The 70,320-nt window shown below is 49.9% G+C and overlaps 3 protein-coding genes across 3 annotated transcripts in view; 1 reads left to right on the top strand and 2 right to left on the bottom strand.

Annotated features, from left to right (window-relative positions):
- Positions 1-3,053, bottom strand: part of PLA2G2F (phospholipase A2 group IIF) — a 7,020-nt gene extending 3,967 nt beyond the window's left edge. The window contains exons 1-2 of the mRNA XM_039228939.1: positions 2,938-3,053; positions 2,268-2,320 (exon numbers count right to left, since the gene is read on the bottom strand). Coding sequence (XP_039084870.1) covers positions 2,268-2,320; positions 2,938-3,053 — 169 coding nt within the window. The remainder of the gene's footprint in view (positions 1-2,267; positions 2,321-2,937) is intronic.
- Positions 3,054-21,420: 18,367 nt separating this feature from the next.
- Positions 21,421-27,156, top strand: PLA2G2D (phospholipase A2 group IID). Its single transcript, XM_039229066.1, has 4 exons — positions 21,421-21,460; positions 24,592-24,736; positions 25,427-25,533; positions 26,895-27,156. The coding sequence occupies exons 1-4, from the start codon at positions 21,421-21,423 to the stop codon at positions 27,038-27,040; spliced, it is 438 nt and encodes a 145-aa protein (XP_039084997.1). The 3' UTR covers positions 27,041-27,156.
- Positions 27,157-45,903: 18,747 nt separating this feature from the next.
- PLA2G5 (phospholipase A2 group V) lies at positions 45,904-51,142 on the bottom strand. The gene is made up of 4 exons (XM_039229063.1): positions 51,100-51,142; positions 49,759-49,903; positions 46,785-46,891; positions 45,904-46,079 (listed from the first exon to the last, which is right to left on the bottom strand). Exons 1-4 carry the CDS (start codon positions 51,134-51,136, stop codon positions 45,955-45,957), a joined length of 414 nt encoding a protein of 137 aa, XP_039084994.1. The 5' UTR covers positions 51,137-51,142; the 3' UTR covers positions 45,904-45,954.
- Between the last annotated feature and the right edge of the window lie 19,178 nt (positions 51,143-70,320).

The raw sequence follows: 70,320 nt of genomic DNA, 5'->3' as shown, positions 1-70,320 counted from the left end.
CTCTTGGTCTGTGTCTCACAGGAAGCAGTAGCACAATGACCCCCTGCCCACACCAGCAAAATCAGCAGCTTCCCAGCACCTGCCAGGTGGGCCCGCCCCAGCGACTACCCTCCTCTCCCCTGCTCCCTGCCTCTTCAGCCCCTGGGGCCTGTGCTGACTTGGCATCTGCTCCTGGCTCACTGCTGAGCCGCCCCCGAGCCTGGTGCTTCAGTCCATCCTGCGTGAGGCCACCCCGCACACAGGAGAGCTGCTCTAGCCCCACTTAGTGGGCCTTGGGAATCCCGCTGCACCCGAGTCTTCGTGTTTACTCAGTTTGTGACTTTCATCATTGCAGCAAACAAGGGGTAAACGAGAGAGGAGACAGGGAAGGAGCTGGGATAAATGACAGGTGGCTTTAAGGGGATGGTGGGGAGAGAGGTACACGTCTCAGGCGGGGTCTGGAGCAGGGAGAGGGAGGACCCTGTGTCCGGTGGGCCCGAGCCCATCCCTGAGCTGCACAAGGGATGCGCGGGCTGTCGGTGAGAGTAGGGGAAAGGAGACATTAGGTCTGTCTCCCAGCCCTTCCTCCCGCTGTGCTGGGGTCCTGCGGCTGGAGGAAGACGTGAGGGCCACGCAGCGTGGGAGTCAGATCTGGAATCAGACCTTGGGAGTCAGACCCAGACAGCCCTGGGTTCATGAACAGGTGTCTCCCTGGGCCTGCAGTGACCACATGGGCAGGTTGCATAAGCTCTTGGACCTCAACTGTCAAACCCAAGGACCACGCCCCTCTCCTGCTGCGCACCGGGAGCAGAGGCTGTGAGCACGGAGCAACCTGTGCGAGGTCTGGCCTCCTCGCTCCCTGGCCGGAAGCCCAGGCCGCCCACTGGCCACCCTCTGGCTGAGCAGCTGCTAACCCCCTGGGGGGCAGTTCCCATCCCCAGGGCCCTCTGACCAGCAGCCACAGACAAGGTGGGACGTTATCACGCGAGTCCTCCACACCTCACACACAGGAACACACACCCTCACACTCATGCACAGACGCACACACACCTCACATGCCCGTGTCTACTGTACATAGAAACACACTTCACACACATTCACCCACTTCACCCACTGCACACTCGTGCAAGGTGCACACTCACACTTGCCTCTATCCACCGCATATGTTCGCACAGGCTCACAAACACACACTCATGATAAACTCAGACACAGAGGCACGCTGTCACATACACAGTCACACACACACTCGCCCACAGACATCTCACACACTTGCACATCTCACACCCACCGGCAGACCCACACCCACACACACACGCACTCACATGCAGTGCCCACGGTGAACCCAGGAAGCCAAGGCCACGTGCACACTCACGCTCCAAGCAGAGAAGAGTGAGTCAGGCTGAAGCTCTACCAGCCGGCAATCTAGGCTGAACTCAGACGCTTGCTTTCTCAACACTTCAGCAGTCAAGTTCAACCAGCCATCTCTCACGCTTGGCCACGTTTACCCTTATTTTTTTTCCGGTAGTTCTTTCTTTTCCCCGGAGCGGGCTGTGCCCAGGCGGTTTGCCACAGGCCAGGTGAGAAGTCAGTGACACGTTTAGCTCACCTTCCACCTCCCTGAGGCACCTGTCACCACAACACCTGGATGTGCAACAGCATCACATCTGTGTCAGGAGCCTCAGCTGCCCCCGATCGTGTGCCCAGGGGTGCCAGCCCTGGGAAAGGAGCCCCCAGACCCTCTTTGCCTCACACAGACAGCCCTGCTACACACACACACACACACACACACACAGGTTTGTGCACCCGCAATTAACACACACGTTTTAGTGACCTGTGGGGTACACACAGAAGTCACTGGGCTGAGACCCCCCCCCCACACACACAGATACATGCGTATATCCACACAGAAACCCATTAGCTCTGGTCTACGGCACACATGTACACAAACACACACTCCTATCTACACAAACACCCAGGGTTCCCCGGGGGCGGCCAGACGCCCAGCAAACACTACCGTTTTACGATGCCTGCTCAGTTCCGGGCCCTGCTGCCTTGGAGGCTCGTAAATGCCGACGGCACCTGATGTGTTCATAGTCGGCCGGAGGCGCAAACAGACCCACATTGATGAGGGCCTGACAGGGGCTGAGCTGGGAAGTTGAGGCCCAGAGGGAGGCAGGGCGGGCCCACGGCCTTGCCACCAGCCAGGGGATAGAGAACCCAGGTGCCCAAGGTTGCAGAAAAAGTAGGGGAGGGGGAGAGAGAAGAGTCTCCCCAGAGCCTTTACTCACCGCTGCTGGCCAGGAAGACCACGGTGAAGAAATTCTTCATACCCAGGCTGGATCTGAGAGAAAAGAGAATCCAAGCCCTGAGTCCGTCCCTTCCACTCCCAGGCCTGCAGCTCCCTTCTGAGGCCTGACAATGCCACCCTCTGGGGTCCCTGCTTCCGATGCCCCAGCTCTGTGATGAGCTCCTCTTGCCTGCCCTGCGCCTCCTGAAAAAACAGTCCCCAGGATGGCAGAGCCTGGAGGCACCAGGAGCCTCCTTCCTTCTTACCCTGAGCAGGCTTCTGAGACAGGAAGCTCACGGCCTCATGGGCCACTATCACCGATCAGAACCAAGCCCCTCTCCATAGGCGCTCCAGGAAGTCACATGACCCAACCTGGCGGCTGGGTCTGGCACTGGGAGCCAAGAGACCTGGGTCCCTAAGTTCTAGTCCCGGCTCTTCTTCCAAAATGCTGTGTGACCTCAGGTAGATCCCTTAGCCTCTCTGGGCCTCAAGTGCCTCATGAGGATTGACTGGATGATCCCTCAGGCCCTTCTGGTGCTGAAAACACACTGATGTATCTCATGGAGACTTAGAGCTCTCCCTTTGGAGACATAGATTCTAGGAGCCAATTCCCCAACCCCACCCCTGCTCCTCTCTGTGGAGGATTCCATCCTGGGGTAACAGGCACATACCTCGAGGTTTTCCAAGGGAAAGATGCCCGGAGACTTGGGCCCCTCCACCTGGAGGGGTGTCTAACCAGCTCCTTCTTCCTCAACACTCTGGGGTTGGCCTGTGCCCCATCTGCCATGGTCGGTGTTCTGGGGATCCAGCGACATATGGCTCGTAAGGTCTGCAATCGCTTTGAAGACTCCGGGGAGCAGCCCCCAGTGTCACACTGCCACACGCCCTCTGGCAAGGTAGTGCTGGGGCAATGCCCCTGGGTGGGAGGCAGCCGACACATGCCCTAGAAAAAGGAGGCTCCACCTCCTCCCTCCCACAGCCGCCCTGCCCACAGCTGCCCGGCCCAATCCCCGCCCCCGAGCACACCTGCAGGTGAGAGTTTGCACACCTGACCAGGAGCTGGCCCCTCCCCATGCATCTGAAAGGAAATTCAGCCAAAGATCTCTCTCGGTTCCCACCCAAAAGGGTGTGAAACAAAACATTATTTAGTCACATTTGTAACTGAGCAGTGCTGTGGGCTTGACTCCAGGGGCCATTGAAGAGGTGTGGGACCGCTACAGGGGAGTTTTGCTTGGGGGGGGGGGGGGAAGAGGCTGTGCTCAACTCCAAATACAACAAAGAAAAGGGGAGTTTGTAGCCAAGCAGCAGGATGGGGGTCTGCAGATGGAAAATTACTACGGGAGGTGGGGTGGTAAGAGGATTCAGCTAAAGCCACCTAGCAGGACTCTGGCAGAAGGCGGGCCAGACATCACCGGGGGTAGCGGAGGAAGAGGAACCCCATCAGATGTCAGGGGCGATCAGATACGGTAAGATGAGGGCTCCTGGCTGAGCCGGCTCCGTGTGGTTTGTGCAGAGAAGGCAGGACAGCACAGAGATGCACCCAGGAGTCCAAAAGCCCACACCTCTTTGAAAAAGAGCTCAAGGGAAGCCCCAGCAGGGTTTGGTCAAAGAGACGGAGCCCAGGGCATCCATCCAGAGCTGGAAGGGCCTTAGTCCAGCATCTGCAGAGAACTCTCTACTCACATCTGCAAGCACCTTGGTGTCCACACCTGGCTGAGACTGGAGGAGGCTCCCAGCTCACATCTGAAAGGGTGAGCTCATCTGCTCCGGGAGCAGGGCCTCTGCCACAGCGCCACGGTGGCCCGCGGCCTGGCACCTCTCTGCGGTGGGGGTCATCGTAGCCATCCAGGGTTTTGAGCAGCATCCCTGACCTCCATCACTAGACCCAGTAGGGGCCCCCTCCCCACACTCCTCTCCTTAGCCTCGCCAAGTTGTAACAACAAGAAATGTCTGCAGACATTTCTAGACATAACCTTGGGGTGCATACGTGTATCTGGTTGAAAGTCTGGTGGCCTGCAAGTCGCTGTCAGGTGCCTCTTGTGGAGGTGGTCTTGGAGGGGGGTGGACAGGAGAGCAGAGTGGGGCTGGAGCCCCGGAGTCCCTGGAGGTCTGGGCATTTGTACCGATAGGGGCTCCCACCGCAGCACCTCCTGCCTCTTGGCTCTGAGAGCCCGGCAGGAGAGAGCCTTGGCCTGGCCTCTGAGTTCTCAGCTGTAGAATGGCTATGACCAGGCCTCATCGAGCAAGGATCATGCTAACAGATGATGCTGTCGAGTCACCTGGAGCCTGTGGCAAGTGCCCAGTTAAAGTCCGACTGCTACGGAGCAGACCAGGGAAGGGGAGAGAAGAGTACTCTTGGAAATTAACCCCAAACAACCCCCTGCCTTCACATCTGCCCAGTGTCCCCAGATTGCTGACAAGGGACAGAAGTAATCCCCTGAGGCTTCCCTTCCTACCCTTAGCCATCCAACTTCCTCTTCCGGCTCTTACCAAACCAAGCGACCATCATTCCACCTTCTCCCAGCCTCCACCTTTCCTGTTGCAAGTCCTCCCTATGGATCCCGGGCCTCCTCTTTCCCAGGAAGTTACCCTACAGCAACCCCACCACACCCCTGCACAGGAGGTGGGAACTGGCGCTTGCTTATCACTTCCCTTGGAGGTACCTGCACATGTTTTGGTTTGTGGGTCTTGACACTTCACTCAGACTGGGAATCGCAGAGAAGAAAAAAAAACAAAAAACAAAACCACTGTAATTTTACCCCAAAGCCAGGAGTTCCCTGTGGAATGGAGGCTGTATCCATCCCAGCAGACAGGGAGCTCCCTGAGGAAGAAGAGAGAAAGGAGAATGAGGCTGGCCTCTGTCTTCACACGTCTGCACAAAGCTTGGCTTCAGTTTTCACTTTGATTTGTGCAAGTGCAAACACCCCTTAATGATATCACTCACTCCAAAAGAGGAAGAACCCAAAAGTAAGGTATAGTCCACACACTGGAGATCCAGCCTCCAACCTGCCGATCTAGGCCAAGAGGCCACAGCCAGGGGCGGGACCCCTGAGGACGTCTGGAACTGCCTTTTTACTGCCTTCTTGCCATTTTCTCATCTCACATCCCACTGACTATGCTGGTTGGGCTGTTCTCCAGAGACTAGAGAACGGGGGGGAGAGGGGGGTGCGGAGGCGGGGGCACAAGGTGTTCAACATGAGAAGTCAATAATAAACTGGCTGACCCAGTAATTCCACTTCTAAGCCTGTAAACGAAGATGCACACCTGAATTGTTCCCAGCGACAGATGCAAAAGGTGCTGACTATGGCGTTCTTTGTCAGGCTCCCTCCACAACCAGAAACAATAGAAGTTAGGGGATGAGTTAAGCAAATTACTAAACGTCCATCCATAAGCATGTCTTCAAAGATCTGATGAGACAAAGAAACAAAAACCCTAGATATTAAGGGTGATGGCAATTTTGTAAAATATAGGGGTGAGGGGGCAGGGGGAAGTAAGGAAGTTGGTGTGCCCATGTGTAAAAATCATCTGGAAGAGTAAATAGCAAAATGTGAATAATGGCTATTTTTGGACAGTAGGGTAACTGGTGGTTTTATTCTCTTCCTTGTATTTTTTTATTAAAATGAATGTAAGACAATATATTCAATAACCAAGATGGAATGACCAACTGGAAATAGCCCTATGTCTATTAAAGAAATTGAATATGTAGATTAAAACATTTTCATAAATAAACTCCAGGTTCAGGTGACTCCACTGGTAAATTTGACCAAATACTTAAAGAAGAAGTAATACCGATTGTATTAGATTGGTAGAGCTACCATGGCAAACTACTATGGACTGAGTGGCTTAAATTTGTAATAAACAGAAATTCATCTTCTCATAGTTCTGGAAGTTGAAGTTCAAGATCAAGGCATTAGGAGGATTGGTTTCTTTCTGAGGGTCTCTCTCCTTCACTTACAGATAGCCATCTTCTTTCTGGACCCTCAAGGTCTTTTCTCTGTACATGTGCATCCCTCTTGTCTCTTTGTGTGTCCATATTTCCTCTTCTCACAAAGATGCTAGTCCACTTGGATTAGGGACCACCTTAACGACCTCATTTTAACTTAATGATTCCTTTAAAGTCATATCTCCAAATATAGTCCCATCCTAAGATACTGGTATCAGCAAACTGAAATAGAAGAGCAATTTTGTTAGCTTGGAAAAGAGCATCTACAAAAACTTTGCAGCTCACATCATACTTAATGGTGAATGACTGCTTTCTCCCCTAAGATTAGGAACAAAGCAAGGATATCTACTCTCACCACTTCTACTCAGCAGTGTACTGGTGATTTTAGCCAGGCAAGAAAACAAATAAAAGGCATTCATATTGGAAAGGAAGAAGTAAGGTTGTCTCTACTGGCATAAACTACCATGTTTAAATACATGTAAAAAATACTGTCAATTTTTCAAAAAGCAACTAGAACTAATAAATGAGTTTAGCAGTTTACATAATAAAAGATAAAAATATAAGAAAATTAATTGTACCTCTATATATTAACAATGAATAACTGGAAATTTAAAAACACATGTATAATAATACCACTAAATATCAAATATTTAGGAATAATTTTGACAAAATATAAGGAAGACATGTACGTGGAAAACTGTAAAACAATGTTCAGGAAAATCAAAGAAGATTGAAATAAATGTAGGGATATACCATGTTCATGAATCAGAGGATTACATGTTGTTAAGATCTCCCATTTGCTCTATAGAGTCAATACACTCCCAATCGAAATCCTATAGACTTTTCTTATAGAAATTGACATGCTGTGGGGACCCTGGGTGGCTCCATCAGTTAAGCCTCTGACTTTGGCTTAGATCATAATCTCATGTGGGTTCAAGCCCTGTGTCGGTCTCTGTGCTGTCAGTTCAGAGCCTGGAGCCTACTTCAGATTCCATATCTCCTCTCTCTCTCTGCCCCGCCCCCTCTCATACTCTGTCTCTCTTTCAAAATACATAAACATTAAAAAAAGAAAAGAAATTGATAGGCTGGTCCTAAAATTCATATGGAAAGGAAAAAAACAACCCTAGAATATCAAATCAACTTTGAAAAGAAGAACAGAGTTGCTGGACTTACATTATCTGATTTTAAGGCTTATAGCATTATTGTTATCAAGACAGTGTGCAGTGGTATAAAGATAGACAAAGAGACCAAAGGAACAAAACAGATAATCCAGAATTAGACCTACATGTTTATTGAAATTTTATTTTTGACAAAGATGCAGAGGTAATTCCATGGAGGAAGAATAGATTTTCAGTAATGATGCGAGGACAATTGACTATCAATGAGAGAGAAAGAAAGAGAGAGGGGGAAATGGAAGGAAGATGGAAAGATGGAAGGAAGGAAGAGAGAGAGAGAGAGAAAGCAAGCAATAAGCAGAAAAATAGGGAAAGTAGGAGGAAAGGAGGGAGGGAGAAAGAAAGAGAAAGGAAAGAAAAGAGACTTCCCATCCATACCTCTCATCATATACAAAAACTCATTGGAATGGATCATAGTCCAACGAGGTGCCAAGACTATTCAATAAGGAAAGTCTTCCACAGATGGTCCTGAAATAACTGGATATCCACATGCAAAAGAATGGAGCTGGATTCTTTCCTCACACCATACCACAGAAGTTAACTCTAAATGGATGATAGATCTAAAAAGAATGGTTAAAACTACAAAACTCTTAGAAGAAAATATAGGAGTAAACCTATGTGACTTGGGGTTAACAAGTAAAAAAAGATAAATTGAACTTCATTACAATTTGAAACGTTTTCCTGCAAACTATACCATCAAGAAAGTAAAAGGCAAGCCACAGAATGGGAGAAAATGTGTGCACATCATATGTCTAATAAGGGACTTGTGTCCAGAATATACAAAGAACTCTTATGCCTCAATAATAAAAAGATAACAACCAAATTTGAAACTAAGCAAAGGATTTGAATAGACATTTCTCCAAGGAAGATAAACAAATGACCAATCATCACACGAAAAGATGTTCAACATCATTAGTCAGTAGGGAAATGCAAATAAAAACCATAATGCGATACTACTTCGTGTCCACTAAGATGGCTATAATTAAAAAGACAAAGAGGTGGCTGGGTGGCTCAGTTCACTCTTGATTTCGGCTCAGGTCATGATCTCACAGGTTCATGGGATAGAGCCCTTACAGCATGGAGCCTGCTTGGGAGTCTCTCTGTCCCTCCCTTTCTCTCTGCCCCTCCCCCACTCACTCATGCTCTTTTTCTCTCAAAATAAATAGATAAACTTAAAAAAAAAAAAAGACAAATAGGGGTGCCTGGGTGGCTTAGTCGGTTGAGCGTCCGACTTTCGCTTAGGTCATGATCTCGCGGTTCGTGGGTTCGAGCCCTGTGTCTGGCTCTGTGCTGACTGCCAGCTCTGAGCCTGGAGCCTGTTTCAGAGTCTGTGACTCCCTCTCTCTCTGATCCTCCCCTGCTCACGCTGTCTCTCTCTCTCTCTCTCTCCTAGAAATAAATAAAACATTTAAAAAAAGACAAATAAAAAGCATTGGTGAGGATGTGGAGAAACTAGAACCCATGTGCATTGCTTGTGGGAATGTGACACAGTGCAGCTGCTTTGGGAAACTCTTTGGCAGTCCCTCAAAGTACGAAACATGGAGTTACCGTGTGACTAAGCAGTTTCATTCCTTGATATATACCGTAGACAAAGGAAAACATATACCCACACACGCAAATTTCACACAGATGTTCACAGCAGTATTTTCTGTAATAATCAAAAAGTAGGAAAAAACCCAAATGTCCATCAGCTGGTGAACAGACACATAAGATGTGGCATATTTATACTACAGAATATTATCCAGCAATTAAAAGAAGTAAAATATTGATCCATGTTATAACATGGATGAACCTTGAAAACATTATGTGAAATTAAAGAAGCCAGTTATGAAAGGCCACATATATATGATTCCATTTACATAAAAACCCCAGAATAGGTGAATCTGTAGAAATAGAAAGTAGATTGGTAGCTGCCTAGGGCTGGGGGGAGGGAGTGTGTGACAGAGTGGGTTGGAGATTGACTGCGAATGAGTAGGATTTCTTTGAGGGATGTGGAAAATTAGATTGTAGTGTTGCCTGGGTGGCTCAGTCGGTTAAAAGTCTGACTTCGGCTCAGGTCATGATCTCACAGTTTATGGGTTCGAGCCCCGCGTTGGGCTCTGTGCTGACAGCTAGCTCAGAGCCTGGAGCCTGCTTCAGATTCTGTATCTCCCTCCCTCTCTGACCCTCCCCTGCTCATGTTGTCTCTCTCTCTCTCAGAAATAAATAAAACATTTAAAAAAAGAAGAAATGAAAATTAGATTGTAGTGATGGTTGTGTAACTCTGGATTAAAAAAAAAAAAAGCCCACATTGAATTATACACTTGAAATAAATGGATGGTATGTATGCAAATTATATTTCAATAAAGCTATGTTTTAAATTTTTAAAAATGTTTTTATTTATTTCTGAGAGAAAGGGAGAGACGCAGTATGAGCAGGGGAGGGTTAGAGAGAGAGGGAGACACAGAATCTGAAGCAGGCTCCAGGCTCTGAGCTGGCTGTCAGCACACAGCCTGATGCGGGGGCTCGAACCAAGGAACCGTGAGATCATGACCTGAGCCGAAGTCGGACGCTCAACTGACTGAGCCACCCAGGGGCCCCAATAAAGCTATGTTTTAATGGATCATATTATTCAGTTTTAAAAAGGAAGGAAATTCTGATACAGACCATCTGGATAAACCTGAAGGACATTGTGTTAGGTAAAACAAGGCAGTCCTAAAAAGCACAAATACTGTATGATTCTACTTATATGGAGTCCCTAGAATAGTAAGGTTCGTAGAGACAGAGAGTAGGATGTTAGTGCCAGGGACTGGGAAGAGGAAGGGATGGGGGGGGGTGTCAGTGTTTGATGGGTGCAGAGTTTGTTCTGCGAGACGAAAAGCATTCTGTGGATGGACGTTGGTGATGGTTTTCAATGGTGTGAATGTACTTGATGCCACTAACCTGCACACTCAAAAATGGTAGGAGGATAGTAAATGTTAGTTTTGTATATTTTACCAAAAAAAAAAAAAATTAAAAAGGTGCATCATAGACTTAGATGTAAAACCTAAGCTGATAAAATTGCTAGAAGAAAGTACAGGAGAAACTCATGTCAGATAAGTCAGAGTTCTTAGTACAGCACAAAAAGCACAAGAGATAAGAGGAAAACACAATAAATTGAACTTTATGAAAATTAAATCTCTGCTTTTTGAAAGAGTCTGTTAAGATGATGGAAAGACAAATCATAGACCAGAAGGAAATGTTTGCAAATATCTGGTAAGGGTCTTGTATCCAGAATATAAAAAGAGTTCTCAAAACCCAATAATAATACAATTTTTTTCAGTGAGTAGAAGATTGGCACAGACTTCCCCAAGGAAGATATCAGTTGACAAATTAGCATATAGGAAAGGTGCTCAGTGGGGTGCTTGGATGGCTCAGTTGGTTAAGCATCTGACTCTTGATACCAGCTCAGTTCTTGGTCTCAGGTCATGAGTTCAAGCCCCACATTGAGCTCCATGTAGAGTCTTCTCAAAAAATATTTAAAAAATAATAATAATAAAAAGTTTTTGAACCATACTATGTAATAAAATAAATACAATGAATGTTGTATAAAAAAAATAAAATAAAAGGTGCTCAGTATCATATAGCCGTTAGGAAAATGAAAGCTAATACCCACATAAAATTCTACTACACATTTATTAGACTGCCTAAGGGGCGCCTGGGTGGCTCACTTGATTAAGTGTCCAACTTTGACTCAGGTCATGATCTCATGGTTCGTGGGTTCGAGCCCCGCATCGGGCTCTGTGCTGACTGCCAGCCCAGAGCCTGGAGCCTGTTTCAGATTCTGTATCTCCCTCTTTCACTGACCCTCCCCTGCTCACACTGTCTCTCTTCTCTCTCAAAATTAAATTTAAAAAACATTTTAAAAAATCTTGGGCCATTTCTTATAAAGTTAAACATACACCCGCCACCACATAACCTAGTCATTCTTCCCCTTGGTTTTGTTTTGTTTTGTTTTTAATTTTTTAAAATGCTTTTAATTATTTTTGAGAGAGAGAGACAGAACACAAGTGGGGGAGGAGCAGAGAGAGAGGGAGACACAGAATCTGAAGCAGGCTCCCAGGCTCTGAGGTGTCAGCACAAAGCCTGATGTGGCGCTCGAACTTTATAATTGCAAAATCATGGCCTGAGCCAAAGTCGGCTCCCCAGCCAACTGAGCCACCCAGGCGCACCCCCACCCCCCATCCCTTGGTTTTTACCCAAGAGGAAAGGAAACATGTATCATACAAAGACGGGCACACAGATGTTCATCGCAGCTTTATTCATAACAGCCAACTATTATAAACAAGCCAAATGTTCATCATTTGGAAAAAAAGACAAACTGTGGTACATTCATATGATGGAGTACCACTCAGCAATTACAAGGAGGGGAGCCCCATTACATGGGACAGCACCATCTCAAGGGGACCCCAGGGAACTATTCTGGGGAATGGAAATGTTTCATGTGGCGACTGGGGAAATGGTCCAACAGGTGTGTACCTTTGTCAAAACTCACTGGACCTGAGGGGGGCCTGGGTGGCTCAGTTGGTTGAGCGTCCAGAGGACTTCAGCTCAGGTCATGATCTCACAGTTCGAGGGTTCAAGCCCCGCATCGGGCTCTGTGCTGACAGCTGGGAGCCTGGAGCCTGCTTCAGATTCTGTGTGTGTGTCTCTCTCTGCTTCTACTCTGCTCATATTCTGTCTGTCTCTCTCTCTCTCTCAAAACTAAACAAACATTAAAAAAAATTTTTTAACCCACTGAACTTGAAATATTTTATTGGTACATTTTGTTTTATATAAATCGTACCTCAATAAAGTTGATTTGAAGCTGTAAGGCCACAAGTCTAAACATCTAAACCAAACTGATTCCATGACAGGCTTTAAGATTCCCCTCTGAACTAGAAGGCCTGAGTTTCAGCTTTCCCGAAACTATCAGGCAGTTACACATTGCCCAAGGCAGGAGAAACCACCCTTGCAACACCCAATCAGGAAAGTCCAGCGACCACCCTCCACATTACTAAGGGAGAGGCCTGGAGATAGAAACTATAGATAGGACCCTGTTACCTAATGTTAAAGTTAACCTGTTAGTCGCCGAACAAGACCCTAGGCTCTCTCTGTGATTGGTTGAATTTAAAGGTACTCTAAATGTTGTAATTGGATCCCGCCAAAAGTAACGAATACTCTAGACAATGTGTATGGTCAAACCCGCTGTCAATGATGTTGAATTATTATGATTGGATCACTGTTCCCATGTGTAACAACTTCTGTAACTCCCCCGTCTCAAACCCCATAAAAACCCTACTCTGCCCTTGTTAGAGGCTCTCAGCACAGATCCATAAGCTGGTGAAGTCTGGGAGTCCGAGCTTAAGCCCGTAATAAAGCCCTTTGCTTTTGCATACGTGACTTGGACTCCTTGGTGGTCTTGGGATTTTGGGGAGATCGCGATCTGGGCATAACAAAGCAAAACAAAAAACTTTTATGAGAAAAACATATTGCTTCTATTTTTAGAACAAAAATGTTTTATATATACATATCTATAATGATTGTTTTGCCAAATCATTCCTAATCATTAAGCAGTTGACTGTGGAGGAGTGAGGCATCAAAGGACACTGTTCCCATTTTATGGGAGCGGAAACTGAGGCCATGAACTGGAAGCCATATGTCTCAGTCTGGTGAGTCACGGAAGGCCCGTCTACAGGCAGCGTCCCAGGCCCAGGCCAGTCGTCACATCAGATCCCTGTACTGCAGGCGTGGTGTGTGTGGGGAGGCAAGCAGAAGAGGGCAAGGACTGACAGCTGCTCACCTCCTCTGGGGAGCCTGCCTGTGCATTTATTATTTTCTCTGGGCTCTCTCTCTCTTTTTTAAGTTTATTTATTTTGAGAGAGAGAGAAACTGTGAGTCGGGGAGGGGCAGAGAGAGAGAGAGAATCCCAAGCAGACTCCGCACTGTCAGCCCAGAGCCCAACTCGGGCATCGAACCCACGAGCGGTGAGATCATGACCTGAGCCAAAGCTGGACGCTTAACCAACTGAACCACCCAGGCGCCCCCCCCCCCCCCGGGTTCTCCTATCACTTGTGTTATCCTGCTCAGGCTGCCGTAACAAGGTCCCACAGACTGGGTGGCTTAAACAACGCACACTTATTTTTCTCCCACTTCTGGAGGCTGGAAGGTGCAGATCAAGATGTCGGCAGGGCGATTTCCTTCTGAGGCCTTTCTCCTTGGCTTGCAGATGGCTGTCTTCTCCTTATGTCCCCCCGTGGCTGTCCCTCTCTACCTGTCTATGTCCCAACCCCCTCCTTGTTAGGACACAAGTCAGAGTGGATTAGGACCCACCCAGATGATCTCATTTTAACTTAATTACATCTTTAAAGACTCTCTCTCCAAACATGAAGACGTTCAGAGGTACTGGGGGCTAGGATTTCAACATATGAATGGGGAGGGGGGTTTACACAATTCAACCCATGACAACACCCATTGTCCACATCGCTCATGGCTACAGCCAATTAGGAAAAACCACACTTGGGAGTGACATTGGGTCTGGTCAGTCCTCTGCTTGAGAAGTGGTTTGGCCTTTTAAAGCTCCACTAACCCCCTCTGTCAGGGGGGAAAATATTGCCACCTTATAAATTGTGCTTTGAGGAGGGAGTGAGAGCAAAGACTCTGTGCAAGGCGTCGTGTTGTCATTTCTCATGGAGTTAATGGTGCATCCCTCTGGGCTAACCCTTTCACCGGGTCTCCCGGAGGCTGTGCGCCCCTGGTGGGTCATATTAACAGGAAGAAATGCCCCTGGCTTGTTATCCGGCCCTTGGAAGTCAGAACCTCTTGAGCCCCCACTTCCCAAATAAAGTCTTGCTGTTAATTCTGGGAGTCTCTGCAGGAGCCTTGGGAACCCCAGGCGTTTCCTAGTCCCCTCCTCTGCATGTGACCCCATGTGACCGACACAGCTCCGCACCCCAGAGTTGCAGGCTCTCCGATGCCTGATGGGACAGCCCTACCTTCCAGCCTCAGGGCCACACTGTGTTCTGCGCAGAAGAGGGGCCATGCCCCCAGTCCCATGCTGTGCCATGTTTGTCCCCTCTGTCCCCTGTGCCCTGTCTGGGGACCATAACCTCTTCCTGGAGCTTCCATATGGTCCTCTCCACTGGGCTTTGGCCGAACCCACCCAACGTATATCCTGGCGTCCACAGTCATCACCCCATTCTGACTCTTCAGGCAGATCGACCCACTTCCATGCAAATCAACTCATGCAAATTGGTGCGAGGCCCCCATGTGCACCCACCAGATGGGGTGCCAGCAGTCTACAGAGGCTATGTTCCTACCAGCTCAAAAGTGTCTGGTCGCTCTAGGGACATGGTAAGTTCCTAGCAGGGACCTGCTTTCCTCCTTCCTCTCTGCACACTACACAGCAGGCTGGGCCTGCTGGCAGCTAGCGCATAGTAGGTGCTCAGGAAATGCCTATTGCATGGGATCATTTGCTGGCTTCCTGTGGGATTTCCTGGAAGTGTGGCATTTGCCTCCCATAAGCTTATATTAATAACAACACCAACTGCCACTATTGAGTGCTGACGGTGTACAAGCCAAGCATTGTATATGCCCCATGTCTGGGAATCTTCACAAAAACCCCTGATGAGGGGGTTCTCATCTTCCTCATTTTCATCAACAGATGCAGAAACAGATGGGCAATCAGGTTCTACATCAGGCCTGTCTGACCCCAGGTCCTTCTGAACACCCAGGCTCTGCCGCCTCCCAGCTGTGTCCCTTGAGGAAGGAAGCAGGGGCTGGGCTGAGTCCGAGGATGGAAGAAGCTTCCAGCAATAACCACTGAGAAGCTGCTGGCTGTGGGGATTTTGAGTGATTCTGAAAGTACATTCTGACTCTGAATGAACTAAGAGGCCACAGTGGAAACCCCCTTCCTGTGTGTGCCCAACGTTGCATCATTTAGAAACGAGGGACTCTGAGCCTGAGTCACGTGGGCAGGTCAGTTTGTCCAGCCCCTTGCTGTGGTCAGGATTTTAGACTCTTTCCTCCTAGGAGAAGGGGTCACTTGGTGCTATGCATTTATTGATCACCAACTGTGTGCCTGTGACCCCCATCATTCCACTTGTACTCATGACAGCAAGCCGGCAGGGGATGCGTCATTGGCCCAATTTCCAGATTTGAAACCTGAGGCTCAGAGAGATGAAGCAGTGGGATGAAGGTAATGCCATTGCTAAAATAGAGTTTGAAGCCACATCTGGCTTATATCAAAGCTGAGGTTTTCTTTCTACTACATAAGCTCAGCCCATAATCTGGAAGATATCTGATAATCCAGAAGAATATTGGATAATCTAGAAGAATATCTGATAATCTAGAAGATATTAGATAATCTAGAAGATACCGGTTAATCCAGAAGATACATGATAATCTAGAGGACACATGAAAATCTAGCAGATATTGGATAATCTAGAAGAATATCAGGTAATCCAGAAGATATCTGATAATCTAGAAGATGGCTAATAATCTAGAGGAATATTCGATCATCTAGAAGTTATCAGATAATCTATAAGAATATCAGATAATCTAGAAGATACCTGGTAATCCAGAAAATATAAAATAATCTAGAAGAATATTGGATAATCTAGAAGGTGGCTGATAATCTAGAAGATATCTGATAATCTAAAAGATATCTGATAATCTAGAGGGCACCTGATAATTTAGAATATCAAGTAATCTAGAAGAATATTGGATAATCTCAAAGATACTGGGTAATCTGGAAGATACCTGATGTACTCCCTGCTGAAGTTTGAGCCCATTTAATTTTATCACCATCATCATCATCATCATCATCATCATCTCTCAAATATATTGAAGTATAACATATATACAGGGAAATACACAAGTCAAAAGTGGATAGCTGTTGAATGAATGTCCACAGTGTGAGCACACCAGTATAACCCACAGCCAAGCAAAGAAAGCATAAGCAGCACCCTCAGCCCTCCTGGGAATGGCTCTCTGTCTTCACGTCCCTCAATCCTGGCTGGTGAGTGGAAGTGGTCACTCTCTCATGAAGGAATCTCCATCTCTCCCTCCTCACCCCCTGCCTGGGCAGAGTATCAAAGACAAAGCTCAGAGCCTCTAGGGAAGCCAACTCCGCTACTTCACCCTCGGCTGCAAACCTCTAGGGACTCTGAGCCTCCTAATACCCTCTGCAGGTCCCTGTGCATGGAATCCAGACCATGGGACCATCCCAGTGAATGGAGCTTTGCAGGGAGGGACGGGTGGAGAGGAGGACTCTATCACTGGCTGAAAGGATGTGCTCAACCCCACGGGGGTAACTCTTAGGAGATGGGGGTCTACTTTCTTCTCTTCTGCAAGGAGGTTTGGGCATCAGCTTTCCAGACTCTGCTAGCTCTCCTCATTTCCACTTCCATCTGTGTTCAGAGGGCAAGAAAGTACGGCCAAGCCTCTGGGCGCAGTGACTCATCTGTACCATGGGAGTCAGGGCAGGACCTACCTTAACTACGATATGTGAATGACTTAGAGCAGTGCCCAGCACAGAGTAAGTGTGGCTCTGGCACATCTGTGTTCAAACCCAAATTCTGCCGTGTACCTGCTGTGTGACCCTGGGCAAGTTTCTAACCTCTCTGAGCCCCCACTTTCCTCACCTGTAAGATAGGAATAGCAGGGGGCACCTGGGTGGCTCAGTCGGTTAAGCGTCCAACTCTTGATTTCGGTTCAGGTCATGATCTCATGGTTTGTGGGATCCAGCTCTGAGTCAGGCTCTGTGCTGACAGTGAGGAGCCTGCTTGGGATTCTCTCTCTTTCCCTCTCTCTCTGTCCCTCCCCACCTCAAAAGAAATAAACATTTAAAAAATAAATAAAATGGGAATAAGCAGTATCTTCTTCATGGTGTGGTTGCAAAAATTAAGAGAGACAACAACCCAATGTCTGACACGGGGTAGAGGCTTAGCCTGTGGTAACTATTCCTAACAGAATTTGCCCTCCAGCATCTAAGCCCCTCCTGCTCCTTTGCACCCCCCACCTGGAGATCTGGATGGATTGTGGCCCAACATCAAGTGTTTTTCTTGCCATTTCCAGGCAAGTAAAGGAACACAGACTTGCTGACGAGTCCCGAGGAGCGACCAGTCCTAACGGGAACTCATATGTGCTGATGGAGGCAGAGTCCAGAGAGTTTCTAAACTCCTACAGACCTCACAGAGTGGAAGGAGCTTAAAGCCCTTCTCTGTTCCAACCCAGCAATTTCACTTCTGGAAATCTACTTTCAAGAAACTGCCCTTTAAACATAGACGAGGCTTTATCACGCCAGTGTTATCTATAATAATGGGCAGAGGTGACCTAAAAGTCATCATCAAGAACAAAGCAATCAACAGACACAGACCCAGAAATGACCCAATGATAGACTTAGTAGAGAAAGCCATTAAAACACTTGCGATAACTATATTCTGTATGTTTAAGAACCCACTCCTACGGAAGGAATAGTAGACAGGACTGTGGCAGATTTGACAATACAGATGGAAAGTCTAGATATTTTCTCGTCCTTATCAGCAGTGATGGCGCCAACGAAGATGATGGTGATGGGGATAATCATACCTACCGTCTGTTGACCTCTAGCTGCCGACCAAGCCCTGTTGACCCGCCATGTTGTTTAAAGATCCCTGCGACAGGTCTATGATGTAGGCACTGTCCTTGCCCCATTTTACACTTGAGGAAGCCGAAGACGTGTTGCTGAGCAACTTACTCCAGGCAAAGAAGGACAGGGAGCACCAGAGAGACCAGCCTTAACCCAGAGGGCCTGGGTTTGAACACTACCTCCCGCTCTCTCCTCCTCTGCGAATGCAGTGCAGCCCTCACTGAGATCACTGTGGTGACTCTCCGTGAATGAGACTTGGTACAGTGTGCTGAATGCATGTGGCTGCCAAACCCCATAGCAATCACAGGAGGGAGGGACTGTTGTCCCCATATTGTCCCTATTTACAAATGAGGAAAGCTAGGCCCATGGAGGGGAGTGATTGGCCCAGGGCCCCACAGGTGGTAAGAGAAGTAGCCGGAGTTTGAAGCAGGTCCCTCTGGCTCCAAACCTAGCTTTTTGGGTGTGCCCTGGGGCCTCAGGAGGTGTCTGGTACAGCCGCTTCTGGGGCCTCTTCATAGCATCAATAGCATCTCTTCTCTCCTGTTAGGGAAAAAGCCTTCTGGAATCAACAAAGGTCCTGTGGTCCTGGCTACTTTTGCTCCTGCCCAAATGATAACCAAATCTGGGGAAACTGGGACTCGGGGGGCAGGGGGTTACCCACGTGCCCCAGCAGGAGGCCAGATCTGGAAGACGGTACAAGGAGGTCCCACGTTGGGAAGAGTCTAAGGGAGTGACCATACAGCACACACGAGGGAGGCGTGTCAAAGAATATGCCAGAGACATGCAGCCTGCTGGCTGGCTAATTATTTTGCATGCAGACTATTTTCTCCCAGATGAGGTGGTCAGTCGGTGCCCGAGTCAAGGAACAAAGGAAAAACTAGATTCGAGAGAAAGAACTCCCAGAGGTGAGGGGCACCTGGGTGGCTTAGTCGGTTAAGCGTCCGACTTTCACTTAGGTCATGATCTTGCGGTTCGTGGGTTCGAGCCCCGCGTCGGGCTCTGTGCTGACTGCCAGCTCAGAGCCTGGAGCCTGTTTCAGTCTGTGACTCCCTCTCTCTCTGACCCTTCCCTGCTCACGCTGTCTCTCTCTCTCTCCTAGAAATAAATAAAATATTAAAAAAAAAAAAAAAAAGAACTCCCAGGGGTGACCTTTGGTGGCATACTTTTGGGCGAACTGGCAGCAAAGAGGTCCTTCTGTGTTCTATGTCTTCGGACAGCCATCTAACGGGCATGGGAGAAAACCAATTTCTGCTACCCATGGACCCTCCGTTGCATCTTGGAAGGTTGCTGGTGGAGCGTCTGTGAGAGACCGTCTCTATAATGCCTGTGGGTCCTGTCACCAACACCTCCACCCAGCTTAGGCTGGGTCCACACCACCTACCTCAGTAGGGATCTCATATGCAAACTGGGGCAGACGTGCAGAGAAAGTGGTCAACACACATCAGTTGCCTTCAAATCGTGCATGTGCTTTGACTCTTGAGTCCACGTAAGGAATGGATCCTACAGACATAATGTTGGACACAAACTGAGAGTTAGCCACAAGGATTTTTTTCGTTGTACCACCGTATGGACTATAATAGTAAACACTTGATTGGAAGCAACCTACATGTCCATCAAAAGGGGATTCATTACATAAACAGCATAGATGTATAAAAGAATGTGAGGTCGCCTTGAAAACTGTTAGTGCGGAAAAATATTTAATGACATAGAAATATGTTCAAGTTATATGGGTAAGTGAAAAGACAGACTACAAAGTGTTACTTGTAACCTTTTTATTTTTTATTATTTTTTAAATTTATATCCAAGTTAGTTAGCATATAGTGCAACAATGATTTCAAGAGTAGATTCCTTAATGCCCCTTACCCATTTAGCCCACCCCCTCCCCCCTCCAGTAACCCTCTGTTTGCTCTCCATATTTAAGAGTCTCTTATGTTTTTATCTCCCTCCCTGTTTTTATATTATTTTTGCTTCCCTTCCCTTATGTTCACCTGTTTTGTATCTTAAAGTCCTCATATGAGTGAAGTCCTATGATATTTGTCTTTCTCTGACTGACTAATTTCACTTAGCATGATACCCTCTAGTTCCATCCACATAGTTGCAAATGGCAAGATTTCATTCTTTTTGATTGCCGAGTAATACTCCATTGTATATATATCACATCTTCTTTATCCATTCATCTGTCGATGGACATTTGGGCTCTTCCAAAACTTTGGCTATTGTTGATAATGCTGCTATAAACACTGGGGGTGCATGTGCCCCTTTGAAAGAGCACACCTGTATTCCTTGGATAAATACTTACAAGTGCAATTGCTGGGTAGTAGGGTAGTTCTATTTTTAATTTTTTGAGGAACCTCCATACTGTTTTCCAGAGCAGCTGCACCAGTTTGCATTCCCGCCAGCAGTGCAAAAGAGATCCTCTTTCTCTGCATCCTCGCCAACGTCTCTTATTGCCTGAGTTGCTTGTAACATCTTTCTAATTTGGTCAGTGAAAAGTACAGAAAAGTGTATACAGCAATAGAAACCAGAAGAGCTTACGCTAGAATATTAGTGGTGGAAACAACCCGAGTCCCTCTCCGTGGATAAATAGATAAGGAAAATGTGGTAGATGTGTTAAAATGGAATATTATTTAGCCATGAACAGAAAGCCATCCCTCCATTTGTGACCATACAAACGGACCTTGAGGACATCATGCTAAGGGAGAAAAGTGAGACAGAGAAGGACAAATACTGTATAATCTTACTTATATGGGGAGTTTAAAAAAGCCAAACTCATAAACACAGAATAAAATGGCGGTCACCAGGGGACAGGGAAGAGTGAAAGCAGGACAGATATTGTTTACAGGTACGCAACAAATAGTAAGTCCTGGGATCTGATGCACAGGCTAGTGAATACAGACAACAATATTGCATCGTAAGCATCAAACTTGCTAAGACATTAGACCTTTATTCCAACCACTAAAAAGAAATTGCAATCATATGAGGTGCTAGATAGAGGTACTAACTATTGCTACACTGGCAATCATAGCATAATATATAAGGGTATCAACTCAACATGTTGCACACCTTAAATTTACACAATGACTTACGTCAAATGCATTTCAGTCAAAAAAAGTGAATGGTGCTTAACAGATTCATAAGTCATTTTAATTATTTTACTGTCGATTTTCAAATCTCCTACACTGAATGTGTTCCTTTTGCAATCCAAATATTTTTTTTAAAAAAACACAGATATTAAAAATAAAATTAAAATTCCCCATGACCAGAAACAGGAAACACACAGAGCAGACGCCAGAGCCAGAGCTGGGAGGGCCAGGGGTGGGCACAGCTGGGTGGGGGCACCCTGATTTAAGTGGCTGCCTGCGTGGAAGGGGACTTCCAGTAGCTGCTTCCACTTCTCTCTGCTGGGACCATGGAACCTTCCCTGCTGTGCACCCTGCTGGTGTTTGCTGGTGAGTGGGGCAGGACTCACAGCTGGGAAGGGAAGGTGGGATGTGACGAGGCTATAGCTCTTTCCTAGACTGGTCCTCTGCTCTGATCCCCACTGTCCCGGTCCCCACAGTCCCAACCCTTCTGTCCCCACCAGGAGCCAGCAGCAGCGGCCGGGTCCCTAGAATGCTGGCTTCGGCCAGGGAGCTCTGGGCTGTCAACGCTGGGCAGCGTGCCTCTGGTCAGCCGTGAGGATGGACAGCTAGAGACTCAGACACCAGGACCAGCTGAGCGGACACCTGGGGCACTTTAAACACAATTTACAGAAAGGGATCTCCCCCCTCCCCCACCCTGCTCCCCTTTGTCACTTTGACCAGCTAATAACAATGTTTCACTTATGCACAGCACTCTACCTTTCTTTCAAGTTCATTGTCTCCCTTGAACCTGGGAAGAGGGCTCTGTTGACTGTAGTAGCAGGTGCGGGGGGGGGGGGGGTTCCATTCGATCTTCAGCAGAGCAAATGTAAAAATGTGGTTGCCAGCAAATTGGGGGTTTTTATTTCTCGATCCAGCTCAAAGTATGTAGTGCTAGAAAGGATTTGTACTTTAATTTTTTTAAATGTTTTTTATTTATTTCTAGGAGAGAGAGAGAGAGAGTGTGTGAGCAGGGGAGGGTCAGAGAGAGAGGGAGTCACAGACTCTGAAACAGGCTCCAGGCTCGGAGCTGTCAGTCAGCACAGAGCCCGATGCGGGGCTCGAACCCACGAACCGCGAGATCATGACCTAAGCGAAAGTCGGACGCTCAACCGACTAAGCCACCCAGGCGCCCCAAGGATTTGTACTTTAAAATGTGGTTTTCTGTTCTTCTGGGACTCCCACATTTTTTAGAGGAACACATCTCCAGGGTTACAGCGAAAACTGTTAGGAAACTTGCAATCAAGCTACAGAAACTCATCTCTCAGACATAAAGAAGCAATACACTGTAGAGATAAAATGTACAGATGAACCTGCATTCAAATGCTGGCCCACTGTCTCCTGTATGACCTTGGCCAAGTCACCTCACCCCTCTATGTCCTCATCTGCAAAACGGACATCATAGCACCTTCTTCGTAAGGTTGTTAGGTCTCTAATGAGAAAATGGATCCAAAGTGTTTAGTGAGTGTTAAGTAACAGCAAGCAAGCAATAGCTTAACACACAGGGAATGCCTGATGAGGTGTTGCCCATACTCGCTCTTTGGGGGAGAGGATCCATCCCTCTCGGCGGCGGGTAAGGATAGAAAGAGCTACCAGGAGAGCTAAGCCAGTTCACCAAAGCTCCCATAACCACAAATTGGGTCTCTCGATGTCTCAGGGCTGGGTCCGCCTCACCGTAAAATTATAAGCAATAAGACTACCATCCGAAAGCTTCCTGAATCAAAGCTAAACGGATTGCTGGCCTGGCAAGGGAGAGGTGCATCATTCGGGAGTGAGTTTATTTGTGTATTGCTAAGCTGACGTGGGAAGGGTCAGACTTAAGGCAGAAAGAGGGACAAGGCACACCAGAAAGGCGAGATTCTGAATTCAGGCCCACAAGGTGGGTGGCCACTCACCTTGCAATGGTTTGCCTCCAAGTTCCTTTGCACAGCGTCCGCGATTCCAGCGGGCCTGGGGTCAGTCATTAGCTCAGCAAGGTTTCTCTTAAACATTGGTACCGCTGGAGCCACCACGTCAGACAGGAGTGGCAAGGTGGATTCCTGCACATGGAGGGGACACACTGGGGACACAGTAGGCCTGGACGTAACAGACACCCACCAGTCACCGTGGCCACAAGCCAAGGCAACCCGTTTGGGATCTCACTCTTGACCTGCTGCACCAGCCCCTCCCAAACCCCCTCTTCCCACCTCTACCTCTTCCAATTTGGGGCTCACACCGTGCTTTATTGTTTACTTCATTTGCACATAGAGCTTTCATGATAATACCCTTTAGCGGGGAATCGGGTGGAAGTCCACAATGAGGTCACTCGAAGGGGCGCGCCCAGCCCAGTCCCCCTGAGACTCAGCTCCATCTGTCTTCCTGAACGATTCTCCAGGCCACACACATGTACACCTCAGTCTCCTTATCTTGTCTGTCCCCCCCACCCCGGGTCTCCCCTGAATTCATCGGCTTAATGCACTTTATTCCTATCTCAACATGATGCATTCCTCTCCTCCAATAAAATAAAATCCTTTCACGATCAATTCTAACCAGTAGCAATTATAACTAAAATGAAAAATATCCATGAAGATCATTGATATCTAAATCACACGGCCTCCCCAGGTGCGCCTCTCCAGGGCTTTAATGTGCGGTTTTCTCTAAGGGATGCACAGGGCAGGGGTGGGTGCGGGGAGAAGGTTGAGCCTTCCTGTTACAGAATGGGGAGTCAGTGCAGAGGCAGTGACTAGGACCAAGCTGCCTTGGGTGTCAATCCTGGCTTCTTCGCGCACTGGCCACTGTGACCTGGAGCAGGGCACCAAGCCTCAATCTGCTCATCTATAAAATGGGCATTAAATGCAGTTCTCGTTGTACCCATGTCAGTTTCTTAGTTCCCTAAATACACCATTATTATGCAAGCTGGTAATAACATCAGAGGAAACTAGGTGAGCCGTGTATAAGGACTCTCTGTAACTCTGCAACTTTTCTGGAATATACCAAACGAAAAGTTTAGTTAATTGAAAAAGAAAACAGTATTTATCTCATGGGTTGAACAGAGTCAATAAATTACTACATGAAAAGACTCATAATGAGCCCTCTCTATCACCATATTTAATATATATATAGATAGATAGATTAAGTTTATTCATTTATTTTGAGAGAGAGGGAGAGCACAAGCAGGGGAGGGGCGGAGAGAGAGGGAGAGGGAGAGAGAGAATCCCAACCAGGCTCTGCACGGTCAGTGCGGAGCCCCACTCATGGCTCCAACCCACAAACTGCAAGATCATGACCTGAGCCGAAACCAAGAGTCGGACGCTAAACCACTGAGCCCCCCAGGCGCCCCGCTATCACTATATTTTTAATAAACCTAGTAGTGGTTGTTGTCATTTTCTTATCCAAGCTCACTGGTTTGGTCCAGCAGAGTAAAGTGCCAGGCGTGTGTCTCACAGGCCTCCTCTGACATCTGTTACTGGGCGCTTTCACAGGTGTGATTCCAACCCACGGCGGGATCTTGAACCTGAGCAAGATGGTCCAGCAAGTGACCAGAAAAAACCCCATCTTCTCCTATTGGCCCTATGGCTGTCATTGTGGACCTGGTGGCAAAGGTCAACCCAAAGATGCCTCAGACTGGTAATCCCTTCCCAGGCAGGGCTGCGAGTGGCAGTCCTGTCCTGGCCCCACCCCCGGGCCCTCCCCTCCCCTGCGCCCCCTTGTATGCATTCTGTGAATTCGGTCTATGCCGTGTGCTACAGCCGGGTATAGTTCCAGCCTCCCTGGAACTTGCTTTCTAGCTGGTTCTCAGAGTCTCTGTAAGGCCCCTCCTTGTACCCACAACTCCTGATCTAGTTATAATGCCCACCACACGCTCTCCCCGCCCCCACTGCCGTCACCATCACATGCTGGTTTTGTTATTTTAATGCCTACCTCTTTGTGCCATTATCTCATTCAATCTTCACAATAATCCCAGGAATCTACTAGGAGAGATGAGAGCCTTCCAGGCCCTGGGGTCACTTCCCTGATCCACCACGTACAGGCTGTGTGACCTTGGGCATGTGGCTTGACCTCCCTGGGTCTGTTTCTTCATCTGTGAAATGGGGACTGTACCAGTGCCTCTGTCATAGGGTGGTAGCGAAGATTAAGAGAACATTCATGATAAAACAAACGCCTGGTGCGTAGAAAGCACTCAGTAGGTGTCTGCTCGAGTGATCATACCGACTGCAGCCTGCAGGCCTTGACTCTTCCTAGGTGGGGGACACTGGGTTTCTACTCCTGGGGCAGCTGTGGTCCCCGCCTGTCCCGCTTCCTGTCCTCTCGCTCCAGGTGCTGTCAGAAACACGACTGCTGCTATGCTCACCTGAGGCAGCACCGATGCCACGTCCACACAGACAATTATGACTACACCTTTTCCGAGGGGGACATCCAGTGCTGTGAGTGCCCGGGCCTCGGGGCTGGGGGTAGAGGCTTAGGAAGGGAGTTCTGGCACTTACTGCCTTCATGTGCTGTGTGACAAGGCACAAGTTGCTTGCCCTCTCTGTTTTTCCCATGTGTCCAGTGATAGTGGCTGGGCTGTGGAGGAACGGGGGTGGGAGTATGGAGAGTTCCAATAAGGCCCCTTCAGGCTTTGGAAGGCTGGCGGATCTCAGCTTGGAGCCGCCATCAACCAGCTGTGTGACCACAGGTTAAGGATGGTCCCTTAACCTTTCTGAACATCAGTATTCTCCTCTGTAAACTCGGGATGATAACAGTGTTCTCGCAGCTAAAGTTAACTCAAGAACTAAAATGAGAGCAGACAGAATAAGCCTCGGACACGCCTGCTGTCAAGGCGCATGCTCAGTGCACTACTAGTATCATTGTTACAACTTACGTTGCAATTGTAAGTTAACAGAGCAGCCCGGCCAGGAGCTGCGCCATCCTGATGATCTCCATTTTATATACAAGGAAAGTGAGACCAGAGTGAAGAGGTGTTGGCCCAGGGCCACCCTGCTGCAGGTGACAGAGCCTGGACTAGACCTCGGGTCCCCCCCCCCCCCCCGGGTCCATGCCTGGAGACAGGTGGCAGCTCTCAGCTGGGAATCACGTGGGCTCACCACACCAGTCCCTGTTCATTAAAGTCTCAGTAATAACAACAACAATAGCCAACATTTATTGAGCACCTACTGTGTCCTGAGTGCTCTGCCTTATCTAATACTCCCAACAGCCCCAAGGCAGCTCGTAACTACCCTCACCCCCACGTACAAATAATGACACTGAGGTACCAAGGTCTCTGCCCGTGCAGTTCCATCTGCCTGGAACACTGCTCCCTCCCCCTCCCTCCCCCACTCTGCTTTCCACAGGGGAGCAGACCCTTCCGATCTCAGCTCACATGGCTCTTGACGCTGAGTCCGGTCACCCTACTTTTCCATTCCGTAGCCCCTGCAGCATTTCTTACTTCCGAGAGGAACAGTATATGACATTCCTTTCCGTGGCCTTCTAATACCTGCTGCCGCCACAGGAGTGTGAACCTCAGGTGCCCACTCTGGTCAGTCCGGTCCCTCCAGGGCCTTGCCACAGGATGGGCTCTCAATCGTTCATGAAAGGGATGAATAAATAAAGGAGCGATGGCACTCAGGGAGGTCACAGTTCGTGCCCAAGGTCAGACGGCTAGTCGAAGCAGCTGGGAAAGGGACTCTAGAGCTGAGCTACCACTGCGCCATCTCCAGAAACTCCCTCCAGGGACCCTAGACCCCCACGCCCGGGCTCTGCCTCGGGAAGGGACAGACACTGAGCTCCCGTGTCCTCCACCCCGCAGCGGACAAGGGCAGCTGGTGTGAGCAGCAGCTGTGCGCCTGCGACAAGGAGATTGCCTTCTGCCTGAAGCAGAACCTGGACACTTACAAGAAACGCCTGCACTTCTACTGGCGGCCCCACTGCAGAGGCCAGACCCCTATGTGCTAGAAGGGTCCTGCCCGGCCGGCCCGCGCCCCCTACCCTGTTCCTCAGCATCTTGAGCTCTGCAAGTCCCGTGAGATGCTGACATCTCTTCCCTACGATCTAAGCCCCTGCACCAGCCTGGGAGGTTCCCAGCATAGCCCCACCCTCCATATTGCTCCCGGACCTTCAAAGTCTTCCGGATACGCAGCAGCTATCTCTTCTGAGGATGGATTGAGATCGGAGGAAAAGCCGAGGCCAGGAGGCCCCTAGGGGTGGCATTCGGGCTGAAGAAGCACATGTCGGGGGTGGGGGCTTGGGGGCCATGGTGTGGCTGGTCCCCCCTGCCATTGCCACTCACCTGCCCGAGTCTCATCCCCTCTCACTGTCCCCGCTGCACCTGGGGTGGCCTAAAGGGCAGTGTTGATCTCTCTGCCCACATGGCTCTACTTCTTAAAACCCCAAAGCCCCCCACCACCCCGGGATAGGGCCTGTCGAGGAGGTTGGGACCTGTAATCTCTGGCGCTAGGTCACTCTCCCCAACTAGGCTGGGAGGTCCTGGCGGGCAGGACCCACGACTGTCTTGGATTCAGTTGCATCCCTGTGCCCAAAGCAGTGCCCGCGGCCGAGAAAGGGCTCCACAAATCCCCCTCAAGCAGAGGGCCAGCTGAAGCGGCCTGGCCCTGCTCCAGGCCCAGCTCTGCATGCACACGCCCCTTCCTGCTTCCAGGTGCTTGCGCAGGCTGGGACCTCTGCAGAGCGCCTCACTGGCTGTCCCCAGGTGGCCAGTCCCAATCTAGGCTCCTCAGGGCCCAAGGGCTACTGGGGCAGAAGTGTCCCCTGGCTGACTCCTCCCCTCCCCCCCCTCCGGCTCCAAGGGCTCACTCCCTCCTCCAAGCCCGCATAGCACTGCAATTTACCAAGCTTTACCTTGAGTGATATATAATATCTGGGGTTTTCTGAAGCCCTCCAATCAGCCTGGAGATCCTGGAGGACAGAGGCTATGTTCCTCATCTTTGTTTCCTCTGCTCCCGGACATAATAGGTGCTCAGTTAATGCTTATGGACCAATGAGCCCATCACGGATGGATTGAGGTGGTGGCAGATGTTACTGGTGCCTCATCCACATCCCCTCCTGGCCCGGGCCCCCAACCCCCGGCTAAGCCAGATGTTTGGCTGCTACGGGCTCACATCTGTCTCCTCCTACCTGTCTGCGGGGAGCTACCACCCCTCCTGCCCTCCCACCTCTAACCGGTGACTAGGGGGCGGGATACCGGAAGAGCATCACTGCCCCATCCCTGTCTCTGTGCAGGACCACCTGGGTGGCACGCTGCACACCCCAGAGCACCTTGTGGGATCAGGCTGAGGCCAGACGTCTGGAACACCTCTTTGCCTTGCTTTGTACCGGCCTGGCCTGCTTCCTTTGTTGCCTTACAGGTTCCTCCTGAGAACACGCCCTCAGTAAATCACCCACTTGCACAAGAATCCTGTCTCAGGCTCGGCTTCTGGGGAAACTGACTTGGGATGGACGGACGGATGGATGGATGGATGGACGGACGGATGGATGCCTTCTTCCTATAAGGATCCACTCTCTGTCATTTGTATGTGATTAGCTGTGTCACCAGCAACAGGGCCAGAGCCCCTGGAGCCACCTCCGTCCTCCAGCCCATGACGCACATAAGTGAAACAGCTGACCCGTCACTTTTCCTTCTACATGAAGCTCAGGGGCTCATGTGAGGCAGGATAACAGGAGTTAAGAACCATGGGCACTGAGTTCAAATTCCAGTTATCCCACCGACTAGCCATGTGACCTTGCCTAAGGAATCCTGGTTTCCTCGCATGTGAAGTATAGCTGAAATTAAGAAGAAAATAAGATGAGGCCAGAGGTCAGTGTAATAAACTAGATTAATTCACATGAAGCGGTTAGTGCGGTGCCTGGCCCACAGCAATGCTCCTTTATATGTTAACTGTAGGGGCGCCTGGGTGGCTCAGTCGGTTAAGCGTCTGACTTTGGCTCAGGTCATGATCTCCTGATTCGTGAGTTCGAGCCCCGCGTCGGGCTCTGTGCTGACAGCTCAGAGTCTGGAGCCTGCTTCAGATTCTGTGTCTCCCTCTCTCTCTGTCCCTCCCTGCTCCCGCTCTGTCTGTCTCTCTCTCTCTCAAAAATAAACATTAAAAAAATTTTTTTAACGTTAACTGTATTACTCTTGATCTGGCTGCACTGTAATGACCAAAACTGGAATCAAGGTAAATCAGGAGAAAGGAGTTAACCGACGTCCCCCTTCTTTCCACCCAGTTCTTCTCTCTGCCTTCTACACGACTGTGCAGCCCTGTCCATTAGATCCTGACACACGACGTTCATTTGTTCAAGAGCTGGTGCCCCCTGCTCGCCCGTTAGGGCGCCTGTGATAGTTGACAGTATCAGTGTTGGCAAAGGATGGGCGCTATTTTCCCCATTTGAGGCTCAGAACAGGGATGGCAACGTCTGAGGTCCCACAGCCGGATCCCACCCCAGACTTCGCCCCCCTCCTCCCCCACTCCCGCTCCGCTCCCTGGCACCCTGTCCCATTTGTACCGGTTAGGAGGCTTCCTAGGCCTGGATGGACTTCAACAATGGGGGCGTTCATGATCTCACAGGACAAGAAGTCCAGGGAGAAGGTGGCTCCTTAAGTGGCTTGGTGATGTCATCAGTACCCGGTGTCTCTCCTGCCACCCTTGCTGTGCTGCTTTGTCCCCTGGGGGTCTCCTCCCAGCCTCAGGGTGCAGCGGTGCTCCAGACCTCATGCCTGGGCACAAAGACAGCCAGCAGGGAACACGCTGTCCCCTTCCTGTCTGTTGTCAATGAGCCTTACCGTCTCCACCCGGCAGACCTCCCCCGCAGCCTGGCCACCCTAAGCCAGAGTGGCTCGAGGTGGTGGGATTAGTCTGGTCTGTTTAGATTCCTCAGGATTTATTTGCCCTTGAGAGGAGACAGAGTTAACATCCTTGAGTGGCAGGTAGCTATCAGGGCAATACGATGGTGTTGCGTGGGCAAGTCTGGGGCTGGGTAGGAGCGGGGCTGTCCCTGTGTGAGCTCAGCGCCTAGTGGTGGTCACAGCAGGTGATCAACAGTCATTTGTTATGAATGAATCAGTGACTGAATGAATCCTAGGTTGGTAAAGTCATGGAACTTTGGACTAAGAGGTGGGATGGACAGATGGGGTCTCAGGGCAGCCAGAACCGAGTCCCCAGAGTAAAGCAAGACTCCCCACCCCCCACCCCGTGAGTTCTCACTCTGGGCCAATTTCCAATCCCCGGAATTGGGTCAGAGGCACAAAGGAAGGAGAGACTCACGGGCAGCTTCTGTTCCCCGCCCGCGTCTGTCCAGCAGCCCCGGATGTAGGAGGCAGAGAGAAGGACACAGTCTTCGTGCTTCCTGTTCCCTCCGGGGTCAGAATCACAGAGGGACAATCCGGGGGGATGCGTGGAGCCAACACGAGCACCTGATATCGAACACATGTGGTGCCCACTCACCCCCTTCCCTCAACGCCCTGGGGCTTTGGGATTGTCACCTACATTTTCCAGGTGCAGAAACTGAAACTGGAGTGTGAGTCACTGGCTGATAAATGGCAGGGCCGGGACTCGAACCCAGTCCTCTCTGGCTGCATGGCCATGTCTCATCCTACCTCCCACACTCTTTACTAGGACACTTGGCGAATCAACCCCGGGTGCCCCTAGGTGGGGAGGAGCCACACCCCCGGACGGGGAGGGGAGGGTGAGTGTGGCAAGGCAAGAAGCCTAGGGAGAGGGCTGGTGAGGGATAATTGCAGCAACAGTGGCAGTCCGTTCAGATAGAGCCCTCACACTGAGAGTGCTTTATCCCACCACTGGCTGATCCACTCCCCAGGCCACCCTGACCCAGGGTGCCACCTCCAGGGGGTGGGGGCCCAGCTCAGGGGCACATGGGTGGCTGTCTTCTCCATGTCTCTGCCTGTTTTCCCAGCAGGAGCCTCTATCCAAATACCCACGCTCCTTTCACGCAGCCTCCCTGTCACTGCGACGTGCAGGGGGGGCTGGGGCTCCTGTCTCCCCTCCACCCCCCGCCCCCTGCTCCAGTGCCCCCTGGAAGGGGTTTGGGGGTGTTTGCTTGGGGTGCGCAGCATCCTTGCTCACTACTGAGGTCAGCTCTAGAGCCCACCTCAGCCAGGCAGCCCCAAGGCCTGGGACCGAGCCCCTGGCTGGCTGTGGAGCTTGGTGGGGGCGGGTCCTCTATTGTTTTTTCCAAGTTGAAACAAAGAGGAGATTTTAGGGGCGCCTGAGTGGCTCAGTCGGTTAAGCGTCCAACTTCGGCTCAGGTCATGATCTCACAGTTCGTGGGTTCGAGTCCCACATTGGGCTCCGCACTGACCGTGCAGAACCTGCTTGGGATTCTCTCTCTCTGACCCTGCCCCCCAGCCCCCGCCCGCCGTGCTCTCTCAAAATAAATAAACTTAGAAGAAAAGAAGAAGAAGAAGAGATTTTAAAATAGTTTGTGAAAACTCGAAGCAGGTCAGAGAAAGATTCCTTCCTTTCTCTTGTTTTAGGTTCCTGGCCAAGCCTCATTCGCTTTAGGGGGGGGTCTCTCCTAGAAGGACTTCCCGGCTCTTAGCAAGACCGGCCCCTTCTGTCATCCAGAGCTCAGCTGACAGTCTCTCCCTCAGAGAAAAGGTCCCACCCTCCCCACCCAAAGCAGCCAACCGCATCCACCCTGATAGTCTCCCTGCCTTGTTTTCATTCTCTGCTGACCTTTTCTGCTGGTTTTCTTAATCACGAACGCACCCAGCCATTTGTTGATCTTAGATTGGAAAGCGGGCGTGTTTTGTCACCTCCCAGCCCCTCCCTCAGAACTATCAGAAATCAATCCCCCTCTCTCTGCCAAGAACACTCCCTTACTCCCAGGAGACCCTGGGGTCAAAGATCATTCTGGAAGCGGGCTGCGTCTTCTGGAGCCCCGGCCGGCCCTGGGCTGGCCTGGAGTTCCTAGGAACCTGATAATACATGATCTCATTGACACTTCATTATAGGTGCACCTGCCTGCGGTGGGGGTGGGGGTGGGGGGGATTCTGACCTTCTTCTCCAGAGGAGGAAACCGGCTTTGAGAAGTAAAGTATCTCGCCCAAAGTAACTCACTCTGCGAGAAGCGGCAGAGTCTGGGCACCCATGTCACGCTCTGAATCCTCGGTGCCACCCTCTACAGCCGAGATGCTGCACTCCCTAAGGCTCTGAAACCTCACAGAGGACGAGAATCCCCCTGCAGAGAGTGTTTAGAATGCAGGTTCTTGGGCCCCACCCCCAGAAGGTCTGATTCTGTAAGTCAAGGATGAGACCCAGCAATCTGTATTTTTTTTTTTTTAATTTTATTTTTGAGAGACAGAGGAAGAGCAGGGCAGGGGCATAGAGAGAGGAGACAGAATCCAAAGCAGGCTCCAGACTCTGAGCTGTCAGCACAGAGCCCGATGCGGGGCTCGAACTCATAAACTGAGATCATGACATGAGCCGAAGTTGGACGCTTAATCGACTGAGCCACCCAGACGCCCCGAGGAATCTGTATTTTGAACCAGCGCTGTGGAGATTCTGAGGTCTCTGGCTCAGGACCATAGTCTGAAAAGGATGCAGGCCTGCTCTCCTCTATCCCTGGATCCCCATCCCCTCATCTCCCCTATGACCAGCTTCTAGAATAGGCTGTCTGTCTGCATGACCAACCGTGGGGCTGACCAGCTTGATAACCCATCCTGTGCCAGCACAACTCACTGGGCTGAAAGATTGGAGACCTACCTTCTATTTTTTAATTTATCATTTTTATTTATTTTGAGAAAGGGTGAACAAGCAGGGGTGGGGCAGAGAGAGAGAGGGAAAGAGAGAGAATCCCAAGCAGGCTCTGTACCGTCAGCGCAGAGCCCGGTGCGGGGCTCAAACTCGCGAACCAACCGTGAGAAAGTGACCTGAGCTGAGATCAGGAGTGGGACACTTACCCAACCGAGCCACCCAGGTGCCCCTGAAGACCCACCTTCTAGATACACTCCATGCCAGCACCGTTCTTTTGGCCTCTATTTCAATCTGCCAGATCAGACAGTGGCGAGGATTATGCTTCTCAAGCCCCAGACCATCACACACCACTTCCCAATGTTTGGTTTAATATTTCAATTTGCTTTGTTTTTTTTAATGTTTCCTAACCTAAATAAGTATTTAAGAAGGAAATTCATTCCACTCTGGTATAAGGAAAGCCAGTATCACTTGTTGTCAACAGACGATGACCATAAACATAAATGCAATAAAAATAAAACTCTTCTTGGGATGGTGCCGGGGTGGCTCAGTCGGGTAAGCTTCCAATTCTTGATTTCAGCTCAAGTCATGATTTCATGGTCATGAGATTGAGGCCAAGGTCAGGCTCTGTGCTGATAGTACAGAGCCTGCTCGGGATTTTCTGTCTCCCTCTCTCTCTGCCCCTCCCCTGCTTGCTGTCTCTCTCTCTCTCAAAATAAATAAATAAACTTAAAAAATATATTTTAAACTCTTATTGGAGACAAAAACGTGCACAGTCAATAGTTGGATGAACTAGCAAACACGGGAGAGGTGCGGAAGACCCCCAGCCTCCACGCAGAGACCACCTTGACCTTGATGCATTCTGAAGAACCGGAAGGAACTGGAGAGAGGAGGAGTCAGGCTTTCTGACTCTTTGTTCTTTTCTCTGGGGAGGCCCAGCCAGGTGTGTGGGGGTGGGGTGGGAGACACCAGCTGGGTGATGCTGTAGAAGGTCCTGGAGACCACGGAGGCGGAACAGGGTCTGCCCTCGGGGAGCCCAGACAGAGCTGGGGAGGAAGGCGGTCCTGGTGAGCTAGACAGGGCTGGGAGACTCCCACGCTGAGCTGGCTTCCATCATTCTCTTGCCCCAGGGCCTCAAACGGTTCCGGTTCCGGAATGTGCCATCCCTGAATGTGCCACTTTGCATAAGAATTATTTGAGCTGAAAGCAATTAAGAACTGACAGATGCAGGAAGGGTTCTCCGCCTACCCCTTATCTGGCTAAAAGCAGGAAACAAATTTCCCTAAGAGGAAGGTGCCCCCAACCCTCCTACTTGGAGAGAAGAGCCTTATCATCAAAGCTGGGAACTCAAACACCAAGATCCGTTTGCATAAATAGACTTTTCTAGGATAGCCTTTCTTCCATAGCTCCCCCCTATATCGTCTGGTCATCTCCTTCCAAGTTATGTCCCTTGAAGTCCAAACTCTCTCTCTTTCCTTTGCTAAAATGGAATCTTCTGGGTCTAACTTCTTTAAGTTTTCTTTTCTGGGAACTCCTATGCATGTCAATGTTAATAAATACCTTGTGCCTTTTCTCCTGTTAATCTGTCTTTTGTTGGTTTAATTTGCAGGCCCCCATGAAAAGAACATAAAAAGTTCGGGGAAAAGTTTTCTTCACCAACACTGGCCTGCAAGTCCCCATCGATGCCAAAGTGGTCAGGGTGAAAAAGCTCATGTTAAATGAAAAATGAATAGAACAAGATGTACAACAATATGTCCATCCGGACTGTATGGGAGAAATGCAGTGTGAAAAGGTAGCAGGAAAAAGGCTCTGACGTAGTAGTCAAGAGTGTGGGCTCAGGGACCCACACGCAGGGTCTGTCAGCTCTGGGGTCTCCTGACTCCAAGCTGTCGGATCTTGGGGACAAGTCACTGAACCTCCTTGAGCCTGTTTCTTTACCTATAAAGTGGGAGTTATTACACGGTCTACTTGAGGTGTTGGGAGCGTTAAATGACTGACCCCTGGAAGCCACTTTGCACCCTGTCCGGCATGTAAAGACCAGCCCGTGGAGCCCATAGCGGCTGTTGTCCTACTCATTGTTGAAGGGATGTTCGCAACAGCCGTAAGTTGTTGATGTTTCTTACTTCTCCCCAGGGCTTGTCCTGAGCCAGGCCTGCTTGGTGGAGCTCTGTGGCATTAGCCAGCAGGCCACGGAGAAGCGACCCCACCTCAGCCACCTCACCAGTGGCTGTCACTGTGGCTTGGGGGGTGCCATGGCAGCCTGTGGATGTCAGGAGACAGCAGGCTGGCTGGCCACAGTCCGAACTGAAACCTTGGCTGAGCATCATCTTGTGAAGGGACCAGCCATATTGATTCGGTGTGCCTTTCCTGGGCAAAGAGGGTGGGGTTCATCGCCTTCTGCTCTCCTTACCAGCTGTGGTTCCTGGGGCAAGCTCCTTGACCTTTCTGTGCCTCGGTATCTCCACGCACAGGATGGGGTGTTCATAGTACTTCCTTTGTGGGTTAATATGAGGATTCAGTGGAACCTAAATGAGGTGGTGAAGCACACTTGAGATGCTGTCTACACTGGGCTCTGCTCTATCACATCCGGCATCAGGCGAGGCAGTGGGGCTCGTAAAGAAGTGCTAGTCCCGGCCCTCAAGAGATCCCCATTCCTATGAGGGAGAGCCTCACCCAACCTTTAGGATCCGAGAAGCTGGTTCAAGACCTGGCACCACTAACTTGGGTGGGGATCCGACAGGCCACTTTTCTCTCTGTCTCTGTTTCCCACTCTGTAAAATGGGATGGTTTGAGGCTATTCTGGATCCTAGATTTGACAGCACTTTGAAAAGCATAAAATATTAAAAGGTCTAGAGTATTCTACATAGAAAGGAAGCCTGGGGGCACCTGAGTGGCTCAGTCCATGGAGCATCCAACCCTTGATTTCCGCTCAGGTCATGATCTCACAGTTCATGAGTTCAAGCCCCATGTTTGTCTCTGCACTGACAGTGCGAAGCCTTCTTGGGATTCTCTTTCCCTCTGTCTCTGCCCCTCTCCCGCTCATGCTCCCTCTGTCACTCTCAAAATAAATATAAAACTAAAAAACAAGAAAGGAAGCCTGGAAGCTGAAACACGTGAGAACTTTGATTGGAGGCTCAGTATGATAGCACTACTGTTTCTAGATAAAGAGGTCCTTAGAGAAGATAATAAGAGGTTCAAGGTTTACAACCAACAAGTTTATTTGAAACCTGAGTGATCTCAGCGTCCGACAGCTGGCTCCCTTTGATTTATAGGAAACTGATTGTGCAACATTCCAGATTTGTTAAATCAGCTGTTTAGAAGTGACTCAAAGAGTTTTGGGGCATGGCAACCAAACAATTTTCTGATTCTCTTCCTCAGGAGTTCTCCAACTTGATAAATGAGTTGTTTGCCACCATTTTGGTGGCACCAGAATCCACCATTTTGGTATTGACAGATCGATGCCTCTGAGATGAGACTTTTCTTTCTAGAAGATCCATCTCCCTTTCTCCCCAGCTCCTTGCTGGAAAAAGGATGGGGCACTGAAGTTTAGCAGGAAAGTCAGTGTGGAGGAATTCACACGATAACCAAGAATCTTCCAGGAAAGGGTAAAAGTCCAAGGAAAACCAGAGCTGGGCAGCAGTTAGAGGGGTAAAGGTAGATTCTAACCAGGAACGATTCCAATGGGAGATGAGAGCTCCCATGTACGATTGGGCTTAGTTCAGAATACAGCACGGAGACGTGGGGGTGTGCAGTCAAGAAGCAGGTGGGGGTGGAATCACTAAGAGGATCCATCAGGGGGTAAAGGAGGGATTCTGGCTAAACCGACCCAATGGGATTCTTGCTGAAGGCAGGCCTGGGTGATCAAACATCACCTGCAGGAGGATGGGAGATGAGAAATTTGATAAGATATCAAGGTGATCAGGTACCGAGGATGAGGGTTCCGGCTAAACCTACTTAACAAGATTCTTGCTCCTGAGGATGAGGCCAAGCCACAAAAGGTTTGAAGGAGCCTGACCAAATTTGGTCAAGGAGAGACTTCACCAGTCCCTCTTCCTGTTCAAGGAAAGAAGCATGAGTCCTTTTGTTTTTGGTCTCCTTTTGTTCGTGAAGGATCAGCGAACCCACCAGTTGAGACTTGGTCATAGAGGCTATTTGTTGGATGGCGTGAGCAGTGCGGTATTAAGTGGGGACAATTTCTATGAAAATTATAAAAAGACAAAGCTTAGTAGTTGAGAACCCAGTTTCTGAGGCCAGAAGGCAGCCAGTGGAAGACTTCTAGATATTGGGCTGGTAGTGTGTACATGATGGAGTGAGGACAGCAGTGTCGATCCAACAAACTTCCCGGCTTTCACTTCCAATATCACTGGTGATGGCCTTAGGGTTCCAGAAACTTCAAAGCAGCTCACACAACAGCAGGCATGAAGGTTGCCCGGACACCATCTATGGCATCTTCTCTGAAGTTTATGTCAAGTCACCCAGCTTCGGTTGACCAGACATTGGAGGGGAAAGGGCAGTTTTAGTATTCTGAGATGCCGAAGCAGGAAGGTGGGAGAACAATGGGAAACTTTAAGCTAGGAAATTAGAGTCAGACACTGGACAATCCCTCAGGGTAGGCTGTAGTTTTCTATGAAAATACAAAATTTCTTTCTTTTTTTAATTTTTTAAAAGTTTTTATTTTTTATTTTTGACAGAGAGAGAGCGAGAGTGAGCATGAGCTGGGGGAGGGCAGAGAGAGATGGGGAGACCCAGAATCTGAAGCAGGTTCCAGGCTCTGAGCTGTCAGCACAGAGCCCGATGCGGGGCTCGAACTCACAAACCATGAGATCATGTCCTGGGCCAAAATTGGACGCTCAACTGAGCCACCCAGGCGCTCCCACAAAATTTCTCTCTGCAGTTACATCTCATTTTGACCAAAGATAATCCAAGCATGATTGTTCTTTTGTAATTGTTTACAAAATTATTCCAGCGTCATGAGATTTGGCTTGGTTATTAACATAAGGGCTGCAAATACTGTGATTGACCACATACGCCTTTCTGAATTTGCTGACCTGGAAGCTTTCATGAAGAATCTCAGATTAGTCACGTAGAAGCCTCTGGAAGCTAGGAGGCCAAGCCAGGAACTCACTTCCAGACTTTGCCTTCTGTACCCATAGATTTGGATGAATTCCTCTCTTCTCAAGGTCCCCAGGATATCCTAAGATCCCTGGGTCAGCCAGGAAGTGATCTTCCCCACTCACCTGTAAGGCCAGGAGCCCAGTAAATCCAGGCACCAAATCAGTTTTTTCAAGATAGCTTTATGAGCATTGGCTCCATTATAAATTCAACCTTAGGTTCTCAAAACTCTTGTCATATCTGATTCCACGCACATCGTTCTCAAAATTGACATACCCACCAGAGCCCTGGTTATATAACCCACGTTTCCACTGATGACCTGTTATAAGGGGAACTGATTCTTACTGAACTCGGGCAAATCATGATATTGCCATGGAAATGAGAATACCTGATAACAGTTGCTGAATTTTGAAGGGAGCAGGTAAGGAGAAAACATAAATATTTCATTTCTGTTCACAAATGTATAGTCTACTAAATTGTTATGAGCACAGACAACTTTCAAAACAAGAAAAAGAGGCTCATTAGATCTGGAAAGTAGAACACTACAGATCCAGCCACGTTCTAATGATCCTCATTAAACTGACTTAACAGGATTCTTGCTCTTGGGGACAAGGCTCAGGGACAGGATCCAGTCAAACAAGGGCGTAGAGGAGCCTGGGTAAAGTTTGGTTAAGGAGCATCTGTCTCAGTAACAAGGTGGCAGGGGTTGTACTGGGTTTAAATGGTCGAGAGGTAACACATCTTAAGAAAATGTCCTATGGTAAAAAATGACAACTGTGTTAAATAAATTTTTTCATTACAAGGGAAAGTTATAAAATGTACATATGTTAGGTGGAGAGGATGGTAATATATAACTCTGTATTTATGAGAAGGGCACACCTCCTCCACCTTTACCCCTGGAGGCACCGTCCCAAATTTAGAGATGTATAAAATTAGGGCCAGGAAGAACACAGGTCGTCCGAGTTTCTGTGGATGTCAGCAGGCTGTGCCCACGGATATACGTGAGTTTATCAAGTGAGCTTTGCTCATTTTTGTGACCAACGCAGCCTCTGGTGTCCACACACCCCACTGCTTCCTGCATCAACCCGAGAGCTTGTTTACAAATATAGTTTTCTGGGTGTGCCTGGGTGGCTCAGTGGGTTAAACGTCTGACTTTGGCTCAGGTCATGATCTTATGGTTCATGAGTTCGAGCCTCGCATCAGGCTTTGTGCTGACAGCTCAGAGCCTTGAGCCTGCTTCAGATTCTGGGTCTCTCTCTCTCTCTCTCTCTCTCTCTGCCCCTCCCCTCTCTCTCTTTCTCTCTCTCTCTCTCAAAAAGAAATAAACAAGAAATATATATATATATATTTATTTATATATATAGTTTTCTGGGGGCACCTGGGTGGCTCAGTTGGTTGAGCGTCCGACTTCAGCTCAGGCCATGATCTCACAGTTCCTGAGTTCAAGCCCCTCATCAGGCTCTGTGCTGACAGCTCAGAGCCTGGAGCCTGCTTGGGATTCTGTGTCTCCCTCTCTCTCTGCCCTTCCCCTGCTCATGCTCTGTCACTCTCTCTCTCAAAAATAAATAAACATTTAAATAAATAGATAGATAGATAGATAAATAAATAAATAAATAAAATACAGTTTTCTGGTCCCCAGACCAGAAGTTCTGACCCAGCCTGGGGAATTGGTATTTGTAACCACAGCCCTTCTTAGCTGCCAGGCTAGAGGTCAGGTCTAGATAGGCATCAGGTGCCCTGGGGCAGAGCCTTCCCATCTCCACCAGGATTCAGTTCCTAACCCTTTCGATCCCTGCAGACAGTGCACGATGCTGAATGTTTATGCTCTAGTCACCAGGTTCCTGGTATTGGCGGTGTGGCCTAGAGACCCCTCCAAGGCCTAAGCGGGTGCAGATTGGGGCCTTTGTGCGCAGAGCACACTGCTTTTTGCCAGCTCGGGTGGAGACGGGGTGGAGTACAGCCGCCCAGGCTGAACCAAAAGCATCCGCGGGGACAGAGGCTGCATGCGGCGTCGCCCACAGCCTTCCTGCTTACACGGCAGCCTCTTGGCTCCATTCAAAACTCTTTCCTCGGACGTCTCGTTCTTGCCACGTCACGGAGCACCTATCTCCTTCCCTGACTGAGCTTCTTGAGGGAAAGATTCATATATTGTTATCATTGCTGTTCTGTGTCCGGGGCTTCGCCCAGGCCTGACACAGCAGACACTCCATAGATGTGCAGTGAAGGCCTCGTGGGGGCGCTCGAATGGACATATGACAGGTACTCTATGGGAGCCTTGGAGAGGAATGACCTTTGCTGGGGAGGCTGGGACAGATGCCACCCGGAGGGAGCACACAGCCGACCTGGGCAGATGGGAGGGATTTAGCGGGTGGCGGGAGGGGGGTAGACAGGCGGCATGGGGCACAGAGCAACATGGGGCACACAGGAGCAGAAACTCACCGTCTCTGACTGGCTGCAGGGCCCACTTGCCCCAGGCTCAGCTTGGGGGTCCTTACAGGTGCTATGTCACCTACATCCGCAGCTACTCCCACCTGAGAGCTCGACAGTGCTCCCCATGGGGTCACTATAACCACAGAGTCACCACGGGCCACATCCAATGTGGTAGGTGCACATCCAAGGTGGGAAAGGGTAACCTGGGGCCACCTTCTGCCCTGGACACCAACCCTACCCCATAAGGTTTGTGTTTAGAGCCAACCGGTTGGAGTCAAACTCTTGGGCTTGGGTTTGGTGGTCCTCTCCCGTGAGAGGTGCCATTATTGACTGCCTACTGTTTGTTAGGCACAGCACCAGCTAATTTATGTGCATCATATCATCAAATATTCCCAGCAGCCTATTCAGGAAGGTGTTATTAGCCTGTTTGGCAGCTGAAGAAACTGAGGCTTTAGAGAATTGGAATCATGGGCCTGGGGTCACATGGTGAGGAAATACACAGAGCCACCACCTGAGCCCCCATCTGGTCCAAAGCCCTTAAACACTGGCTCGCCATGATTTAATTAAACTCACGGCTTGGCTCTCTGTTTCCCAGTAAGGAGCCAAAGACACGTGTTTATGTCCAGTTCCTCTGCTGGGTGGTTCCAGAATGTTCAGGGACTGACGGCATCATGGGCTTGGAGATCCATGAGCAGAAGAAGCCCACTTCTGATCTAATGATTGAGGAGAAGGATGAGGGGGTCCAGGGCACTGGGCCGCAGGGGCACCTTTGGGAGTTTGTGCAATTAAGGCTAAGGCATGGCAGCCACTCAGACCCAGGCAAGTCCTCAGAGGTCACGTGAACAAGCATTTCTCACATCCTTTGATAACAACTCACAGAAAGTAATAATGTTTACACCTGGACCCAGCCAACACCCCCCCCTCACACACACACACCATACAGCAGAGAACAATCTGCTGAGGCAGCACTTTACTACTTGTGTTATATTCACACACGCATAAATCAGCACGCACACACGACACACACGTGCACGTGCATGCGTGCGCACACGCGCACACACACACAGACACACACACACCAGATACAACCCTCCAAACTGATTTCACCATCCACTAACGGACCAGGACTATAGTTCAAATCATCTGTCCAACTTGCTCTTCTAGGGCGCCTGGGTGCTCAGTCAGTTGAGCGGCTGCCTTTGGCTTAGGTGGTGATCTCACCATCATGAATTCAAGCCCCATATCACTCTCTCAGCTACCAGCACAGAGCCTGCTTCAGATCCTCTGTCTCCCTCTCTATCTGCCCCTCCCCTGCTTACTTGATCTCTCTCACTCTCTCTTTCAAAAATAAAACAACAACAACAAAAATAACACCTGCTTTCATAAAATGGGAAAGCTGAGGTCAAGAAGGGGAAGGGGCCTGCCCAAGACCACCCAAGATGCGTCCAAGGTCAGAACTAGAGCCCAGCATCTAGTTCCTGATACTTCTCATTATCCCAAATTAAATTCAGATAAATAGGATGTTAACCCAGTCGAGTGTGGAGGAGGTATTTGGATGGTTTGGGGTACAAAATCCCGACAGCTAGACAGCGTCTAATCCCATGGTTTTCAGAGCGTTTGGGATGCACATAAAGCACAAAGTGCCTCTGGGTCATGGCTGTGGCCACGGCTCTCACTGAGCCCGTGGGAATCTCTGTGGTCAGCCCCGCCCCCAAAACCAGGTTTTCTGTATTGCATTCCTAATTCCAACTCTTCGCTGTGGTTCCTGAGAAGATGCAGACACGAGCCCTGCTATCTGGGAGTCTCTGACCTTAGGCGGCACCAACAGAGGCAGCATGGTGCAGGGGGTCTGACTCAGTGGACATCTACCCAGCACCCCCTCTGTGTCAGACCCTGTGTGCCAAGCAAGGTATGGGGCTCAGCCTGCAGTAAGGTGTAGACCCTGCCCCCAATCGGGTCAGGCTCCCGATCTGCACAGTCCCAGGCTCAAATCCCCACTCCCCTTCTCTCTGGTTGTGTGGCCAAGGTTACACGCTCAGCTTCAAGTTATGCACCCATTAAGTGGGATAATTACACCTGCCCGTCAGGTTGTTGGGAAGATCAAGGGGGTACAACCCACATGAAAGTCTCAGCACGTGGCAGGCAATCAGTAAGGGGTAGCTTTTATGGTTATTATTACCGGTAAGGGAAAAAAGCAACTCACAGGTAAGGAAAGGGGGCCACATCCCAGAGGGGAAAAAACAGCGAGAATGGAGGCAGAGTGGAACACACAGGGGAAAATGGGAGGAGTGGAGTGTTGGGGAAGGAGAGAATGATTGGGGGATCAAAATGGAAGGGTCGTGCAGCCAGCAGCAGAAAGACCTTAAACGTCAGGCTGAAGAGGCAATGGGGAGCCACTGAAGACCTTAGAGGAAGAGAGTGATGCAAGAAAAGGTGGAAGAAAGACTTGCGAAGCACCTGCTATGTGTCAAGCATGCACTTAGGCACCAGGAAGCCTGCTGCATCGACCAGGGCTTGATCAGAACTGCCAGGAGATACCGATATATAAAATAAAGAACTTTTCATAGGGGGTTGACTTCCACGATTGTGGGAGCTGGTAAAACAGTCTGTAAAAGGCGGTTTCTTTTTCTGCTGGTGCTGCCGCCTGCAGTTCTGTGGCCAGAGTGACAGAAACTGGAATGGCGAGGATGAAGCTATGAGGACAGCCCAGAACACCCTTCCCCATCTGGCTGCCTCCGGTGACAGGAGCTGAAGCAGGTGACCTGGCGGGGCTGGGAGTCGCTGCCTTTCCAGAGCTTCCCAACCCTGACAGTGTCACCCAGCAGAAAAGGGACAACATGTGTCAGCTGTGACGGCGTCTCATGCCCCGCTCTGACTCCGCTCCCGCTTCTATGCCACGACTGCCTCCACATCTCATGCAGACCGTCTCCGAAACCCACACTAACCTGGAATTCCATGGGGATGGCGTTTCTGGGAAATGTCGTTCCAGCAAAACTAAGGGACACAGTAGGACCCAGGACGGTCCACCCCTTGAGGGAGCATGGCAATTTTGAGAGATGACCTCCTGGAAGGTTTACTCATCATGCAAGAGATAGTCAAATAAGAGTCAAAGCTTCCTCCCAGGTTTCAGCAATCGCTGAATTTCAGCTTTTCCCCAGAGCTGCCCATGCAGTGAGAGAGGGTCCGGGGCAGCCACGATGGAGGACCTCATGGGGTCCCCCTCTACACAGGATGAAGCCAGAGCCCCCACCAGACAAACAACCCAGGGATGGCCTCTGTTATTCAAGGCCCTCGTGGGGCGCCTGGGTGGCTCAGTCGGTTGAGTGTCTGACTTCGGCTCATGAGTTTGAGATCTACATTGAGCTCTGTGTTGACAGCTCAGAGCCTGAAGCCTGCTTCAGATTCTGTGTCTCCCTCCCTCTCTCTGCCCCTCCCCTGCTTGAGCTCTCTCTCTCTCTCAAAAATAAATAAACATTAAAAAAAAAAAAAAAACCCTTAAGAACAAAAAAAGAAAAATAGAACCTGGCCCCAGGTGGAATCCAGAAGATCCTTCGGAGAATTGGGAAATACAAATGAGTCCTCGAACTGCCCCAGATTCTGTTTTCTCTCTCTGTGGGCCGGAGCCAGCAGGATAGCGATCAGAGCCCAGGGTTTAGACCAGGATCTGAGGTCTAACTCTAACTTCTGCTACAGATGTGCTGTGTGACTTTGAGAAAGTCTCCTAACCTCTCTGGACTTCAGTTTCCTGGTAGATAAATAAAAGTTCCCCACGGACCCTTCCAGCTGATGCCCATCTCAGCCTGTGGTGTTGCTTTCGTGACCTCACGGCATCCCTTGTCCACAAATGCCTGTCCGCCTGTCTGAAGCTGGTGCTCTGGGCTGGGATGCGTGGTGACAGCAGCCTGCACGCAGCCCCTCTTGCAGAATTTGGCGGCAAGACCAGTCCTGTTTGCCGCCTGACCCTGATGGAAGATGGGAGAAACTGCGGCTGGGGACTCTTCTCCGCCATCCAGGGTATCGCAACTGGAGAGACATGGCATTAGGGCAAAGAAAGCTTCAAATCGCCTACACACCCATTTAACGGATTTGGGAAATGCTTTTGATCCAAAAAAAATCTGATGAGCCAAGTGGTCATTTGAGCCCCATTCTGTGTAACACCATCAAACACAGACCTGGGTCTGTATCAAATGTCTCTAGGACACTAGTACATTTGGAGTCATCTTGTAAAATTTGATTTTATTTTGAAAATGTTCAGCATTGGAGCTTTTTAACTCCAGACCCCATTTATCACGTGGTTGGGGTTTGTCCGCATAAGGAAGCCAAAGGTCAGTCCTTTCTTGGAAAGGACTCTCCTTTGCTTTGGAGGGCGTCCTGTTTTCCTACAGTCTCTGTATCAGAACGTCCTTTCTTTTAGGAACTGATAGATGAGGTGGGTTTTTAGAATCCTCACTGGGTAAAAATAAACCCTTCAGCTGAACTCTATTGTTTTAAATGTCCTGCTCTGAGATCACAGAACCTCAGCGTTCCTGTATATGCATTAAGTGGCCTTGGGATTCCCACCTTACATTACAAGAAACGTTATAGATTTCTGTTTGTTTGTTTTAAAAAGAAACCGGAAATCAGAGAGGTTAGGTAACAAGCCTGAGACCACACAGCTGGAGGAGCCACTGCTGGGATTTGAATGTGGCCCTCGCTGGCCTGGAGGCCCAAACTGGCATGACTGTGTCATCTTTCCCCTACCTCCCCAAGGAAAACAGAAACCCAGCGCTTGGCCAGGGAGGAACCCCAAGGTTTAAGGAGATGAACCCCAAAGAAGGCTTGGATCTTGTCCCAGAAAACCTTCTGTTTATGAACCTGCACCTTCTATCCCTGAGAATCTGTGGTGAACTTTGAGTGGAGGGTCCCAGCGACAGAGAAAGAGGTGCAGACGATTCCCCCAGGGCCGAGGAGAATGCCCCTGTGGTTTAATGTGTCTTACGAATAAATTTTATTTAGGGGTACCTGGGTGGTTCTGTTGGTTAAGCATCTGCCTTTGGCTCAGGTCATGATCTTCGGTTTGTGAGTTTGAGCCCCGCTTGGGCTCTGTGTTGACACCTCGGAGTCTGGAGCCTCTCTCTCTTTGCCCCTCCCCTCCTCATTCTCTCTCTTTCTCTTTCTCTCTCTGTCTACCCCCCTCAAAAATAAACAGTAAAAAAATTTTTTTAAGAATAATTTTTTTAACATCTCTATGGCAGAATTAGGGGGTCAGTTCTGCTTCTGCCTGGAGGAAAAATTCTCTAGAGGGTGGTAGCAATAATCCGACTGCAGAAACTGAAAAGTAAACGTATCTTCCCGGAGAAGGGGCGCTGTCTTCGGGGCGAGAGGGGAGCCTACGGCCTGGAGTGAGGGGCGGGCTCCCAGCGTCAGAGGGCCCGCCTCACAAGGGGACCTTCCCGGGGCCTGTGACCAGAGTCGTTCTCCTGGGACTCTCTGAACGTGGGGTGTGGCCGTGGGGCTCCGCCAGGCCCCGCGGACCGTGGAGAGAGGGGGGAGGTCCAGGACTGCGAGCCTCTCTCAGGAACCCAGCGGAGTGGGTGAGCTCCGCGTTGCAGGAGGTGGGGGGGGTGGTCTTGAGGGCCGCTAGAAGCAGAGGATGTTGGGAAAGTATCGGTAATGGGTATTGTAGCTTCTCAGGTTCCTCTTCAGGCAGTAGACGAGCTTCCGGTCACAGGCACAGAGCTGCACTTGGCAGTGGGCCCCGAGCGCTGCGAACAGGCAGCCAAATGCAGAATGAGGAGGGGAAGACAGTCAACCTCCACGGCCTCCTGGGCTTGCTTCTCATGTGAGCTGACCCCCCGGTCTGCTTCCTGCCCCAGCAAACTCTCAGTCTGATGAGGGAGGCACAGAGTCTACACTGGGGAATGCGTGATCTGATGGACGAGGCCCAGCTGCTGCCCGGGGTGAGGTTTCAGCCCAGGGACACACAGTCCCTGCCCCCTGGGAGCTCCCAATCTGACGGCAGAGACATGTTCTCTCCTCTCCAGAGTTCCCCACTCTGACGGTGGAGGCAGCCCTTGCTCCGGAAGAATTTCAGTTCTCATAGAGGAGACACCACCCTCAGACTTAGCTTTGAACTTGGGTGGAGCAGAGCTTGAATCCCAGCTCTAGCTGCACGCACTGGCAAACCTCGGAGCTGCAGTTTCCTCGTGTGTAAAATGGGACTAAACATGCTCCAAAAGGCATTTGGGGGAGCAACAAAAAGGAAGCATGCATTTGGCACCTAGTGAATGCTCAGTCTGAGATATTCCAGCCCTTCCCAGAGGTCACATACAGCTGTAGTCATCCTGCCCCTCTCGTCCCCAGCTCTGCCCTCCAAGATATAGGCTGGCTGACCTCGAGGGGCGGCTGAACTCAGAGCCAGCAAAGACCCAGGTTTGCTCAGTGTCCTGAACGGGAAGCCCCAGTCTTACCACAGGTGACCAGTCCCCGTGCAAATCCGTATTTGTATGCTTGTGTCCAGATATGGCAGCCTTTCTCCTCCAGCCGACCATAGCAGTGGTCGTGCACCCAACAGCACCTGTCAATGCAAGAGACTTAGAGCCTGAGTGGACGGGCACGGCACTGTAGCCGAGGCCACCGGGGTGGGTGTGGTCTGGCAAAGAAGGAATCTAGTGATAAGGCTGAGTACTTCTCTGCTCTTTCATTGCAACGGACCCACTCTCTCCTCCAGGGCTCACGGTGAGACTACATTTCCCAGCCTCCCCTGCAAGTGGGTGTGGCCACACAGTTAGATTCCGGCCCCGGGGGGATTGTGGGCAGATGTGATGGACACCACTTCCAGACCTACCCAGGAAACCCTCCCACACTGTCTTCCTCCTCTTTCTCTCTCTCCCATCTCTCAGCTGGATGGAGATGACCCAGCAGAGGACTCTGAGGCCACAGGGGATGGCAGAGCCCCAAGATAGAAGGAACCTGGGTCCTGGGATTAACAAGTGATTCACATGGAACTGTTACGTGAGCAAAAACTAAACTTCCTGTATGTTGCGTGTGGCAGATTGCATTTTTTAAAAACTGACTTACAGAAAAATAGAGAAGGGTGTACAGAGTGTTCCCTTTTACCCTACATCCAATTTTCCCTAGTATTGACATATTAATACAATATGCTTGTCACAATTAACACACCAGTATGGATGTCATTGACTAGATAACTGACTAAATGATAATACATCATTATTGATTCATTAATTGTAGAAAACTCAGTAGTTTATTTAGATTTCCTTAGTTTTCACCTAATTTACCTAATGTCTTATTTCTGTTCCTTTCTATTTACCTAATGTCCACATTACATTTAATTGTCATGTCTCCTGGGGCACCTGGGTGACTCAGGCTCAGGTCATGATCTCACGGTTCGTGCGTTCAAGCCCCACGTCGGGCTGTGTGCTGACAGCTCAGAGCCTGGAGCCTGCTTCTGATTTTGTGTCTCCCTCTCTCTCTGCCCTTTCCCTGCTCATGCTCTGTCTCTCTCTCTCTCAAAAATAAATAAACATTAAAAAAAATTTTATTTTAATTTTTTAAAATATTTTTATTTATTTCTAGGAGAGAGAGAGAGAGAGACAGTGTGAGCAGGGGAGGGTCAGAGAGTGAGGGAGTCACAGACTGAAACAGGCTCCAGGCTCTGAGCTGGCAGTCAGCACAGAGCCCGATGCGGGGCTCGAACCCACGAACTGTGAGATCATGACCTAAGCGAAAGTCGGACGCTTAACCGACTAAGCCACCCAGGCGCCCCTAAAAAAATTTTTTTTAATTGTCCTATCTCCTTAGGCTCCTCTTGTCTGGGACAGCTTCTCACACTTTCCTTGTTTTTGATGACCTTGACTGTTTTGAGGAGTATTGGGCAGGTACTTTGTAGGATGTCCCTCTATGGGATTTGTCTGATGTTCTTCTTATGGTAAGACTGGGGCTATGGGTTTATTTTGCTCCTCTAATTATTCCGGCTTTGGCCACTGGGAGCTCTTCCAGTCGGCTCCTGTGCTCCCTGACATAGATCCCTATCATGGGAGGTGGCTCTTTTTAAACACTTGCTTACCTTTCGGCCTTACATGAGACTCTAGGCTCATCCTGTATATTTCCTGCCCTCATTCTAGAATCAGCCATGTCTCCAAGGAGTCTCGGTTTTTGTTGTTGTTGTTGTTGTTGTTGTTGTTGTTGTTGTCTTTTTTTTTTTTTGAGAATGGTATTAGAGACTAAGCCTGGACATAAGAATTTGCTCATTGGGGCACCTGGGTGGCTTAGTCAATTAAGCATCCGACTCTTGATTTTGGCTCAGGTCATGATCGCATGGTTTGTGAGTTCAAGTCCCAAACTGGGCTTTGTGCTGACAGTATGGAGCCTGCTTGGGATTCTCTCTCTACTTCTCTCTCTGCCTTTCCTGCACTCTCTCTCTCTCCCAAAATAACTAAAATTTTTTAAAAAGTTGCCCATTGCTAGTGGAATGTTTCTTTTGGGTCCTCCCAGCTGACAGAGCAAAAAATATGTGTCTGCATTAACCCATGTTTGTACACATCTGTACATATTTCTGTATGTAACCACCTGCATCTGTATGAAGCTAAGTTTGTCCTGACATCTCCACCTCTAATCTGTCACCACAGGAAGGGAACTCCCCCTCCAGCAGTGGGAAACTTGGCTCCAACCATCCATTTGCCTCATGGCCCCATTCCATGATCCATGCCAAGGATCTCGGAATTTTCCAGAGAACGCTGTTTCCATTTCACTTTCAAAATCCTAGAACTTTGGCACTTCCCAATCAACAAGTGGAATCCAGGTCCCCTCTCTCTCAAAGTCTTCGGGACTGCCTCCACCAAGAGACACCATAGAATTTTCTAGACCCTTTTGTCTTGCAGCCTTGGGATTCTCACTCTTGGAACCCAACAGTCACTGTGCTGTGTGGGGAAGTCCAAACAAATAGCCTCAGAGAGGCCTAAGTGAGAGGAACGGAGGCCCCGGGCCCACAGCCTCAGCGGAGCTCCCAGCCAGCAGCCGGCAACAGCATGACTGCCATGAGAGTGAGCCTTCCATAAACTGGATCGTCCTGCCTCATCTGAGCTGCCCAAGCTGAGGCCGGGCGGAGCAGAGGCAAGCCGTTCCGCCAAGCCCAGCCCAATGGCAGCTTCTTAGCAAAATAAATGGTCATGGTCACTTTAAGCCACTACATTTTGGGGTGATATGTTATGTAGCGATGGACCAACTGATACATTAGGTCTCCATGGAGATGTGTGGCACATTACTAGATGCATCTCAGGCAAGTCTGTTAACCTCCCTGAGATGGAGCTGTCTCACCTATACAATGGCGCTTCAGTACTCATCTTCCAGAACTGACGTGGAATTAAGTGAGATAATGGGGGTGTAGAGCCTGAGTGCAGAGGAGAATTATGATAGTCAGCTCACCAATCAGTGCCGTCCTTGGGGGTCCCCCGACCTCCCCAGCCACAGTAGCAGCCGTAGAAGCCGTAGTTCGTAAGGGCGTTTTTTCCGGTCACCTTCTCAATCATGGACTTGAGCTCCAGCAAGCCCCCTGGCACAGCAGGCACACCTGAAAGGCAGCCCCCAGCCCCAGGTGAACATGTCACGCTTGCCCCAGGCCCGGTCGCCCTGCACGCTCCCGCCCCTTGTCTTGCCCTGGGACTGGCGGGGACCCAGGCGCCTCCTTCTCCTTCTCCGTTAGTGAGACAGGGACAGGAGAGGGGAGGTCAAGTCGGAGAGATAAAAGGCAGACTTGGAGAATGGGAAACGTGACTTCCAATCCTGGCCTCTGCCGCTCGCAGCACATGATGCTGAGCGTGTCCCTTAATCTCTCCGAGCCTCGGCCTCCTCGTGGGCAGATTTGGGGGAGGGGGTGGGCTAAAGCAAAGGCCTATCTTTTGGAGTCATCCTGAGGATTCAAATGAGAGAAAGGATGTAAGTTTTCAGCGCGGTGGCAGACACGCAGTGAATGGCCAAGAAATATCCGGTATAATTAATACGGTATCTGTAAGAAGTGGGCAGACAGGTGCTTCCTATGTCTCCTGCTGATGCACTCCTCCCTCCAGGCAAATAACCCCATTTGTAAGGCACAGAACCTCAGAGCAGGGTGGGCTCCTCTGAGATCACTGAAGCCAGCTCCCTCCCCTTACGGATTGGGAAATAGTTCTTTGGAGGGAAAGGTTCGGGGTCTCACAGTGAGCCTGAGTCTCCGTCCCTGCTCTGGGCGTCCCGCCCTCCATCAGTCTCCAGAGATCAGGATTAGGACAGCCTGGCAGGGGCTGTGGACATGGTTATGGGGCTTCCCTGTGCTGTACAGTCCCTTCCAGCTGGGAGGGGACAGCGAGTGGGGCGTGTGCAAAACCCAGGCCGGCCTCAGCAGAGAATGACCCATGGGGTGGAATTGTTATATAAGGGTCTTATTTTCATTCGGGCTTTATTTTATTTTGTGTTACACTAAAGAAAAACAAATATGCTTCCCACATTTGCATGCCACATATTGTCCACGTAGCACAACCTTTACCCATCACCACTTAGAATCACGCCACAGCAGCCCCACCAGTAGGGTTGATGTGAATATTATCCCATGTCACAGAGGGAGAAACAGAGGCTCAGAGAGGCCAAGGTTCTTGCTGACGACGATACAGAAAGTGCAGGGCTGACATTCAAACTCAAGTCTCTCTGACCTCAAAGACTGGCCTCCTTTCCACTACACTGTTTCTAAGGGTAGAAGGTCACACATTCAGAAGTCGTGGGGCCAGTACTTACAAGCCAGGAGCCAAGCCAGTGTGAGAAGGCCCGTCATCTCTGGGGTTCTGGAAAAGAAAGCACATCCCATGGCACGTCTCTCAGGAGAGGCCCCCATGATGCATTCGGACCCCGACCCTCAGTCCCCGCCAGACCCCGCCCCTCCTGTTGGGCAGCCCTTGGGCCGCCTCAGCCAGAAAAGAGGCAAAGACCTCAAGGAGTTGATCTCAGGGGCTCCTGGGGGCAGAAGAGCATTCGGGGGTCTGATTTCCCCCAAAAGATGTGGCTTTCCCTCCACAAATGCCCCAACGCTATTGCCCCCTCTGCAGAAAATGGCTCAAAGTAACCAAAGAAATAGGCAGTGGGTTTCTTAAATGGAGATTGGGTGGCACGAGTGAGGAGTAGGAATTGACGCAGGCTGGACATGGCCGGAGGACGCAAGGACCAGACTGGGGAAAAAAAAAAAAAACAACCTCGACAAGGGCAGCAATGATGCAGGGGTGAGAGATGGAGGGGCAGGGATGGTGTTAAGTCCCCTGTTCCTTTGACCTCATGGTGCTTGGTTGCCAGTGTTCAAGGATGTCTTCCCTGCTGGTGTCTGAGGGCAGAAGCCAGGTATCTCCCAACGCAGAGAATGTCTGGCCCCGAGGGAGCACTCAGGGAGGAAGCACAAGCCCTCCCCTGTGTCCAGCTGTCAGGGCCTCATTATGGCTTTGTGAGTCCCCAGCACTTTTGCCTTCATGGGCCCTTTCCTCCAAAAAAAAAATATATATATTTTAAGTTATAGTTTCCAATTACGTTGGTATGGAAGCAAATACAACCCAGGCTGGGTGTGTGATTGTATATTTGTTAATATTATATTCATTTTTTCCCCTCCTGATTCTAAAGGAATGAAACTTAAAACGTTTCCACGGACCTCAGGCACTGTGCCTACTTAGAGAACAAGTGGACCCTGGGTACTCGTGAATTTCGGGAGCTCTGAAGGGGAGGTGTCTCTGTTTCCATTTTGCCAGTGGAGAAACGGAGGCTCAGGGAGCTCATGGAACTTGCCAGAAGTCACACGGGTAGAAAGAGTAGAAGAGGGTTCAAACCCATGCCTGTGCACCTCTCACTGCACCTCGCGGCCTCCCTTCACAGAGGGACAAACCTCCTTTTGAGCCATGGAGCTCCCCTCCCCACACCTGCCTCCGGCAAACACATGAATCACTGGCCTTGAGTACCAAAAATCACACCCAGAAAGCAGAGGAAATTCCATGTGTCTTGGACCAGCGCCTGATTCTAACTGGGCCTCAAAGACTCCTTACTGGCGGCTGGCTGTTTCCCTTCCCACTCCGGATCCCAGAGAGAGTCTTGTTTATCCACAGTCATTCAGCTGGCCTGTGGTCAGTCCGGGCTTCCCCTTCGGTGCCTCTGACCCCTGAGTTCTGTGGTCCCTTGCGCAGTGCTCTGTCCGGAGCCCATGACACCTCCGAAGGCCTGGCTCCGTACACACAAGCTGTGGGCTCTCCAGGGCTCCTGGCTACTGGCCTGGCCTCTCCACTCCATCCGTTGTCCAGTAGCTCCTCTGAGTTCCAAGAACATTCCTGAGGGTTCTGTCCACCCCTGACCTCCACCCTGAGGGCTCTGACCGGCCAAGGAAAATGACCCTAGACCCTACGCTTCCACACCAGTCTTCCTCAGCTGCTTCCTGGAGCCGCAACAAGAGAAAGAGGCCATCACTGTGTACAGGCACCCACAGTGCGCCAGGCTCTGTCCCCTGCTCCTTAAGCCTGGCGAGGACCCCAGCTGGTGGCTATTGTGAGACCTGCGGGCACCATGTCTGTCCCTTCAGCAGTCATTTGTTGAATGAGGGGTAGCAGTTGCTCATTTTACAGATGCGGAAACCGAGGCTCAGGAAGGGGTTGTGCCCAGAGATTCAGCCCAGGAATCTACTATGCTTCTCTGCCTCTGAGCACCAACTCTGTACCATTCACTGCGTTCCTTTTCCACACTGGATGATGCTTTGATGTCCTGGGGACCATGCTGAGAAGAGACAGCCCCTCCCAGGGCCAGCTAACTCCTAGAGGTGACATAAGACTCCCCTGTGAGCGTGGCTTTCATACGCAAACCAGCCAGTCCGGCCACTCACACCCCAACCTCTCCGTCTAGCTCTTCCACTCCCAGCCAGTATTTCCTCTGTCCTGTATCACACCAGGGCCAGAAGCAGACAGCCAGGGACCACCCCTGCCCCCCTGTAACCCAGAGCCTGCTGAAATCATTAATCCCAAACTATTTACCCTTCCCTGCCTTGCCTCACCCATGGAAAACACGAGAAAGGCTCTGGGCTGAGCTTTCTCTCATTTCTTCTGGCTCCTGATCTGCGCTGGTGCTTCCTTGTGTGTCCTTCCACAGTGTGATGTGTGTCCTTCTCTCAGAAACTGTAAGAAACAGACTATCCTTTTTTTGAGAGAGAGAGAGGCGGGTGGGTGGGAGCGCACAAGTTGAGGAGAGGGACAGAGGAGGGTGAGAGAGAATCTTAAGCAGTCTCCATGCTCAGCTCAGAGTCCTATGTGGGGCTCGATCCCACAACCCTGGGATCATGACCTGAACCAAAATCAAGAGTCGGACACTCAACCGACTTAATGACCCAGGAGCCTCCAGACTATCTTTTAAATGGCCACTGGCTCTTGAGCTACTGGCCTCACCATGTACCGGAATCAAATAAAAATCCCAGACACATTTTAGAGCAGCTGGTGCGAGGGAGCAGCATGAGACCCCACGGAGGGGCTCCCAAAGTGTACAAACAGGCCTCACAGAGGAGGCGGCAAGAAGCTTAGAAAGTGCTGCCCCAGAGGCCGGGAAAGTGGCTCCATCAGCGGAGCCCAGAGCCGCCCCCCAGGAGAAGGATGTGGGGTTGGCTATTTTTATCAAGCGACCACAGAGGGAAAAAAGCAGCAGCCACAAGATAATTTAGGAGTAAAGTGGTAGCTGAGGTCATGAGAGTGGAGAAAGTGGAGACAGAGCATAAGGGCCGCATGAAGACATGAGGGTCAAGGAGCGGCGGGGTTGCCGGAGGGACAGACCCTCCAAGTTCATGTGCGGTAGCCCCCCCACCCCCATTCTCCAGGACCCTCGGGTCGGGTCTCGGGCTAGGAAGGACAGACAGCACCAAGCCCCCCTGCACAGCGCATGTGAGAGATCTCCCCTCGATCTGTCGGGGAGGCACCCGGGGGTCAGGACCCTCCTCTCCCAGCCCCTCCCCCTCCCTGCCCCCTGCCCACCCCACCCCAAGCAAGGCAGCCCCCAGAATGAGATTCCTCACCAGGGAGACCTTCTCTCCGGGTCAGGCCTGCAGAAGAGGCAGGGGCTGGGCCTGTGGGTTTTAAAGGCCTCTCTGCCCGCCTCCCACGCTCCCCTCCCGACCAGGCGGCTCCTGGAGTCCCCACGGCTCACAGAGAAAGCCCTGCTTCCCCCCTCCCGACCCCTGGGGACTCAGTCCCTCTCTGTTCAGAGCAGCTATTTCCTGAAGTGTCTCACGGGGCCTCAGGGACTTTCAGGAGAGACACCGAAGAAGAGGGTCTGGCTTGGGCCACCCACACTCCAGGCTTCTCCACGGGAGGGAGGGGGCGGGCGGGGAGGGGGCAGGAAGACTGGAAACCCTCCCCCCCAGGGCAGCCTCCTCCCTCCACCTGCCACCCTGCTTCTCTGTCGAGTCCTCCGGCCCACGGCTCATGCTCATATTTCACCCCGTCCCGCTGGGCCTCAGCTCGGGGACGGCCATGGCAGCCGGCGGCGCCCTCCCGGACTCGGCCCTCACCCTCTTCCTCTTGTTGCCCACTTGCCAGCCGTCGCCCTGCCCCCGGGCTGGGGAGGCCCACAGGCCTGTGAAAGCCCCGCTCTGGAGATTCTGGAAAACGTCCCTTGAGCCCCGCTGGCACCTCCCCGTTGGCACCTGACTGACTCCTTACGGAATCCCTGCTCTCCTTCTCCCTGAGAAAGAGAACCCTCCAGGCTCCCCGTCAGACAAAGGCAAGCTGGAGCCCCCGCTCAGCCGCTGTGTGACTCCAAGCAAGTCACCACACTTCTCTGTTCCTTTGAACTATGAGAATAATGCCGCCCCAACACCCCAGAGGCTTATGGTGAGGAAACTACTGTATAAAACATGGCCAAGTGGGGAGGTCTGTGGCCCGCGGGCCGGCATCACAGACTCTAGATCAGCTTCGAGTCCTGGGTTCAAATCCTGGCTTCCCCACCATGAGCTACATCTCCGGGCTGACTGTAATCGGCCTGCCTCAGAGTCTTCGTTAGGATGAAGTGAATGAATGCATTTATAACAGAGAAGTGGCAAAATAATGCTCGTAAGTAAATGACAAGTAACCTTCTAGAGTGTTCTGGAAGAACATAGGTAGCTGTCACTATGCTCTGTTCCTGTCTATTAATCCCTCCCCCCCCCCCCCCCCCCGCCGCCGCATCCCTGACCCGTGTGCACACACTTTTCTGAGAATAAATGAGTGTGAGCTTCTTTGTCTCCTTGCTCTTGACTTCTTTTCTCTCCTTCCTCCACTCACGGCCCTCCTTCCACCTTCTCCTCCTGGGGCCTAACCGCTGGGCACCACCCCCTCCGGAACCCTGTGAATTCAGTTCAATACGAAAGTACTTACTGAACATCTACTGCATGCAGGGCCCTGTGGGGGACTCACCGTGAACAAGACTGACCCCCTCCCTCCCCATCAGCTTCCCTTCGGGTTGAGGAAACAGAGAGCAAAGGCATCAAGTAAATATGGGCCAGTATGTCCGGGGCTGACAGCCACCCTGGAAAAATTCCTCTCTGTTCTGCTTGAACTTTTTTCCACCAGTTCCTTCCTCCTCCCACCGACACTCACGGGCCTCGCCATCCTAACCAAACAAAATGAAGCCAAAAAAAAGAAAACACCCCCAATTCTGCAGATCTGTCTCTCCAGTTTTCTTTTTTCCACTCAAAAAGCCGAATTTCTAGGGGCGCCTGGGTGGCTCAGTCGGTTACGCCTCTGACTTCTGCTCAGGTCATAATCTCATGGTTCATGGGTTCGAGCCCCGCATCAGGCTCTGTGCTGACAGCTAGGAGACTGGAGGCTGCTTTGGATTCGGTGTCTCCCTCTCTCTTTGCCCCTATGATGCTCGTGCTCTGTCTCTCTTTCTCTCTCAAAAGTAAATAAACATTAAAAAAAAAAAAAAAAGGCAAATTTCTGGACCGAGAAGCCTCTACTCCTCACCTGCTTCCTTCTGAGTGCTTTGCTGCCTAAATCCTCTTCTGTGTCCCTGAGCCGGCTCCCAGGGGGACCCCCCTCAAAGCCTGGTGTTGACCAAGCTTGGGCTTCACCCCCCGCCCTCTCTCTCTGAAGAGGCCACACTCTGCCACCTGCCCTCCGCTGCTCAGCCCCCCAAATGCAGGTGTCTTCAAGGGATCTGCCCTGGGAATCTGCTCCTCTCTGTCTGCACCTCTCCCGGGTGAGTTCATCCGTGTTCTGGGACTTAAGCCCTATTTCTAATCAGATGTCCAGGAGCTAGCCCAGCCCAGCTGTGTCCGCCACTAGCTGTGACTCAATGGCACTCCCTGAACAAACGACTGAGTATGGGCATGAGGAGAAAGTGCAACGTCAGGTCAAAGAGTCTGAGCTTCAAGTCAGACAGAACTGGATTCAAATCTGGGTGTCCCCTCTGACTACCTGTGTCACCTGGCCTCCTGAGGTCTCCCTTGTAGCCCCATCTGTAGAGCGGGATAAGAACAGAACCAGCTTCATTCTGTAATTGTGATAATTTAGTGAAATGACGCAGGCAGAGAGCTCCTCATGGGGCCTGGCACCTAGGAGGTGTTCAATGAATCATAACTGTTATCAATATGATTGCTGTTACATCGCTGCACTGAGCTGAGGCCCCGTGAGGGTAGGCACTGTGTCTGCTTCACTCCCATATCCCTGACACTTAGCACACAGTAGGTGCTCTGTTAGGTTTGCTGAGTGAATACATGACTCTTCCACTCTAGCTTCATACCCACTGCCCCAGCCCACACTTCAAATATAATAATTCAATATATATAATAAGTACAATCCAAATACCTGTCTGATAGTCTAGCTCAGTGTCCCATAGAGACCCCAGATTGTCTCCCCCACAACCCAGCCCCTCCCAGCTCCCCTCGTCCCAGTAATGGATCCAGTCATTCACGCCTCAGTGACTAAAATGCCCCCAACTATTTCCACTCCTCCTTGAGTGGAAGACTCCAGAAATATCTGCGGAACAGGGGCACGTGCACCCCGATGTTTACAGCAGCATTAACAATACCCAAAGCATGGAAAGAGCCCAAATGGCCATCGACTGATAAATGGATAAAGAAGGTGTGGTTTCTATATGCGGTGGAATACCACATGGCAATGAGAAAGACTGAAATCTTGCCATTTGCAACAACATGGATGGAACTGAAGGGTGTTATGCTGAGTGAAATAAGTCAGTCGGAGAAAGACAGACACCATGTGTTTTCACTCATATGTGGATCTTGAGAAACTTAACAAAAGACCATGGGGGAGAGGAAGGGGAAAAAGTAGTTATAAATAGAGAGGGAAGCAAATCATAAGAGACTCTTAAATACAGAGAACAAACTGAGGGTTGAGCAGGGGTCTGGGAGGCAGGGAAAGTGGGTGATGGGCACTTGTTGGGATGAGCACTGGGGATGGAAGTGATGAATTATGGGAATCTACTCCCGAAGCCAAGGGCACACTGCACACACTGTATGTTAGCCAACTTGGTGATGAATTATATTTAAAAAAAAGAAATATCTGTGGAATAAATTAAACATCTCACAAACACGCCTATTCTCTGGCACCTGCTGTGTCGATCTTGTGCAGACTTGTCCCAGGGCTGAAGCCCCACTGAGGGCAGCCGAAGACACTTAGACACTCTCTCATCTAGAAGCCAGAGCTGCCAAGATACCCTTGGCCTCATCGGAGGGTTTGCATCTCATCACTCCCCACCCCCTGCCCAGGAGGCTGGCACATAGAGCATGATTGCCCGGAGCTCACTGGCAGACAGTCCACACTGAGTCCTCCTCCTCTTCCAGGAAGCTTTACCTGATTCTTCCTTACACAGGAAGCCTGCCTTTCTCTGGAATGTTATAGAACCCATCACACATTCTGCCTTCTTTGGCACTTCCTATTGGAGGGGGTTTTAAGGCAGATCACTTGGAAAGGGAACAGAGAGGGTGCCTGGGTGGCTCAGTCATTAAGCATCTGACTTCGGCTCAGGTTAGGAACTCATGGTTCATGAGATCAAGCCCCATGTCGGATGAACACGCGCCCTGCTTCTCTCTCTATCCTTCTCTCCCTCTCTCTGCCATTTGTTCACTATGCCCCCTCTCTCTCTGTCTTTCTCAATAAAAAAATTAAATTAAAAAGGAAAGAATGAGAGAGGAACTCAATCCTCAGTGAGCATTCACTGTGCCACGGGCACAAGACAGTTTTATCATTCGGAATCTTGAATCCCCACAAAACTTCCTGGTGCATTAGGACCCCATTCTGTAAGCAAGGAAACTGAGGGGCAGATGTTAGGTAGCTTACAAATGGCAGACCCCCAAATCTAAAGCCTGGCCTGTCACCCCAGTACACATTCTTGCCACTACACAAAGGGGTAGACCCCCCCAATAAGGAAGTAATGATCATGATTTTCACAGGAAGTCTGACCAGTGTTACATGATTTCCTTATAAACGAGATGGAGAAGCAAAAGCTTGAGTTACAGTCAGAGCTCATAATTCCTGAGAATTGCTTGATGGGCAGAACTGGGTCTTAGATTATAAACTTTCAGCCCAGGGCTCCAGACAGTGCTAGAAAGTGCTGTGCGTATCCTACATGACCTCTCAAAATGTTGGAATTAGTTGCTAATGTGTAAGTGTTAAGAGATCTCCGACATAAATCCAAATTTCCGGCTTCTCTTTAAAAGTCCTGGCAATCCTGGCTCTGGATTCCCACGTGGCCACAATGGCCAGAGGGGAGAAGCAGCTTCCCCCATCGCCTGGACATGTGTTTAGCTTCACCCTGGTCTCCACCATTCCTTATTGCTTATCACCACCTGCCTCACTGCTACACCCTGCCTGGAGGGCCCTCTAGTGGCCTGTCCTAAAACTCAGGCTTGAGTCCTACCCTCTCAGCAGGTCCCTCCTTCAGTAATGGGACAGTGATGCCCTTGAGAGCAGAGATCATCTCTCGTGCAAACTTGGGTTTCAAGCACTGAGCTCAAAGCAAAGCTCTGTACATGCACATTAGGGGCACTGACCCGAGGACAAGGAGATGGCTGAGGGCTTTCCAGAAGAAAAGTCACCGGTACTGAATCTATTAAAGTAGGTTGGAGAAATCAGAACCCTCGTGCACTGTGGTGGGAATGTAAAATGGTACAGTTGCTGTGGAAGACAGTATGGTGATTCCTTAAATAACTAATAGTGAGGGGTGTCTGGGCGGCTCGGTCGGTTAAGCGACCAACTCTTGGTGTCGGCTCAGGTCATGGTCTCGTGGTTCGTGAATTCAAGCCCCACGTCAAGCTCCGCACTGTGATAGAGGGATTCTCTCTCTCACTCCCTCTCTCTCTACCTCTCCCGTGTGCGTGCGCTCTCTCTCTCTTTCAAAATAAATAAATAAACTTAAAAAAAATTAAAAGTACAATTACCTTTTGACCCAGAAATTCCACCTTTGGGTATGTGCCCAAAAGAATTGAAAGCAGGGTCACAAAGAGGTGTCCGCACACCCATGTTGATAGTAGCATTGTTCACAATAGCTTACACTGGACGCAACTCAAGGGTCTACCAACAGGTGAATGGATAAAGCAAATGCAGGCTATACATGCAGTGGAATATTACTCAGCCTTAAAAAGGAAAGAAATTCTGCAATACACTACAACAGGGTTGACTGAACCTTGAGGATGTTCTGCAAAGTGGAAAAAGCCGGTCCCAAAAGCACAAATACTGCACAATTCCACTTGTAGGACACACTTAGAGAGTAGTCAGCGTCATACAAACAGTAAGCAGACTGGAGGTTGCCTGGGGACAGGAGGGAGGAGAGGGAGTTAGTGTTTAGTGGGAACAAACTCTCAGTTTTACAAGATGAGTTTTGGAGATGGATGATGGTGGTGGTTCTGCATTATAAATGTATTTCATACCACGGAACTGTCCACTTAATATGGTTAACACGGTAAATTTTAAGTGGTGTGTATTTTGCCACAATTTTTAAAAATGGAAAAAAAAAAAAAAAAAGAGTGGATCAGAGTTCACCAGGCAAGGATGAGAGGAAGGGAGTCTTGGTGGAAGGAACAGCCTATGCGTCACATTGGAGCAATTACGAAAGAATGAGGTAGCTGAGGGCATTAGGCAGTGGTATTCGAGTGAATATGTGATCACCCGCTCTCCGGGGAGAAGAAAAGCCCCTATTTTTAACATCTGCCAGTTGCTGTAAGTACTCACACTGTGGGCAGTCTCACTGTTAACAGGATGTCACTGGAGGCAGCGTGGGGAAGACGTGCACGGTGCCTGCTGGTGACAAGCCCACATTCTGGAACCGCCACTTAGCCGTGTGACCTTGGGCAAGTCTCTAACTGCTCTGTACCTCGGTTTACCAACCTCAGTGATGGGGACAACCATGTTACCTGCCCCTCACCCCTACCTTCTAGGCTGATCCGTGGCAGGTGTTTAGAATTGAGTTGTCACATAGTAAGGGCTCAGTGAGTGTCAGCAATTTTTCCTAGGAAGGTGGGGCGGGCCTCCGGCGTCGTTTCTCGGGAAAGAGAACTTTCTCTACTTGTTTAGCAGGCATGGAGGAGTGGTGGAGGGGCTGGATGAAGAGCCTTGGTGTGTCGGGCTAAGCAGCTTGGACTTTGCTCCTTGGTGGTGTCCCAGAATGGCCTCCATCAAGACCAAGATGAGATGAAGAAGTCCTACCCCGAGATCCCCCCAAGCTGAAACCCTCAAAGACAGGGTGGGACGGCCCAGCACAGCAATCAGACCTGTGTCCTCGAGCCTGCTGTCACTCAGGTCACAGAGGCAGTGGCCGTCTTTGCGGTGACGCCGGAGTGGAATGCCCACAAGAAGGGCTCCTAGCCAGATTCATCGCGGCGGGGAAGGAGGGGGGTTGTGCCTGGTCCTGACCTCCATCTGAGAGCGTTTCTGGAAAACCAGGGGGTGTCTGGGTCACAGGACGCCTGTCAGATGGAGGGATCAGGGGCTGACTGGTGTTTGAAAGGGGGCTCGGGGCACCGAATTTCTGAAGGGCTGCCGAGGGTGAGAAGCACCCTAATTGTCCCATGTGGCTCCGGATTGCATGGTCAGCAGCAGGCGAGGAGGCCCTGAGGAGGCAGATTTGGGTTCAAGCCCAGGATGTATTTTCTAGCAGCCCAAGTGTCCTGGGAATAGAATGAGCAGCTTGAGGGAGGTGAGCTTCCCGTCCCCAGAGACACTTTTTATTTACCGCGTTTTAGGAACAGAAATACAGTGAGGAAGGTGGGGACCGAAGAGGTGGGGCACACCCTCCCCAACACTTGACCTCTCTGGCAAAGGAGCTTTCTTTAAGTTTTAGGAACACGAGACCTGTCAACAGCGTATGACGTGAGCTTAAGCCAATTTTGGAGCAGAAGGCTGTAGTCTGTAAAAGGGTTAAAAAAATTACAGTTTAGCAAAATTTTAAAAAACACAGAAAAAAGTCAAGAGCCCTTCTGTGCCCTACGGCATGGGGAGAGCTGTACGTATTCTGTGTTCCCAGCCTCGTGGGTCTCCTCACCCCCAACATTGATTCATGCCACAGTCAGGTTCAGGGCTGTGGTAAAAAGCAACATCAACTTGGGGCGCCTGGGTGGCTCAGTCGGTTAAGCATCTGACTTCAGCTCAGGTCATGATCTCACAGTCTGTGGGTTTGAGCCCCGCGTTGGGCTCTATGCTGACAGCTCAGAGCCTGGAGCTGCTTTGGATTCTGTGTCTCCCTCTCTCTCTGCCGCTTCCCTGCTCACTTTCTGTCCCTCTCTCAAAATAAAATGAAGACTTAAAAAGAAAAAAAATTTTTAATAATAAAAAAAGAAAAAAAAGCAACATCAGCTGAGTGGGGCACCGACTGGATGGGCTCCCAGAGAGCCACCGGCTCTGATGTTCTGTGACAGTGAATGCTGTCACATTCACATTACAACACGCCACGCTTTACTGAGGGCTTTGGCACTTGCTGCTCCCCCTGCCTAGAACACTAATACTTAGCCTTAGCATTAGCTCCAGGTCCAGCACAAATGCCACCTCTTCCAGGAAGCCTTCCCTAACCACCTCCCTAAGGTAGCTCCTCCTCTCCCAATTAAGCTCATGTCACTGCTTTCCCCCTCCATGACACTCACCACCATTTTTAACTCTCTTTCATATATTTCTTGACTTGTTTGGGACTTCCGTTTCCTACTCCTTCCACTGCAGGTCAGGAAACTCATCAGTCTTGTTCCCCATACTTTCAGCAGCTGGCACATAGCCTAATACATATATGCTGTTTGATACTTATCTATGGAATAAAGAATAATTGGGGGGTCAAGGGGAATGAACCAAGACTTCAGAGAGTAGCCAGCCTCGCTGGATTTCAGCCATTCTATAAATCAACAGCCTGCTCTAACAATACACACAGAGACGTCTGGCTGGCATGCAACTCTTGATCTTGGGGTTGTGAGTTCAAGCCTCATGTTGGCTGTAGAGATTACTTAAATAATAATAAAATGAAGGTATATTAACTAAGTTGAATTTAAATAAATAAATTATATATATTTTTTAATGTTTATTTATTTTTGAGAGAGAGAGAGAGCAAGCATGAGTGGGGGAGGGGCAGAGAAAGAGGGAGACACAGAATCCGAAGCAAGCTCCAGGCTCTGACCAGTCAGCACAGAGCCTGACGCGGGGCTCGAACCCACGAACTGTGAGATCATGATCTGAGCAAAGTTGGACGCTTACCCAACTGAGCCACCCAGGCGCCCCAAATAAATTTTAAAAACTAGATTTCAAAAAGTCATAAATTAAATTGAAAAAAAAAACAAATAAAATAAAGGAACATACAGCTAATCTTATCGTGGGCTCAGTCTATTCTTACATGTGTAATGGCTATTTTTCAGTAACAAACTCATCTGTCTTCCACCAAAACCTTTGCTGAAAATGCAAAAAATTCAAACACCTACCTGATAGCGAATCCCTGCTTTGTTTTATCTTTGAAAAGCCAATTAAACTGTTCATTCTCAAGGAACATGCTTTGAACTAGCCTTCCTTCCTGTCTTCGTTTCTGTTGTCCCCTGAACCCCCAGAAAGTCCTTCAGTGTCTTGTTTTGCATTGTAAAAACCTGCTTGTTTTTCCGCAGTATAATGTCACTTTTTTTTTTTTAATGTTTTATTTATTTTTGAGAGACAGCATGAGCAGGGAAGAGTCAGAGAGAGAGAGGGAGACACAGAATCTGAAGCAGGCTCCAGGCTCTGAGCTAGCTGTCAGCACAGAGCCCGATGCAGGGCTCGACCCCATGAACCGTGAGATCATGACCTGAGCCGAAGTCGGATGCTCAACTGACTGAGCCACCCAAGCGCCCCGCTTTTTTTTTTTTTTTTTTTTTGGAGAAACCCTAGAACAGGCTCTGATTGGCAAGATCCAACATGGCGCCCAAGGTTCTAGGCTCATGATCCTGACACTCAGGATTCCAGGCCCTTCCCCTTCTCTCCAATCCCACTCCAAGCCAGCAGCTGTTTCTGGAGCAATTTCTGTGGGCAGAGCTCCAGCCGGGCACTATAGGAAACAAGTGCAAAGCTACGTCCCTCGGCCTCTGCACTCCAGAGTTTAGAATCCAGCATCTGCCTGGGGAGAGGGAGGGGGTGAGAACAGGCCTTTAGGATGCCCATCAACCTTGAACAACATTTGCACTCCTTTCCGGGCCTAAGAGGAAGAGTGCTCCCTTTGCACAGCCAGAGTCCTGGGCTTCCTCCTCTGTCCCTGAGTCACTCACTCTTCTTAGCCTCTCGGTCAGCACGTATCACCTGCTTCCAGAGTCAGAGGTTCCCGTCTCCCCCCACAGGCATGTGGCTCTTCTTGCTGTGGCCCCACTACCACCCTTTCCAGCCTTGCCTTATCTGTACGCCAGGCCCTTGCTCCCCAGGGGATTCCTGGGAAGAACGCTTTCTGTTCGCCGAATACACCGCATAGAACGTGCAGTTTGACAGGTGGTGATAAACACGCCAGAGAACAATTAGGTAGGGAAGGGGGAAGGGGGTGTTATGTGCCTGTGTTGGAAGAGGGAGCTCAATAGTGGCCTTTGGCAGTTTAAATAGGATGCCAGGGGGAGGGGGGCGCCTGGGTGGCTCTTTCGGTTAAGTGCCCAACTTCCGGCTCAGGTCATGATCTCACGGTTCATGGGTTGGAGCCCCATGTCAGGCTCTGTGCTGACAGCTCAGAGCCTGGAGCCTGCTTCAGATTCTCTCTCTCTCTCTCTCTCTCTCTCTCTCTCTCTCCCCCTGCCCCGGTCATGCTCTGTCTCTCTCAGTCTCAAAAATAAATAAACATTTTAAAATAAATAAATAAATAAACACACAAATAAATAAGTAGGGTGGCCAGGAAAGGCCCCCACTGCGGATGTGACATTGGAGCAAAGCAATGGAGGAGGTGAGGGAGCAGGCCCCGAGGAAATCCTCGAGAAGAGCATCACAAAGAAAGAGCAGAGCACGCACAAAGATCCTGGGGTAGAAGCACAGCTGTGAGTTGGAGAAACAATAAGGAAATTAGATCTTCCTTTGCCAAGAATCCTTCCTGGAAACCCACCACCCCACCGTGACCAGTAGGTTCCCTCCCTGTCCCCAGGCACTGTGAGCTGTCTCATCATGGGACGACCATAGTCTATCGCAGTGTCTCCCCGATGAGACTTCGAGCAACTTGGGGACGGGGACTGTGTCTTTTACTTTGCCATGCCCAGTGCCCAGCAGAGGATTTAACATACACTTAGTGACTCAATCAAATGAACGAGGTGGACGGGGAATCCGTCAGGTGCGTCCCTCATGTCCACACGTGCAGCACCTAGCTCACCGGCCCAGACTGGGTCTCGAAAAGGAAGTTTATGGAATGACTAATAAAAATAGCCAAGGCTTACCAAGCGCAGTTACCGCGCTAAGCTTTTTAAGTGGCTTATCCCATTTCACCCTTAAAGGGATCCTGTGAGGTGGGCGCTGCCGTCATGTGCCACTTGCAGTTGAGGACACTGAGGCCCGCAGGGAAAGAAATCGCACACAGCTGCTAAGCAGGAAAACCCCGAGGTGAGCCTGCGAGGTCTGACCTCCCAAGGCTGCATAAATCCAGCCCACAGCTCAACTGCCTTCCAGAGAGAGGGGGCTGGGCGCAGGGGGGAAAGGAGGGCGATGGGGACCGAGGACAAGGCCAGAGAGGCCTCCCTGTAAGGGCTGGGATGACACCTTCCCAGCTTGGTTTTCCTCCCGTGGGCACCAAAGTGTCCGCATACAGTGGATGCTCCGAAAAGGTGAAGGATATGGTGATGGTTCTTTTTCCCAAAGACGAATACTTCCTTGCAGTTTGCATTAAAAAGATATTCAGGCAAAGCCTCAGATTGACGTAAACACGGATTCCAACTCCAACCCTCTTTCGTACCCGTGCCTGGCTTTGCCCCCATTTTCAGGGACTACCTTCTGGGTAACCCCTGGCCCCTTTTGAGTGGGGGAAGGGTTAACATTAGGCAGGGAGAGATAAGGGACCCTCAGGGAGGCAGGAGGCGGCTGCAAGGGGGAGGCTGAAGAAGTGGAGGGGTTGAGGGGGGGAAGGGGAACCATATCCCAGACCTGCTGGGCTGGGCACCGTGAATGGAATCTCACAAACTTTGTGATGAGATCCTAATAACGGCTCCCGGTCAAGGACACCCCCCACCCTGCCGCCACTCTTGAGAGCTTTATGCTTTCTCTTAATAAACGCTACGGCTTAGCTCACTCTGTTGTGAGACTCACTCTCTGACTCCCACCTCCTGAAACACCTTTAGGTGCCGCCTTGCGTCCGTAAGGACCACACCGTTCACAGGGCTCGCCACCTTAAGGGAAAGGGACCCCAGGGCCCCAGGGAGACTCCTCCCGCAGGGCCCATGTCTTGAACACACTCCATGGGGACCCCTCTGGCTCCCCCACCCCCCCCTTCTCCTGGCGCTCCCCCTACCGGCCTGCCCCTCCCAGGATAGGCAGCCTCGCCGTCACTGACCTCTCTGGCCCGGCCTCTGCTCTCGCTCCTGCTCTGCTCCCACGAGCAGCCTCATCACGCCCCAGCCCTGCGGCTCCCTGCCCCCAGCCACAACATTGAGGTCCACAGGCTGTGAATCCCAATCGACTCTTGGTCTCCAGAATCTTACAGGCGTGAACGGGAGCAAGTGAAGGCAGGCCTGGGGGTGTGGACAGAATCTTGTGCCTGCACCCAGCGGGGTGTTCCCCTGCTCAGCCCCCCACTGCCTTCGCAGATGCAGAAAGTCCAGCCAACACCCAGAGCCTGGGGCTGGCGGCCCTCCCAGAGGGAGGCGGGGGCCGGGGGGCGTGGGGCTTAGAGTCCGGAATGATCCAGGTCACAGCTTTATCCGGCTTGACAGGGCCTTTGCTAATCCCCCCCCCCCGCCCCCGCCACCTCCAGCCTGGAGGAATCGCCCCCACCTTGGCCCTGAGCTCAGAACTCTCTTAAGGATCTGACAGTCTGCTAAGTAACATGGATATCGGAGCATCTGGAGTCCTCAGCCTTGGCTGAGATGGGGGTATGAACACAGAGCCAGGCGATGGGATGCCCAGGAACACAGATGGGGGAGCGGGGCAGGGTAGAGTGGAAGGTACTAGAGCCATCGGGGAAGCAAATGTACTGGAAGTGAGCTCTCTGAGAGCGGACCAGTGGCCAGAAATGCGGTCGTGTCTACACTCACTCAAAAATAATTTCCTGAGTACTTACTGTGCCAGCCGCCGGTACAGAGACGAATGCGGGCAGGGGACTCCTTACTTGGAGTTTAATGCTGGAGACAGCACAGGACTGAGCAGTGCAGAAGTGAAGGGACAGATAAAGCCAGAGCAGCAGCGTGGAGAGGGACTCCCTGCCCTGGCCAGCAGGGGCTGGGGCATAATAATAACGGCAGCCGCTGCAGTACTCGCAGTGGTATTAATGCGTGCGGGGTGCTTACTGTGCACCAGGTGCTGTGCTGAGTGCAACACATGACTTACCCCACTTAATACAGACATCAGCTCCATGGGGAAAAGTGATATTCAGACATGGGGGCCAGGAAGGTGGCCAAGGTCACAGCTAACCGGAGGCCCCCGTGAGCCTAGAAGGTCTCTGTGTCCCTGACACAATACAGACATTAAATCTTTTTTTTCCCCTCATGTTCAGAGAGGAGGGAAAAAAATCATAGAAAAACAATCTAGAAATGCATAAAGTCAAAAGTGAAACTTCCCCATAATCACCCAAGATAATCACTAGTAAGAATAATTTTTCTTTCTGTTTGTTCTTGTCTCCATTGGCTTTTCTGTCGGTTTCAGGGTTTTGTTGTTGTTTGTTTATTTTTAGTTTAGTTTTTGTTTTTGTTTTTTAAGAATTAAAGCCTTATGGATGAAGTGGAAATCCCTCATTTCCCCTTCTCTGGTCCTGTCTCCATCCTTCTTTCCCCGCTCCTTCTCTGCCCACAGGTAACCAGATTCTGAAATTGATATGTATCCTGTCCAGAGTTTATGCTCCTGCTGCATACATGTAACCAAAACAATATGTAACTTTCTTTCTTTCTTTCTTTCTTTCTTTCTTTCTTTCTTTCTTTCTTTCTTTCTTTCTTTCTCTTTCTTTCTTCTTTCTCTCTTTCTCTCTTCTTTCCCTCCACAAATGGAATGACACTTCACATTCCACAATTTGTTTGCTCCTTCAATCCATATTGATCTTTCCAGGTCTGATTTTTTTTCTTAGGTATATATCAAAATGGTAATGTTGGGTCATGGAGTATTCACCTTTTTTCCTAAAATTCTATTTTGAAAAATTTGAAATCCACAGGATAGTTGCAAAACCCATATAATAAACACCCCATAAACCCCTTGATTTACCAATTGTTAACGTTTTGCTACAATTGCTGTACTTCTGTTTCACACGCACAGGCACTGGAGGATAAATTACAGATACTTTACCCTAAAGAACTTAGCATTTACCATCTAAGGACAAGGAATTCTCTTGCATAACCCAATACAATATGGCACTCAAGAAATTCAGCATTGATACTATAATACTATTATCTAGTCAGCATTATAAATATCTAATATTACATTTACCCCTATTGCCAACATAATGTCCTTTATATCCTTTTTTTTTTTCCTTTTTTCCATCCAGAATCCAAACAAGATTCAGGCATTGCAGTTACTCATAATCTGTTGTGCTTTTAAAAATCTCCTTTAATAATCTCTAAAGTTCCTCAATCTTTTTTTTAAAATATGATTTATTGTCAAGTTGGCTAACACACAGTGTATATAGTGTGCTCTTGGTTTTAGGGGTAGATTCCTGTGATTCATGGCTTCCATACAACACCCAGTCTCATCCCAACAAGTGCCCTCCTCAATGCCCACCACCCACTTTCCTCTCTCCCCCACCCCCATCAACCCTCAGTTTGTTCTCTGTATTTAAGAGTCTCTTATGGTTGGCCTCCCTCCCCTCTGTTTGTAACTATTCCCCCCCTTCCCCTCCCCCATGATCTTCTGTTAAGTTTCTCCTGTTCCACGTACGAGTGAAAACATATGGTATCTGTCTTTCTCTGACTAACTTATTTCACAGCATAATACTCTCTATTCCATCCATGTTGCTGCAAATGGCAGGATTTCAGTCTTTCTCAATGCCAAGTAGTATTCCACTGTATACTCAAATTTTTTTAGTCTTTTAATGATTGACATTTTAAAATCTAGGCCATTTGTCTTGCAAAATACCCTTCAATTTGATTGGTCTGGTTGTTTCCTCACAGTTATCAGGTTAAACATGTCTGGTGATGGTAGAAGGCATGCACATTTCAACCTTCCTAGCTCTCCCAAAACCCTGTCCATAATGGGTGTACCAGTTTACAGCCATAGCACTCCATGGCCAACACTTGATAATGTCATTTTGTCAATTTCTCCCAATCTGATGATACATCATTGTCCTTTTAACTTGTTTTGACTCCCAGACCATTAGTGCAACTGAGCAGTTTCACATATTCTTAGTGGCCATTTGGACTTCTTCTTTCATGAATGATCTGTCTGTATCTGTGCTACTTCTGACCCCATCTGTCCCCAGCTCCATCCCTGTCCTTCCTCTGCTCAGCTTTATTTGGGGGCAGAGGGGCAGTGAGAGGGGTAAATACCTGCTTCCAGGAAGCAGACTGGCAACACCTCCATCTTTTGCGATATATGTTGCAAATACGTGCTCTCAGCATGCCACATGTCTTTCAACTTTATTTATGGCATCTTGTATTGTATACAAACGTTTGACTCTTATGTAATAAGTTATGGGTCTGCTTTGTTTCTCATTCACAAAGTCCTTCATGACTCTGAGGTCAAAAGAAGTTTTCTGCATTTTCTTCTGTTGGGGATTTGTTTGTGAGTATGATATGAGACAGGAATTTAATTTCGTGTCCCCATAAAGGTCAATTATTTCAACACCTTTGGTTGAATGATCCAACCTTTCCCCTCCTGTTTTTTTTTTTTTAATGTTTATTTATCTTTGAGAGAGAGACAGACAGACAGACAGACAGAGCATGAGTGGGGGAGGTGCAGAGAGAGGAGACACAGCATCCGAAGCAGGCTCCAGGCTCTGAGCTGTCAGCACAGAGCCGGACTCAGGACTTGAACCCACAGATGCAAGATCATGACCTGAGCCTGAAGTCGGATGCTTAACCAACTGAGCCACCTAGGTGCTCTTCAGTTTTAATGCTTCCTCTAGGACAAAAGCTTCCACCAATGCTTCGGTATATTTCTGGGCTTTGCCTAGTTCATGTTCATCTACCTGTGTGCACATGCCCAAGTGTCACTCTGCCTGATGACTAGGGCCATTTAAGGCATCAATATCCTAAAGAAAATCTCTCTTTTTCCTTCTTCTATAGAAATGTTTTCAGGGCACCTGGCTGGCTCAGTCAGTGGAGCATGTGATCCTTGATTTCAGGGCCATGGGTCAAGCCCTGTGTTGGGTGTGAAGGCTACTTAATTAAAAAAGAAGAAATGTTTCAGCTATTCCCAAAGGGTTTGGTTA

This window comes from Hyaena hyaena, unplaced genomic scaffold (genome assembly GCF_003009895.1).
Source record: "Hyaena hyaena isolate Hyena2069 unplaced genomic scaffold, ASM300989v1 scaffold_35, whole genome shotgun sequence".
Lineage (NCBI taxonomy): Eukaryota > Metazoa > Chordata > Mammalia > Carnivora > Hyaenidae > Hyaena > Hyaena hyaena.
The sequence above is the reverse complement of the archived record's forward strand: the minus strand, read 5'-3'. Positions and strand labels throughout refer to the sequence as shown.

Bases quoted from the DNA above. Each gene is read 5' to 3' on its own strand.
- PLA2G2D (XM_039229066.1), top strand. From the start codon at position 21,421: ATGGAACCTTCCCTGCTGTGCACCCTGCTGGTGTTTGCTG. The intron at 24,737-25,426 runs GTAATCCCTTCC...CTCTCGCTCCAG, and splicing joins CCCAAAGATGCCTCAGACTG to GTGCTGTCAGAAACACGACT. The intron at 25,534-26,894 runs GTGAGTGCCCGG...TCCACCCCGCAG, and splicing joins CGAGGGGGACATCCAGTGCT to CGGACAAGGGCAGCTGGTGT.
- PLA2G5 (XM_039229063.1), bottom strand. From the start codon at position 51,136: ATGACGGGCCTTCTCACACTGGCTTGGCTCCTGGCTT. The intron at 46,892-49,758 runs GTGAGCTGACTA...TTGCATTGACAG, and splicing joins CCCAAGGACGGCACTGATTG to GTGCTGTTGGGTGCACGACC. The intron at 46,080-46,784 runs GTAAGACTGGGG...GCCTGTTCGCAG, and splicing joins ACGGGGACTGGTCACCTGTG to CGCTCGGGGCCCACTGCCAA.